The sequence below is a fragment of the Pecten maximus genome, unplaced genomic scaffold (genome assembly GCF_902652985.1).
Source record: "Pecten maximus unplaced genomic scaffold, xPecMax1.1, whole genome shotgun sequence".
NCBI lineage: Eukaryota > Metazoa > Mollusca > Bivalvia > Pectinida > Pectinidae > Pecten > Pecten maximus.
In genome coordinates this window covers 141,950-214,038 of record NW_022979151.1, presented here as the reverse complement: position 1 = coordinate 214,038, position 72,089 = coordinate 141,950, and the positions used below count along the sequence as shown (strand labels likewise).

General features: G+C 36.9%; 4 protein-coding genes across 4 annotated transcripts; 2 read left to right on the top strand and 2 right to left on the bottom strand.

The window, feature by feature from the left end:
- The first annotated feature begins 12,055 nt into the window (after positions 1–12,055).
- Positions 12,056–13,626, top strand: LOC117318253. Its single transcript, XM_033873261.1, has 3 exons — positions 12,056–12,297; positions 12,668–12,870; positions 13,110–13,626. The coding sequence occupies exons 1-3, from the start codon at positions 12,057–12,059 to the stop codon at positions 13,164–13,166; spliced, it is 501 nt and encodes a 166-aa protein (XP_033729152.1). The 5' UTR covers position 12,056; the 3' UTR covers positions 13,167–13,626.
- Positions 13,627–16,518: 2,892 nt separating this feature from the next.
- Positions 16,519–21,369, top strand: LOC117318250 (the record flags this gene model as incomplete). The annotated part of the gene is given in 6 exon segments (XM_033873257.1): positions 16,519–16,756; positions 16,759–17,112; positions 17,571–17,740; positions 18,113–18,229; positions 18,659–18,865; positions 19,166–21,369. Coding segments are annotated over 6 exon segments (1,983 nt in total), but the record flags the coding sequence as incomplete, so codon positions are not given.
- A 12,162-nt stretch (positions 21,370–33,531) lies between these two features.
- LOC117318248 (zinc finger protein 578-like) lies at positions 33,532–35,976 on the bottom strand. The gene is made up of 2 exons (XM_033873256.1): positions 35,818–35,976; positions 33,532–34,029 (listed from the first exon to the last, which is right to left on the bottom strand). Exons 1-2 carry the CDS (start codon positions 35,974–35,976, stop codon positions 33,532–33,534), a joined length of 657 nt encoding a protein of 218 aa, XP_033729147.1.
- Positions 35,977–49,341: 13,365 nt separating this feature from the next.
- Positions 49,342–54,791, bottom strand: LOC117318247. Its single transcript, XM_033873255.1, has 6 exons — positions 54,314–54,791; positions 53,590–53,782; positions 50,972–52,968; positions 50,308–50,561; positions 49,797–49,974; positions 49,342–49,580 (listed from the first exon to the last, which is right to left on the bottom strand). The coding sequence occupies exons 1-6, from the start codon at positions 54,789–54,791 to the stop codon at positions 49,342–49,344; spliced, it is 3,339 nt and encodes a 1,112-aa protein (XP_033729146.1).
- Between the last annotated feature and the right edge of the window lie 17,298 nt (positions 54,792–72,089).

Genomic DNA, 72,089 nt, shown 5'->3' with positions numbered 1-72,089 from the left:
GCATAAATCCTGCTTGAAACCGATAAAATAATGCATTTTCAAAAAAATTATTATACAAGTGCTTAAAAATAACCCTTTCTAACACTTTCCCAACAATAGAGTACAACCCTGATGTTTTACTCATCCAACTAAGAGGAAATGACATCTCGGCGACATTATCCCCAGCTATATGTTCCAGAGATTTCCGACACTGCAGGTGGACCTACATCACGCTGGAATTCAGAAGGTGTACTTTTCAGAGATTGTGCGACGTGGTAACTCTGACAAGTCCCCCGGCCTGACAACGACCTCTTTTGAGAAACAACGGAGGAAGATAAATGAACAACTGCTTACTAGAGGACTTTGACTGTGACCAAGTGCATTTCAACAACTCAGGACTCAGGACCCAGTTCCATGCTTTGAGACGACCATTTTTGTATAATTGATTGAAATTGATAAACATCTTTAAGATGTCATGTTATGCTTTGTAATTTATAATATGTTTCAAGCGATTAATCTTAAAAATGTATAACTATTAACTAGAATCATTTCATGATAATCATATTTTATTTTATTATTCAATCAACTTTATTGTTGTGAGTTAGAAATGTAAACATTATGATTGATGTTGTTTCCATTATCATTATTTTTTGTGTGTCATATTAATATTTTGATTTCAGATCTATCTGCTTGTGTATATAATATAATAATATAAATATCCGATTCCTTTTAAATGTTTTATTCCTTTAAATGTTTTGTGTACTACTTTATTGTATATAAAACTATATATCTGCCATTGATAACAATATATAACACAATAAATCATGATTGGTTTTCAAAGTTGCAGTATATGGACTGTATTAATATCTTTGTTTTTTATAAATAAAAAGTGTTTAATAGTGTTCAATCTGGTTTTGTTCATTTTGTAAATGTAAGGGTTATGCCTTTAAAATACATAATTAAAAACATTTTTTGGTAAAAAAAAGGTATTTCAATATGTAATATAATCAAAACACTGCGAAATAACACAATTTATAAGCGATAAACACCTTTAATACCCATTCTGTCCAGTTTCATGTCTCTGAGGACTTTGTAAGAGTTACTTCCCTTGAATTGACCTGAAATTCCGATAGACAAAAAATACCGAAATTCGTACAAAATACACATTTTTGTTTAATGAAACTTTACTATATCATGTATAATACACATACAATTTGAAAAATCCTTTGATTTTGCAGAAACAACTCTTGAATTTTACTATGGCGTGCAGAAACACGTATGCCGAATAGTAGTGCAAAGCGCTTCATCCTGGCTACGCAAATAAGACCGACTTTTTTTACAAAGTGCACATTTTTTTTAATGAAACTTCATCAGAACCTGTAAAAGAGGTAGACCAACGCAAAAAAACAAGTTATTTTGTGTATATATCGTTAACATTTTGCTATGGCGTGCGAAAACCCCTATGGTGTATATTTTCCTGTGGCGTACATGTATTTAAGGGTCACCTGACATGCGCAGACAAGGATAACATTTGTGTTGTTTAGTGCTAAAGAGTTCTAGTATTACTGGAACGATCCATTTTGAAGAGAGGGATACGAAGAAATTTTTTGTACTTATGTGCGCAGGTACATAATGTAAAAAGATTACTACATAATGGCAAAAGAGGTTTTTTTGCATTATGTGGTTTTTGCACTTAAGTGAAAAAGTTTTTGCCATTATGTAATTTTTTGCCATTATGTTAATTTTTTTGCACTTAAGTGCAAAAGATTTGCACTTAAGTGCAAAAGTTTTTGCACTTAAGTAGTGTCTGTATTTTATCCTAAAACGGCCGCCCATAGGTAATGGTGTCTATGAATTGTACCTTTAATAATGCTGTCTAATTAAAACCTTTAATTTGAAGAACCTGGAGTTGGATTAATAGATTGATGTAAGACCACGTAAAGCCTCTGTTTGGTGAGAAGACATGTGAGGCGTGTATATGGATAGTCTTCGACGTATAGTCCAGGAATTTGTAATTATAGAACATGGCGCTGTGTTGTTAGCTTACACTTCCGACTAATCCGGCGATAGAACCCGAATGCGTGACCAGGAGTCGATTGTTGGCCACTGTTTAAATTCAAGCATTGTCCAACTGTACATTCTGGAAAAAATAACACCAATGCGAAGTGTTTTTGTGTGGCGAACTCTCGTCTCCTGACCCCGCCTACAACATTTACAATATGGCGGATGTTTTACAGGTGTGACGCCTTAGGTAAATAAATGGTCACTATCTAGGACGAATGGCATTCGCGTCGTGGTCGAAATCGTCCATCTCGAAAATGGCAAAATGTGCATAACTATGCCGCAGTTCTGTAGATATTTTACGTTATCTAGCAATCATCTATAACAAAATCTTCAGGACACCTTAATTAGCTTTTGTCCCAATCATCAAGGCCACGCCAACACTTAAGTTCACAATGGCATCCAGGCCACGTCCATATAGGGTTACTAAAAATAGACAAAAACAGATATTTGTTTTGTCAGAATCATTATAGTACCACTCCTTGCTTTGGATAGCCGAGGTCATAATTATGTTATTTGTTGCCACCATTTATAATCATAGCAATCAGTTAACGATATTAAACCCTAAAATACCTTATACGAGCAGGTTTGTTGATGTCGAACAAGTCATAACAAGTCTAATCACTCGTGTACCAAAAATGTGGCTAAATGACTTCGTTGGGACGAAATAACCTGACTTCGTTGGGACGAAATGACCTAACACCCTCATAGCAAATTACGTCAACTTGACCCATGTTGAGCATGTAAGTATTGTTAATAAAAGGGGTAATTGGTGCTTTCTTTATCGATAAAAGTCATTTGTTGGGAGACATTTGATCTATAGCATCGGCTAGGATTTTATTGTGGAACCAATCGTTTGGTACCATCCCACAGAAGACGTATATTTCATTTTACATTGATCTTGAATGCAACCAGAGCCTATTTATTATAACAAAACATATCTACACATACGGTAATGTAGTTTTTATACAGATTTTGATCCAACTTTTCCAGATTTAATTAAGTAATCACAAGAACATTTATTTATGTAAAAGAACGTCGTTTCCGTCACACGCGTAAGGGATTTCCCCCACACGTGTGTACACGGTCACAACCCAGGTTCGGGGGATCCAGGGTTCTGTTGGGACCTTAATTGGTTATCTTTATAATAGCATACGGAATTAATGACAGAGACTAAAAGGCCATGTAAATATATAATGTATATTTCTTTGGGTACATTTGTATATAACATGCTACAGCAATTTGTATACTCCAGATATACCTATTATACAGTGTAGTGTCCCCTAACAAGCCCTGCCTCAGGGAGGAGGGGAGCAGCAGAAGATTGCATCTACAATATAGTTATTTGGATTGTTTCCCTTGTAAGAAGCTGCTATTCCGAACTGTGATGCTGTTAGTCTTCCATGCCTGTATAAGAACCAGTCGTCATTCTCAGTTTGACCGATGGTTAGCTGTGATACTTGTTTGCAATAATCCAGTTACCCGAGATTTCAGAAAGCTTAAAAAATTCCCAGTATCACCTGAATAACTTGCTGAAAAAATGTGAACACACTCTGATATGGAGACTGGCTTTGGTTCATCATAGTCACTTTCATCATCAGAAGGAGGTGTAAGAGATTCAGTGATCTGGGTTTCCTCACCTTTGACTAATCGGTATAAGGCCTTTTCCACCTCTCGGTCAGTCATTTTTGGTTGATTTGTAGAGACAGAGTATCTGGAACGTGTTGGTCCACCAGGTAGGTTTTCACTGATGGGGATGTCATCCAGTTTTGGGGGGCGTGACACTTTCCTCGGTTTGTCCCATTCACACACCTTATCAGTGCAGACTTCTGTGCTCCTGTCTACATGGCGTCCACACCAGTCAGAAACCCCAAGTGCAACAGCTACAACATGCTTGCAAAAGCCGTCATTTCTGAAAATGTTAGAAAGAAAAATATTTTTTACTATAAAATGTAGTAGCTTTAAATTAGCATTGGTTCAAAAAATTGTTTAGGCAACTTTTGTAAGTGATTCAATTAAAATATCAAAAATATATACATGTAGGACTAAGCATGCATGCATTTTACATGTATCCTAATTTGTTTATTTTAAAATATTTTATTTTCATGTCAATATTCAGATCTACAAATATGTAAACTAAGTGAAATATTACATGCCATTCCAATAACAATATGACACGGAATAAATATTTTTTAAATATCTGTATCATTTGTTATGTTGCTTGTGTTGTATAAATCATAAATACACTGAAATAACTAAATATTTTATCTGTGTAATAATACATAAAAATACATGTTCTTACGCTGGACATTCACATCCTGCTGTCAAAATACCACCGGTCTTTTCCAGGGCTAACCAGACGTGGTAAGGTTTTTCTGATATGCTGGTCTCTCTGACACACTGACCACTAACTACAACAACGGACTCGTACCCTTTTCCGCAATCAACACATAGCTGTACGTTACAGACGTGGCCGTCTTTGTTCAACATGTAGCCGTGACTGGACTTCCAACGGCGAAGACGTTCACCGTCCCACCCACACTGGACCAAGTATACAAAAATATCAGAAAGTTCAACGTCTGGCATGTAAGAAAGATCCGCGGACCACTCCGACATATGCTTTATATCCGGTACCTTTACTCTCGCTGCGTGTTGACACTGTTCTGTTGTCAAATCGGGCCCGGTGATCACTGGTAATTCCATCTCGTTCGCCAATTCCGCAAGTCTGACTAGCTGGTTTTTCTTATAATCGGCGACTGTCATACCCCGTGCCTTCAGATAGCTCTTCAGTTCTGACACATTCATTGAATCCATGGTTTTAAGATCAAGCGAAAACTAGCAGACGATAATTGGGCTACGACTCCATTTTGGCCCTACCAACCGGTAAACAAGTAGTGTATTTTTACCTCTTTTTTTGACGAGTTCGCAAAGGGAGACTAACTCGGAACTTCCCTATTGCATGATCGTAAGAGGCGACTAAATTTGGGATCTTATCTTTTCTCTTCTTAACAACTTTCTTCTTCCTTACGTCTCCCTTGACACTGCCTCACTTTTGGCCTTAAGATGAGCGTTCGCCCCTGTGAGGAAGGCTTTTGGTTCTGTTCCCTAGCCGAGACATACCAGTCTTAAAAAATGGTAGTTGCTGCTCCGGCTTAGCGCTCAGCACATTTGGAGTGGGACGACTGGTTTGCCCGTTGTCAGTATAATGTGACCGGATGGGTTGTGTTGCTCGGTGTCTTCGGCAGTATGCTTCAGTATGGTAGCACTTTAAATCGGCAAAAGTTCCGGCCTATCACAAGGAGACTTAACACGAACATACCACAGCCTTCCAAAACACACATACGCACCCACCACACACATGCATGTCGCACGCACGGGAGGCCGTCCTTAGGGGACAGAACCCAAAACCTTCCTCACAGCGGCGAACGCTCAACTAAAGGCCAAAAGTGAGGCATTAGGAAGAAGAAAGTTGTTAAGAAAGAAGAGAAAAGATAAGATTCCTAATTTAGTCGCCTCTTACGATCATGCAATGGGGGCAGCAGGTACAATTCTCAGTTTGACCGATGGTTAGCTGTGATACTTGTTTGCAATAATCCAGTTACCTGAGATTTCAGAAAGCTTAAAAAATTCCCAGTATCACCTGAATAACTTGCTGAAAAAATGTGAACACACTCTGATATGGAGACTGGCTTTGGTTCATCATAGTCACTTTCATCATCAGAAGGAGGCGTAAGAGATTCAGTGATCTGGGTTTCCTCACCTTTGACTAATCGGTATAAGGCCTTTTCCACCTCTCGGTCAGTCATTTTTGGTTGATTTGTAGAGACAGAGTATCTGGAACGTGTTGGTCTACAAGGTAGGTTTTCACTGATGGGGATGTCATCCAGTTTTGGGGGGGGGGGGGGGGGGGGGGCGTGACACTTTCCTCGGTTTGTCCCATTCACACACCTTATCAGTGCAGACTTCTGTGCTCCTGTCTACATGGCGTCCACACCAGTCAGAAACCCCAAGTGCAACAGCTACAACATGCTTGCAAAAGCCGTCATTTCTGAAAATGTTAGAAAGAAAAATATTTTTTACTATAAAATGTAGTAGCTTTAAATTAGCATTGGTTCAAAAAATTGTTTAGGCAACTTTTGTAAGTGATTCAATTACAATATCAAAAATATATACATGTAGGACTAAGCATGCATGCATTTTACATGTATCCTAATTTGTTTATTTTAAAATATTTTATTTTCATGTCAATATTCAGATCTACAAATATGTAAACTAAGTGAAATATTACATGCCATTCCAATAACAATATGACACGGAATAAATATTTTTTAAATATCTGTATCATTTGTTATGTTACTTGTGTTGTATAAATCATAAATACATTGAAATAACTAAATATTTTATCTGTGTAATAATACATAAAAATACATGTTCTTACGCTGGACATTCACATCCTGATGTCAAAATACCACCGGTCTTTTCCAGGGCTAACCAGACGTGGTAAGGTTTTTCTGATATGCTGGTCTCTCTGACACACTGACCACTAACTACAACAACGGACTCGTACCCTTTTCCGCAATCAACACATAGCTGTACGTTACAGACGTGGCCGTCTTTGTTCAACATGTAGCCGTGACTGGACTTCCAACGGCGAAGACGTTCACCGTCCCACCCACACTGGACCAAGTATACAAAAATATCAGAAAGTTCAACGTCTGGCATGTGAGAAAGATCCGCGGACCACTCCGACAGATGCTTTATATCCGGTACCTTTACTCTCGCTGCGTGTTGACACTGTTCTGTTGTCAAATCGGGCCCGGTGATCACTGGTAATTCCATCTCGTTCGCCAATTCCGCAAGTCTGACTAGCTGGTTTGTCTTATAATCGGTGACTGTCATACCCCGTGCCTTCAGATAGCTCTTCAGTTCTGACACATTCATTGAATCCATGGTTTTAAGATCAAGCGAAAACTAGCAGACGATAATTGGGCTACGCCTCCATTTTGGCCCTACCAACCGGTAAACAAGTAGTGTATTTTTACCTCTTTTTTTAAAGAGTTCGCAAAGGGAGACTAACTCGGAACTTCCCTATTGCATGATCGTAAGAGGCGACTAAATTTGGGATCTTATCTTTTCTCTTCTTAACAACTTTCTTCTTCCTTACGTCTCCCTTGACACTGCCTCACTTTTGGCCTTAAGATGAGCGTTCGCCCCTGTGAGGAAGGCTTTTGGTTCTGTTCCCTAGCCGAGACATACCAGTCTTAAAAAATGGTAGTTGCTGCTCCGGCTTAGCGCTCAGCACATTTGGAGTGGGACGACTGGTTTGCCCGTTGTCAGTATAATGTGACCGGATGGGTTGTGTTGCTCGGTGTCTTCGGCAGTATGCTTCAGTATGGTAGCACTTTAAATCGGCAAAAGTTCCGGCCTATCACAAGGAGACTTAACACGCACATACCACAGCCTTCCAAAACACACATACGCACCCACCACACACATGCATGTCGCACGCACGGGAGGCCGTCCTTAGGGGACAGAACCCAAAACCTTCATCACAGCGGCGAACGCTCAACTAAAGGCCAAAAGTGAGGCATTAGGAAGAAGAAAGTTGTTAAGAAAGAAGAGAAAAGATAAGATCCCTAATTTAGTCGCCTCTTACGATCATGCAATGGGGGCAGCAGGTACAATTCTTACGCCCTACCTGCAGGGCAGAAAAAAACCGCCACACAAGTCACTAGATCCTCTAGATCACATGAAAGGCATTACATTTTGAATGTTAGATAATCCAACATATTTCATTTCCATGTCAACTAGAGTAGAAATCAACATGTATCCAGTAAACCTGGGAGGTCATACAAAGGAAATGCCACTGTTTCAACAGATATCTAATATCGACTGCCGTGACTGCCTTAGTTACACAGTGTTACACATCCATCCCAAGGGCCTTTGAAACAAACCTTGTGCATGTATTCCCTAAATTATTATTTATACAATTGCAATCGTATAAGATTAATTGAGTCTACATTTGTGTAATCAGAAAAACAGGAAAACTAACTGCCAACCAAGTCTTCGAATATGATCGTCGTTATCAACGGCCATACCTTCGTCATCCCATCAAGGAAACCGGTTATACACATTTAATCCTTTGTCACAAAAAAGATCGAATATTCTAGTATCTAGTCACTGTTCGCTGGTTTAAACACGAAGTTGCCAAAATTATCTTATATGGCAGTCGAGACGAACATCGCATGGACAATGAATGCAATTTCAATGACAGCGACGTACGCATTGTTTTATAAGAATAACTGTCACTGGAGAATACAAAGTTTTTTTTGTCGGCAAAATATTATTTCGTCAACCACTATAGCATAAAAGTAATGAAATTTGTGTGAAAGCTTCTAGTTTATTTAACTTTGGTATGATCTTTCATGATATCATAAGTATTTTTGGCAAAACGTCTAATAAAGATACCTTTGCCAGAAATGTGGTTGTGATATGAGAGAAAAATATACTTTCATTATGCGTTTATGTATCCTATACTACATCCACACATAATAAAGAGTCTTATAATCCTTTGATTAATAGCCATCTTTCATGTATCGTGTGGATGTGAAGAGTGTACGGGACTGGTTTTTAATATACTCATTAAGGTAATTTTGTGACATGTAATGCCGATGTCTATACTTGCGTTTTGGATATTCTGGTAACTCATCATATTTACTAAATTTTATCAAGGTTTAAAAATATTTCCAATACAAGATCCATAATATTTTCTTTAACTACTTTTACATGTAAAAATTACCTTTATGATCGTTAGCCCTTCTTTCCGGGTTCTTCTATCAAACTCTTCGTGGGTCATGTTGGAGATGGCCCCGCATCTCTGTCCGTTTCCTATCAGGAGCTTGAATATCAGCATACTCCTGATAGTTATCAGCTGACTAATGGTCATGGCTCTTGCTGTCAACAAAGCTGACAGCGTCCCGAATAGCTGACTGCCCAGGATTTTCTCCACCTTTTCAGTGGGGATGAGATTGTCTTCAAGGTAAGAAAATACGATTCAAATATATTTTGGCAGGACAGAAATCTCAAAATCAAAATTAATAATTCCAGATTGAATATCATTGAAACGTCCATATATTCTTTTTCGAGAACTATTGAACCGAGTAAGTGACCGAAACATTTAAAATCAATTTCAGCTTAAATAACCCCACTGAAACCGATGTCCCATCAGTTTCATGTTGTCTGTTGGCATGGCCAGCAAAGTTAGTAAAAAAAAATCCAAGCTTCGATAAAGAACGTTTCACATTAAATATAAATAAATATATAATTGTTTTCATAGGAAAAATACATTAGTGTAAGATGGGTTTATCCCCATTTTTGTACTTGAAAATTTTAATTGTTTTCAATCTATATGTATGGTAACTAATATTAGGCTGACTCTACTTTATGAGATTAGGTGGTTACTATTTTTAGTCAGTGGTAATCTCCCAGCTGCTGGCTAGCTGTGGCTTATTATAGCTATCACGTGTTTCTGGACATGCATGCTTTATCTCTTAAGGAGTCATCACGGCATGATCAGTGCATGTGGGTCAGCATGATAGCGTAATAGCGGTCCTTGAAGTTTGATATTTGCCTTTATATTTTGACATATCTCCATCGGATGATGAGCTGGTATCACTAGGGGTGATATCCATATCATCTGGTGGTTGTTCTGATGAGGGAGGCTCTGGCTTCCTTGGAGTGCTGGGAGTCTCAACATCTTTTGAAGGTTCATTGGATAACAAATCACATTGAATTCCTATGCTGCGCACAAACGGAGAAGTATCAACACAAATACCTGAAAGCAAAAAAGGAATTGATACATGAGTTTTTCTCGACATACCTAAAACCTGACCTATTATACCCCAGGGCAAGGCATACAAAACTTGATTATATATAAGAAACATTAAATATAGTTATACAACTGAATATGTACATAATTCCATTGCATTTCAAAAATGAACACTGAATATCTTACTACTTGTAAAAAAGACCATACCTTTTTCTTTGGTTTTGACTCTGACTTTAACTTGTGTTTTCTTGTCAACAAGTAGAACTTTCGGCTTGTCAGGTGTACACGTGGGGAGTGGGACTGCATTCTATTATGAGTACATAATATAAAGCAATAAATAATTCAATCAATATAATTATATCAAATAGGATTCTTATTCGTGTTTTTACATGTAGCCTAGGTAGTCAATGGAATGATCAATTATCACATGATTAGATTGTAATACTAGGACAAAATGATTTGTACCATATACACAATCTTCGTAAACATTGATTTTATCTTTTACACTAGTATGCTAATATATCTTATTGAAAAATTTGCGCCGAGATGTGCTTTTGAGTTTTATGTATTTTGTACACATCTACCATCCTTATCATTATACAACGCATAACTTATCAGTCATCCTTATATTTCTGTTCTGAAACACACCTCTTTATCACTAATTGGCGAGAACATATCTGACACTGAGTCATCAGCATCGTGGATTCATCATCACAGGGTACCGGTGTACCTGTGCTTTGTGGAACTTTAATCAGTTCAGATATGACCTGCAATCAGAAAAACCCATTATATTCCCAAATTCAATGTATCCAGTATAAAAACCACTGCTAGTAAAATGTACTTTTTCATTTCAACAAATTTTATTGTAAAATGCACTTGAATGCATCCAAAAATACGAACAAAATTAAGCGATATAAATTAAAATATGATCCAATTTTGAAGACGTGCTGTTTAGTCTTCTTGAATATATATGGGTTTTTTTATTTATTTTTACACTGACAGTACTGCACAGTCTATATGCCAGTACTATACAGTAGGCCTGTGGTATTCTACACAAGGCCAAGTGTATATGAATTATAATATTTATAAATACAATCGGGGATATTCTTACCCTGGCACTTTCTCGTTTCGCGTATGCTCCTCTTTGCTTCTTTTGCGTGACAGGTGACGACAAAAACGCCTCGTTCAAATCATCACGATCTCTCCTAGGGTAGATAGACGGCACTGAACCTGGGTTTAGTCTTCTCTTAGTGGAGAACCCCAATTTCGCCTTGATCTCATATTGTGCATCAAAACAAGTAGGATTAAAATGTTCACTGCATATAGCACTATGTTTAGTTGGTTCTTCCCAGTCTGCTCTAGTCAGCCTCACGAACCTTTTCCATGCATTGAATGTCTTAAGTGTCTGCAGGGAATGTCTGGACCGAGACGCCATTACCTGCTGTGTTGCTGCAACCTGCCACCACACAACGCCGCCCTTTATGACGAGAACTTGCCATAACAACTTCAAAATGAACTTACACAAAATCCGTTGCTGATTGAAAGGTTCTTAATATCGTGTAAAGTCTATTTTCTGCCCTGAGTCGCGATTCTCTACGATGCTTTCTCAGAGAGTAGCCATGTTTATCGTTTGCATTTGTGTTACGCGGTATGTGTGTTGCTCATACCGCGTCACTTCCGGTGAATACGGGGATTCCCCTAATTTAGAAATTCTAAAGGTATGTTTTCGTACGAGTGCTACTTTTACTCAAAAATATAGGCAAACGAGACACCAAAAAAAAAATTTTCTTCCGTATCTGCATTCGGAACACCTCGGCCGATTCTCTACGGTCATCTAACCTCGGATGTATCACGGTCGTCGCCATATTGGAACTACTTTCAAGTTACCGGATACGGGGGGGTTAAACATGGCTGCGTCCATGGATACAACACCCGTGAAAATTGTTTTGCCCAATACAACGTGTATGCTTTGCCTACAAGAAAACCGAAGGGCTCACTGTTTGGTAAAGGCCAAGGCTACAAAAGAAAACTATCTCCATGTATTACAAACATTTACTGGAGTTACCATAGAGAAGGACTTATTATGGAAGTGTTATGTCTGTACTTCATGCCTAAGTAAGTGTCAAAGTGCTCTAACCTTAAAAGAGACATGTGTTAAAAATGTAGGCAAGTTCTTAGACGAAAACGAATGAGCAAAACACCACCATCGGCAATTCGTTCATCGGTAGCTGAAACACTTTTGTCGTCTGTAGAAAAATTGAAAATATCTACTTCTACCAGTTCCGTAAAAAAATCTCGCCAGCGTCTGTTTGAAGATGGTCGACCGTCATTGCCCCACGGATTTCAAGCGTTATCTGAACACGCGTACAGTAGTAAAGTGTTTCAATCAGATACAACTAGTGCGGATCCCAAATTGAACAGACCTACAGGTGAGGACTAATCTTATTGATTGAGTTTTTCTATTGAAAGATTTGTTTTATCTTGGTATATAACTGATTAATCATATGTCTCATTTACAATGTATGTATATAGTCCAATTTAACCTTGTATAATGGTTAAACATTGTAGTATTACAGTGACCCACTTATTACTCTGTTGCTCATATAAATGTCATATAGCAAAAACAGACAGATATACGCACATGTACAAAAAAGGAGAGAAGTGTGAGACAGAAAGAAAATAAAAAGTTGTTTTGGGAGAGACAAAACTAAGCTAGTAGCTTTATATACATATGAAAGTGTATATTGTATAACATGTGAATATGTTTATCATATGCTCCAAAAAACTTTTGTATTACAGATGAAGAATTCATCACTGAGAGACTGCAGTGTGATATTTTGCCTGCTATAGATGAATCATTGAAAGATGTTGCACGGCTTGGGCGAAGTGTTTTATTCATCAAAGATTGTAAGGACCTATGTGAGAAGGACTGGTTCAGAGATATGCTGCAGAGGTGCACGATAAATGCCCAGAACTTTTCCAAGTTTTATTCACTGCTCTTGGTATGTACATACATGTATATATACAGTCATGATTGATTGCACTGCTTCATAAAATCAAGAATGTTCGTAGAGTATGTACCTGTAGAATAAAAGACATACATTTATTTACAGGTATGTTTATATTTTTTGTTCAAATACAAAAAGTTAGAAGATTGTCAAAAAGATAAAATTGATTTAGCGGTGGTCTTCAAAACAAACAGGAATAAAAGTTATTATTAAAGGATTGTTTATGTTTGTAGGTAACAAAATTACTGCAGAGTCAAAAATGGGAACTATTTCCATCATATATGGTATGATAATGCACTCTAGGAATGTGAAGGCTTGTGCAGTGCAGCGTATACTGACATCACTGTGTATTAGATACCATGCTGATAATTTGGTAACATTTTGATAGTAATTTGTTTTCAGTTATCTGCAATTTTCATATTCAATTTTAAAGGGGCATTCCTTCGTTCGAACAGCAAAAATATTTAGAAAAAAAGTTAGTTTTCAAATTTAATTAAAGAGAATTACATCACTGCTTGTACATATAAGTGCTGAAATGACTGTGGAAATGTACAGAAATTAAAATAAATCTACCATGCATAAACATTTTTTTATGTACAGTAATTAGTGAACATTTGGGTCATACTGAAACTTTTACTGCCATATTGATATAAAGTTGATAACTTTTGTCTGGAAAAATACTCATATTTGTTTAATTCCATTTTTACAACCAAAAGTTTTTCAAACAAAGGAATGCCACTAAAAGTTACAATATATACCACAAAAAAGTTTTATCAATATACTTGTTAGGTCATCTGACCCGAAGGGTCAGGATGACCTCAGGATGACCCATCGTGCTTCGTCTGTCGTCGTCCGCCGTCCGCCGTGCGCCGTGCGCCGTCCGCCGTCCGCCGTCCGTAAACTTTTCACATTTTAATCTTCTTAAGTTCCACCAGTAGGATTCACATGAAACTTGCCAGAAATGATCCTGAGATGGTCCTGACCAAGTGTTGTTATTTTTCGGGTTGGTCCGAAATCCAAGATGGCCGCCATAGCCGCCATTTTGAAAACACATTTTAAACTTCTTCTCAAGTTCCACCACTGCTGTTGGGCTGAAACTTGCCAGAAATGATCCTGAGATGATCCCGACCAAGTGTTGTTATTTTTTTAGATCAGTCCGAAATCCAAGATGGCCGCCATAGCCGCCATCTTGAAAAACACATTTTAAACTTCTTCTCAACTTCCACCAGTGCTATTGAGCTGAAACTTGCCTGAAATGATCCTGATATGATCCCGACCAAGTGTTGTTATTTTTCGGATCGGTCCGAAATCCAAGATGGCCGCCATAGCCGCCATCTTGAAAAACACATTTTAAACTTCTTCTCAAGTTCCACCAGTGCTATTGAGTTGAAACTTGCCTGAGATGATCCTGATATGATCCCGACCAAGTGTTGTTATTTTTTCGGGTCGGTCCGAAATCCAAGATGGCCGCCATAGCCGCCATCTTGAAAAACACATTTAAAACTTCTCAAGTTTCACCAGTGCTATTGAGCTGAAACTTGCCTGAAATGATCCTGATATGATCTCGACCAAGTGTTGTTATTTTTTAGATCAGTCCGAAATCGAAGATGGCCGCCATAGCGGCCATCTTGAAAAACACATTTTAAACTTCTCAACTTCCACCAGTGCTATTGAGCTGAAACTTGCCTGAAATGATCCTGATATGATCCCGACCAAGTGTTGTTATTTTTCGTTATTTTTCGGGTCGGTCCGAAATCCAAGATGGCCACCATAACCACCATCTTGAAAAACACATTTTAAACTTCTTCTCCAGGTTCATTGGTGCCTTTGAGCTGGAAATGGATAAGGATGTCAAGGAAGGCGAGCAAACATAGTGTTATTTTTTTGGCCTCGTAAAAACTTTGACATGGCAGCAATATGGCGGCCATTTTGTAACATGATTGCGCAATCATGGTTTTCCTGAACAACACCTATTTCAAACTTCTTCTCAAATTCCACTGGTGGAATTCAGCTCTAACTTACCAGAAATGATCCTGAGATGGTCCTTACCAAGTGTAGCTATTTATCGGGTCGGCCAGAAATCCAAGATGGCTGCCATGACAGCCATCTTGAAAAACACATTTTATACTTCTTCTCCAGTTCCACTGGTGCCATTGAGCTGGAAATTGGTGAAGATGTTAAGGAAGCAGGGCCAACAAAGTGTTGTTATTTTTTTGGCCTCGTAAAAACTTTGACATGGCAGCAATGGCGGCCATTTTGTAACATGATTGCGCAATCATGGTTTTCCTGAACAACACCTATTTCAAACTTTTTCTCAAATTCCACCGGTGGGATTCAGCTCTAACTTACCAGAAATGATCCTGAGATGGTCCACACCAAGTGTTGTTATTTATTTGGTTGTTCAGAAATCCAAGATGGCCACCATGGCCAACAGTGCCACTATATTTGAAATTTACGGTCACCTGATGAACCTTATTGGTGGTTTTGCATAGCTGAGGCAATTGTTTCAAGTGTCTCTTGCGAAATTGCCAGATGACTTTTCTGTTGTGTATAAATAAATAGTATTATCAGTAATGATTTATTTCTTTGAATACATGTGGTATGTATTGTTTGTTCAATTTTAAATACACATGTACATGTAACTTGTAAGGTTTTTAAATATTTACATCAGTTAAATGTAATAGTAATATTTGGAGGCGATATCTTGGCCATAAGGCCACTTTCTGTAAGCATTTAAAAGATATTAATTACTAATTATCAACATTTTGTACATGTGTATGCAGTTTTTTCTTTACTTTTTTTCTGTTGCAGTTTTATTTTCTTGTTCATGTTCCAATAAATTTGTTGATTTCCAGGTGTGGTTGTTAAAAAAGCGGTTTTGCGTGATAAGACAGATTCAAATGATATTACAGAATAATTGGTAAGAAAATAGTATGAAATCAAGTACAACAGAAAACATGCTAAGCAGTTTCCCCAGAAAATCTGTACTACAATGAATTTACCTGAAATAAATTATTAATATTTATAACTTTGAAAAAAAAATCAGTGTATACGTTATACACAATTTTCCTAATTTGTATGTGTACAGACAGTTTAAAAAAAAGATATATCGGAAATAAATAAAATGTAACAAGCAGTTGTCATCATAATTATTGACAATTTGATCAAAGTTTTGGCCTCCTTTATATAATGGAGGAAACATTTGTTGGATGGAGACTTGTTCCTTGTTGATGTTTTTGTTCTTCATTTTTATTTTGTATACATGTGTATATGTGTTCTGTGTGCACATATAATGCCTCTCAAATGTATAATGCTCTGTGATATATGCCAAGAATGGTTAATGCTAACCTTTACTTTAAAATTAAAAGACTTAAAGATCAACAATTGCTGTGATAAATGAATGAATTCTTAAAAAGAAGAAAGATGTTTCAAAAACATTTCTATTATAATATTTCAATTAGTAATTATTAGGTCCTGTTATTCACAATATTGAAATATTTTAATTAACAAAGATGATTATGTGTATTTGTGTTATAGAGTTAATTATGTTAAGTATTATGTACAAATAGCATACATCAGCCATATACAGCACATCAGCTTTTTCATTTTTATTTTGATACCTGTTTCTGTAGAATTTGACAAATACTTAGATTTTTCCTTTGTTTTTTATTACAGCTACTTGCATGTCTAAATAAAGTACATGTCACTTTGTCTCATGAAACCAAGAGGAACCTAATCGGAGACTTTGGCAGCTATACAACAGAGAAAATTGTTTCAAGGATATCAGATGGTGAAAACGGAAAACTAAATGGGGACAATCTGGACTTGTATGTTACGACAAACGATATCCGAATGGATAACAAGAATAAAGACTACCACTTCTCATATTGGACAGGGTAAGTGTGAGCAGTCTGGATGACTCCAAACCAATCGGAAATATAAACACTACAACATACAGACAGTTTGTTCCATCAGCATGTGAATCTCAAAAGTACAAGGAATCACTGAAAATCATCCTTGGAAGGCTGCTGTCCGAGTATGTTGATGGTTTCAAGTGGATGGAAAATGTTCTTCTAAAACATATTCCACACAACTTTGAGGAATCAATGTCAAAGAAGTCAGAGGTTTTTGTTTTACCTGTCCTACTGAAGAATGAGACATCTTACTCAGATTGTATTCACATTTTGAAGTCCTATGAAAAGGATTTGACTTCCTGGTACATTAAGGCAGGCAGAGGTAAGTCTACGTTACAGTTACAGTCTTCAGGAACCAAAATACAATTGACCTGGTCAGTTTTTGGTCAGGGTCAAATTTTGTAATCCAAGACCCTTGTTTGTTTGTATACCTCAATAAAGCGTTGAATTTCACCTTGGTCCTTGAAAAGCCTTGAATTTCATTCTGGGCCTTGAAAATCCATGAATAATAAGGTTTCATTATGATAAGTTAAACCCTGGCCACTGATCATTTGAATTCAACTTTGTCTATGTCTCCCCTACAAATGTAAATAATTACCATGTCAGGTTTATTTTGATCACGTGAATAGTTATAAGTTGTTTTTTTTTCTCTTGTTCCTTCTCAAGATGACAGATAAGATGGGCCTTGGATATTTAATAAGAACATTGAAAAGGCCTCGATTGGTTTGACATAATCCGTTAAACCCTATGTGTAATCCTGTGTGTATTTTTAATTTTCAGCTGCAGAGCTAGATAGACTGAAGGTGCCCATTGGAGGAGATCAACTCACTAGAGTGCGGTTACAGGGAGCCAAAGGACTACAGGATGGGTCTTTGACAGCAACAGACAGACTAGAGCATTTAGATCCTATGATTGTGGAATTGTTTCATACAGTGATGGATTTTTTGGAGGTAATTATTAAATCAATGAGTCATGGTTTATGTTGTACTAGCTATATAGGTATCAAGAGTCAACACAAAGGGATGGGTTTCATTTACAGTTGGCATGAGATGCTGTCAGACAGTAGGGATTCAATTCAAAATTGTACAAATAGCTTTCACAAGTCCTGTCATAAGTGTCCTCAAGCCATAAATGTAGCCATTGCTTTGTGTAAACATCTAGTGCAGAAATAAAAGCTACATGTGTTTTTTCTGTCTTTTTTTATGTATATATAATTTTGACCTCATATTTTGGAAATAACACTTCAAGAACATTAGCTATAGAAATGTTGTAAAGGCGTTCAGTATTTGTTCATAAACTACATTAATCTTTTTTTTTATCAGAAACTGTACAAAAGATTTTTCAACAAGTCCAGTGGAAGAGAGAAAGGCACTCTTTACAACCTGAAGATACTTATTCAGCGATCAAATGTAAACGGGAATGTGAAGTCACGTTTTGAAGTAAGAACTAGTTAATATACTAGGAATCATATACAAATCTTTCAGTTTGGATTATCAAAGCAATTCGATTTAGTGTAAACAAGCCCAGTGAATAATTCAGACCATATTAGCCTCTTTTCATATTGGAATCATAGATACATTGTTGTGATGTTCACTCAGTTTTCTTTCAATATTGTTAGTCTTCTAAAAAAATGACAAAATGCTGCTCTTGATCAATAATTGTCATCTTGAATAGTATATGTATACAGCATAAATGCATAGATAACATCCTTTAGAAAACATAGTGCAGTATATACGTAGATTACAAAACATTTTTACAATTTATAGACATGCTAATTTACATATCGTGTTACATGAGCCATTTTTTTGTGTGCATAATATCTTGTTTGGAGTATGTTGTAATTGATATGGATTTGTTTCTGATTTCAGGCCCATGAAGACTTCATGACCGTTGGCTGTGGTTACTTCTTATCGTACATATTACATTTCTTCCAAATGGAAAATTTATCAGATGAACCTAAGCATCCATTGCTGACAAAAAACATGAAAATGAGGCATAAGGCTGACAAAGAAAAAGTCCTTTCTGAAATCCTTGAAGAGGTAGTCAATGGATTATTGATATTGTTTCCAGAAAAGGTACATTGTTTTGTCACATGGTGGTACGCATTACATTCATTTTAAATACATTTTTTAAAAATGTATTGCTTTAGAGCCAAAGTGCTATTGAGGTCTAATATTATTATAAGGAAATTTTAAAGACGGTAGAGAGGCCTTTCAATTCTCTCACTCAGATGTTCATGTAATTTCAAGGTCATTAGACATGAATGGTCACAATGATCTATATTCATTGAAATGTTAGGTCTTTTTTCAGGTGGTTAAAGGGGCATGAGTGCCTTGTTAAAATGATTGAATGATTAACTTTTTTATAAATTTTAGGAGCCTGATGTTTTGCTAACAGTGGATGTTCTTGGAATCAAGCATACAGTTAACAGTTCCATAGATGGAAGGATGCTGAAATTTCATTTAAACATCAATAACAGCATGTTCCTGTTTAATGTTACGCCTGCGCAGGTTGAAAATGGAGTGACTATAGATGTTCCACTAACAACAGTGAACCTTCCTGTGACAATTTCCCGTTCTACAGTTGCAGCTTCTGATGAATTGAACGATTACATAACTCAACTTTTGCAGTGGTATTTTGTCCTCTTAACTTTTAAGGATTCCATTAAGGAGGGCGATACTTTTCGTACGAACATCACTCTTAAGTTTTGTATCCCTATTTTCTTCAGTCACTCGGTTTTGTCAAAATATTTAGAAGAATGTATAGATTACATTCTCAAGACTGAAGTAATGCTGACAGAGAAAATGGCTGTGAAAGTCCGGTGTGGATCATTTGTTAATCCTACTGGACAAAAAGGAGACAACAAAGCAGCAGATCTTAAGAAAGAAAATGAAGTAAAAGTATTAAAGGAATTAATTAGAGGGTTAGGTTCAAACAAAACGGAGAATTCTATTGTGGCGATAACTAAAGCAGCCCCAGTTATTGACGATATTGTTGGTAATTTCCAGGAAATGTTGAACATTCCGGTTAAGAAAACCCATCACAGAAAGCGTTCTTTTAATGATGATGTGAAATGTGTTCTGAACACACTGATCCCTTTAAAGGTTTGGACTCCACAGAATGGAAGAAAACTTGAAAACTTCAGAAATATTAAGAAGTCACCGTTTGATATTGACCGAGGTCATTTTGTGGAAATTGTTGAAAAGAAAGTTGAAAGACTGAGAAAAGGAATTTCTGTTCCTGCTGATGACAACTCTGACAATGAAGTTTGATACATCTGTATGTGAAGAGAATGTTTAGGGGTTTCTTTAGTCAGTTTTTGAATAGAAGGTGTGAGTTCAAGGGAAGACTGTGACTTATGAGTAAATTAAGGTAGGTGTAGGTGGGTCTACCCGCCACCCTTACAACCATATTGCTTACTCACTATAACCGCATATCTTCCAATATACATCATGATCAGTGTAACAGTACTAGTGCAACTATTGTTTCATTTATTACTTACCTTCACAACAATTTTGAGATGTCTACATGATTGTTACCAAGTGTATTACTACCTATTACATGTATATATTTTAAATTTACTTTTACATGTTTTTATATGCCAGTTTATAGTGGATATCTATGGTGTAGGACTGTAGGTGGGAAATACCCAACACCCAGATAGTATTCTGCAAATAATGCACATATCCACAGAATGCACATAACCTAGGTGGGTACAAAAGTATGCGAGAATACTATAAGAAATAGTTAAAAACCAGTTGACGTGCAACACACTCGCCACCCATACAGGTTACATTCTTGATATATCAAAACACATTTACATGTGTATATATAGATGACTAGTCTTATGTATTTGTGCTTCTGTGTGCATATATATTTGAAAATGTTGATTAATATATATATATACTCCTCATTACTCGTTCAATTAATATATATACAATTGACTTCATCGTATGCCCCAATTTCAACAGAAATTACTTTTTGTATCAGACGCAGTCGAATCCCTGCTAGTTTAAAGTTCCTTGATATATCTCGTGCAATCTGATGCCAAGTAAGATGTATATACAGGTACCAGCAAGTGAGAATCTGAGTCATCGCTTTCGCTTGTTCAATGCATCTATTTCAATTCATGTACTTAACTTTTCTGATAATAAATTGTTTTAATTGCAATATTTGAATTCATAATATGAGAGTCATCGCTTTAGCTTGTTCAATGCATCTATTTCAATACATGTACTTAACTTTTCTGATAATAATTTTTTTTAATTGAAATATTTTAATTCATATACATGTATATATATATATTAAGTAGATCCTTGTTAAATATCTGCTATATATATAATATATACACACATACAAAAAATGTATGTGTATAGCTCCATATAGCTTGACAACTTACTAATGTTGAATGCTAAATATTCACAGGGATTTTATTATCATTCAATTAATTCAAATTAATTAATTGTTCAAAATATCAACTGTTTGCATTATGTTACTGCCTGAATACTGTTGATCTATAGCTAGGAAATCATTATCAAATGTGGACTCATTAACAATAAATAAGTGACAAAGATTTTAACTATAGTCTGATTTTTTCCTTATTAAGTTATAATAACTTTTGTGTAACGATGTTGCATTGGTGCAATTGAGTCGTCTGTATCAGATAGTAGACAAGAGTCTCCTGCCCACATATTCTTTGTATTGTTGTTAGCCATATATATCACCAATCATTAGTGTTGGTATGATTATTGATTATAATCAATAACTTAATCCTGCTGAACCAATTCCAATGATCGATGGGGTGTTCAGGTGGCACATTGGTAACACATGCACGTGAATTGCCTTTCAACTAGCTATAGACGGCCGGGGTTTGATTCTTGCTTCCATCCGGGCCAACAAGCGTGATTAATATAAGTTAATATAAATTGTTTCAAAATTGTTGTAAATCAATTATAAAGGTTAATGATCAATTATAAATTTTAATAATCGATTATTTAAAAAAAAAAAAAAAAAAAAGCAAACACCATTTTCAGATTGCCAGTGATTCTGTATTCTTGCCCTTTTCAAAGGACATGTAATTGCAAGATGTCAAAACATGCATAAATATGACAGAATGATTTTACATAATAATGAGTCATACATGGGTAATTATATATAAAAATACCAAGCTAAATAAAACAAGCATTCTGTGAGTATTGCTAGACCAATACATGTCCACTACCGGTGCCCCCAAGTTAAAACTTTAGCCAAATTTGAGTAAAAAAGTTTAATTAGCCACAACTGAAACATTATCATTTTATGAAAATAAGTTCATTCCAAACAATGTGTAAATTCAACTCTATTGGGGTGAATAAAAATGTTTCCTAGCTGCCCATAAAATATATTCCGGTATATATATTAGTTTGGTATATCTACTGTACAGAGTAAAAGAATCTAAAGTGAATTTAAATTGAAATGTGTAATATATATATAACCGCCTTGGATTAAAATATAAACATAATTCTGCATAGCACTGCATAGTAGTACACTGATTTTATTCCAAAAGAATCTCACATCAGTGAAGCATTCAATACAGAGAAAACAGTTAAGTCCATATTATGAAAAAAAAAATCAAAAAATGAAAATAATTTTCATTTTCAACTGTACAAAATTAATGCCACACACCCTAAGAACCTCTATGCAAGGAATCAGCATCCTAATACCATTATTAAGTGAATGGTGTGCCATTATAAAACTTTAACCAAAACTTTAACCGGAAGGACGGACAGACGGACGCAGGCAAAACATATAGTCACCCCCCGGTTTCATCGGTAGGGGACTAATAACCAATCAATAATTATATAATAGTATCTAAGATGTTCTTTCAGTACGTATATATATACACTGTATACACACTATCATATATATATATTCAGAACAAGACAACTTCAGCCAAGACAATAAATGCAACACATAATCAATTATGAAAATCCCAAATGATTCCCAACCCATGGAATAAGCAATACAACAGTCAACACATTTCATGAAATGACTGTCAGACTTATATTGACCGACAAAAGACTATGACATTGAAATTCATTTTCATATGAATAAAATGTAATTAATTTTCATACACAAAAAATGAGAATGACATCAGTATAGGTATTATCTTTGTTATTGAGTGATTGAACATACTTCATTACTGGATTTCCAGACGCAAATCGTATGTTTACATATCATGGCCAGCATTCAAACTATATATTGAAAGTATAAGATTACCAAATGCAAGTCAGTCACTTCTTTATAAATTATTTACATCATTAATTGAAGTATCTTGACCACAAACAAAAATTCATTTAATTAAAGGGATCCCCAAAACCCAATTTGGGTTTAGGGGGGTTAAACACAAAAGGGATTTTCCAAAGGGGAAAATGAAGTGTGGGAAAGGGGCGAAAAAACTCTTTTTGTTTGTAATAAAATGGGGGCCCGGGTTACGGGATTGGGGAATTAAAAAGGCAGGGGGTTTAAGGGGGCGAAAAAAAAAATGTTTTTGTTTCATTGAATAAAAAGTTGATTTAAGAATGACTCAAAGAGGTTTTACTGTGGTGGGAATTAGCCCTCGAAAAACAAAAATTTGCACACCTGTACTTTGGTAAAATCATTAAATGTCCAGGGGTTACCAGATGCGCCACTTGGGGCCCCCTTTTGGGAAACCCTATTTTTTGGTAGGGTCTTTTGGGGTTGTGGGTCAGATCTTTTGTACATGAAAACAATGTTTGACATTCCAAAAAATGCAACAATTTTATAAAAAAATTGATAAAAAAACTAAAAAGTGGATTCAAAAAATTTTTTTGGGACAACAGTAAAGGTAAATTAAATTGCAACCCCCGGGTGATTTTCATAAAATGTGTTTTTGAAACCCAAAAAATTCCGTCTCCCAAGGTTCACATAAAAAATTTAAAATTTCCGGGAAATTTTAATAGTATATTGTTTCTGAAGTAGAAGGGGGTTTTGGATCCCAGTCTGTCTAAAGGGCTTTATATGTAAATGAAAGTAAACTAAACCCCAAAAAAACAAGCTAAGAAATACTGTATATCAACAAAAAAAAGACTTTTTAAAAAAATTCAGATTTTGGGGAAAACCTAAAACCCCCAAAACACCCCAATTTCAGCCCAAATCCCAAAAAAATTGAACACAATCCCCCTGGGGTTTTTTTTGAAATGAAAAATGTTTCCGTTAGCAGAGGCCACGGGGTTTTGGCTTTTGGGATCTATCACTGACGTACTTAAAAAAAAATTAAAAGCTTTGGTTTGGCCCCAATGAAGGTTTAATTTAAATAAAATTTTAGGTCAAAGAAAAATCGACCATGGTTTTTTAAACAGTTGGAAATTTTAAAAAATTTTAAGATATTTTGAATTTTGGAAAAGAACCTTTTTTTGAACTTTCTGCTCGGGTTTGGCTTTAAAAAAATGTTTAGTGGCCCCCTTTCCCCTCCCCCCTGCCCCGGGGGCCCCCCTAAATGGGATCCCTTGTGGGGGAAATTTAAATGGTTTACCTCCTGTTTTGGGGATGTATTGCTCCCTGGTTTTTTTGCCCGGGTTTGGGTAATGGTAAATCATTTCCGGGTAATAGTGTAGGGATGAATATGGAAAACCCAAATTTTTTTTTGCAATATGTCGTATGTTTTAAAAAAATTGGCGGGTATTTTCTTTTAAAAACTTTTTAAAATTTTTCCCTCTTTCTTATTTGTTTTTGGGATTAAAAATATCAATCTTTTTCTTTTTTTTTTTTAATGCTAATTAGGGTTTACCAAAAAGGGCTTTACTTCCCTCTAATAGTCTTCCCTAGGTTTTTTTAGGGGTTTCCTGGGTAAAAAGTCACCTGCTCCAAGATAATGTTAAGTGGCTCCAACAATTTTCACCTTTTCCGGGAAAAATGACTTTGGGTTTAAAGAGGGGTTTTTAAAAAACCAAAAAAAAAAAAAAAAAAAAAACAGCTTTTTTTGATGGAGTTCACTACAGGTTTTTGGTTTTTAAAATTCTTAACATTAAAATTATTAAATTAATTCCTTTAATTTAAAATGTGATTTTAACTGTTGTACACAATCCTTGATGAAAATCCCCTTCTTTTTGAAATTATTTTTCAAAACTTATCCCGGGATTGTTAAAAAGAAAAAAATTAACCAAAACAAACTTTTTGGGGTCAAAGGGAAAAAGCTTGTTGCGAGCAAGTTTAACGTATTCCTAATAATTTAATCTTCTCCATAAAATCCCTGTGAAAATGCACTTTCATTGATGAATTTAGAAATTAATGCTAACTGTATCAGCGAGTCAAGTCACAACACTTAGCTCTTGATATTTGTCCTTGGTTCCTTGATAAGGAGGTTATAGGATCCGGGGGAAAAGGTCATGGGCCCCCAGAGTTATGGCATGGGCCCTGGTAATGTACATTGGCTCCTGGGGAAGGATTTAAGGGAAAAATCATTGAAAACCCTTTAAAATTTTTTTTAATTTCCACAGGGTTTGAATCGTTTTTTTTGAAAATGTTTAAAAATCACTCTTGAATAAAAATTAATTTTTTGTCTTTATTTAATTAAAAATCAATTATTTACAAAATAATGGAAAGACAACTCTATTTTCTCACCTTTAATATGTACGGGAGATTTTTTTTTGGGTTTGGGGAAACCAAGGACATTTGTAGGTTCTGGGGAAAGGGCACTTCTTTTTTGGGGGTTCAAAATTTTGGGGAAAGGGGGCCTTTTTTTGTCGGGATTCAAAATTTTGGGTAATGGTGGTAGGCTTTGGGGTTTGTTTTTAGGCTTCTGGGGAAAGGGCATTGTTCAAAAATTTTTGGGCCGAATTCCAAAAAAAAGGGGGTGCAGGCATGGGTCAGTGTTCCATGTTTTTAGGTTACGGGAATTGATAGCTATCACCCTTGTGCACAAATCCACTGGTCCACAAAAAAAGCTGATATAACTATTTTTACATTAGGGCCCCTCCTTTTGGGAAAAGTTGATGCTTTAAAACCCTCTTTCTCGGGTTTTTCCCCCAAAAGGACAAAATTTTGTGATTTTTCTCTATTGTTTCGTATTTCCCCCCAAGTATGGTCATTGGTTTTCCTAATTTTAAGGTAGTTAAAGGGTTTCCCGCGGGGATGGTCAAGGGTTCCGGTTATGTTGGTAGGCTTCCCGGTAATGATGTAGGGGTCCCGATTTGGGTGTAGGTTTTCCGGGTAATGGTTTTAGGGGTTTAAGGAATTTTTGTAAGGGTTCTTGGGAACGGGCATAGGGGTTAGGGTAATGGGGTTTTAAGTTACGCAGGGTGGTCTAATGGGTTTTAGGTTTTTGGGGTTATGTTCTGGGTAGTGGTGGGAGGCTTTGGGAATGGTGGTAGGCTTCTGGGTAATGGGGGTTGGTTCTGGGTTTAAAGGGGATTTTTTTTCAAAAAAAATTTGGGGGCCGAATCAAAGGTGTGCCCAAAGTGAAAGGGATGTGTCATGTTTTCCATGTTGTTAGGTTTTCTGTAATTTCATAGACTATCAAAGTTGTTTCAGCAAATCCACTGGTCCCAACAATCTGAAAAGAAAATGGGGGTTTAAAATTTGTCCCCCCTTTGGAAAAAAGTTGTGACTAAAACCCCTTTTTGCATCTGTTTTCCCAAAAGGACAAAATTTGGATTGTCTTTTTGTACTGTATTTCCCACCAAAAAGTTGGGCCTTTGGTCCTCCCCAAGTAAAGGTAGTAGGTTCCTGGTGATTGGGCCCAAGGGGGGTTTCGGTTATGTTGGGGGGGGGTTTTAGGTGGAAATTTGGGTGTAGGCTTCCCTTTTAACGGGCATTGGGTGTTGGGAATGGTTTTTAAGTTCTGCGTGGGTGGGGCTAAAGGGGTTTTCGGTTTTTGGGGGTAGTTTTGGGTAGTGGTGGTAGCCCTTTTGGGGAAAGGTGTTTTTAGGCTTTTGGTAATGGTGGTAGGTTTTTGGGTTAATGGTTTAGGCTTTTAGGTATTTGGTTTGGGAAATTCAACCCGGTAAAGGTGGGAGGGGTCCTGCATATGGGCTTATGGGGGTGGGGTTTTTTTTTGGTAGATTCTGGGTAATTGTTTTTAGGTTTAGGGATTAGTTTTTAGTCCTTTTGGGGAATGGGGGTAGGGTTTTTGCGGTTTTGGTTTGTGGGGTTTTGGGGTCGGCCTTTCCGGGTAAAGATGTAGGCCCGATTTAAAGGGTGTAGGTTTCCTTTTTTAATGGGCATAGGTTTCCCGGTAATGGTTTTTAGGGGTTTTAGGTTTTAAAGGATGTAGGCTTCTTGTTAAAAAAACAAAATTTGGTTTTCTATGGGGTTTAAAATCCATCCGAACAAACAAAGAAAATGATTTTATTGTGAGAGGTTATTGAATGGTTTCCAAAAGGAAATAAAACTTGCCAAAAAAGGGGTCATTAAAAAAAAAAAATTAAAAAAGGGCTAGTGGGGGAGTGTCACATCCCTGGGGTTTAAAAATTTAAACCCGTGGGAAAAATTGTTTTTTAAAAATCTCCCTTTTAACAACCGAACCACAAAAATGAGTGTAGTCACTAGTGCCCGAAAAGGTTAAATCCACTTGGGCGGGAAAATTTAAAAAAATATACAGCAGGAATGACAGTTTATTTTTTTGTACAAAAAGGACAAAAAATGTTCCCTTTTGGGCCGAAAAAAAAAAACACTTTAAATCCAAAAAATAATTTACAAGAAAAATTCTAAAAACATTTTCCCCTTCCAAAACTTTCATTTCTTCTGTTTATAACCCATTCTGTTTTTTGCAATATCTTTTTTTTGTAAAAAAAAATTGCCACTGTGGTTTTCCCAAAACGTCCACCCGACCGATTTCCCTTTTAGTATTTCTCCAGGGTTTTTGGGGGCCTGCAATTAAAAGATACTTTAAACCTTGGGGCATTGGCCCCCTTCCCAAATGCAACAGTTCCAAAACAAATTTACTTTTTGGGGTTTCTTTTGGGGTTCCTGAATAATGATTTTTTCCCTGGGCTCTGCAAAAATCTTTGGGGGATTGAGCAAAAATTTTATTTTTTGGGATGTCCCCACCTCGTAAGGCCCGGACCCTTAAGTTTATAAAAAAAACTGATAAAAAAAAACAATGCTTCCAGAAATTTCCCCCAAAACCCTTATGGCACTGGAAAATGAAATCCTTTTTCCAGGGAAATTTTGTTGCCACAGGTTCTATCAAAATCATCAAATTTGGGCAAAATTTTTGAATGTTTGGCAAACTGTTTTCTAAAGTCATAAAAATGTTTGGGCGATCCCCATTCTCAATTAACAAGTGGATTTTTCCCAATTTAGCTCTTTAGCTAGACTTTTTCAATTGATTTTGGGGGGGGAGCAGTTGTTCAGAATTTAAAAGCAAAGCCTTTTCTAGAAGCACATTAAATCCCCAAACTTCGGAATGCAGGGGGAATTCTTTTCCCCTTTAAATAACAAAAAAAAAAAATTAATTGGGAGTTGACATTAACAATATGAACAAAATTTAATTTTTAATTGTTTGTCGCCTCTTTTCCTGCTTTGTCGAGAAATTTTCCAAAAAAAGGCCTGGGGTTAATTGATATTCTTTTTGGATATATCAAAAAACCCCTGCAAATTTTTTAAATTTAATCCCACAAAAATGAAATTAAACAATTTTAATTATAAAAAAATCAAAATTTAAAAATTTTCCAAAAAATATTTTTTTGAAAGGCCCCAAAAACTGGTTATTGGGAAAATTTTTTTTTTCAAAAGGACTGATTATACTCTAAAAATAAATTTTACCCCTTTTATTTTTTCAAAAATTGCCCCAATCCGATTTTAAAAGCCCAAAAGTGTATTTATCCCCTACCATTTTGAAACCATAAATTACTTTATCTTGATTAAGCACAAATGATTTTTGGTAAAAGTTTTAACCTAAAAAGTCGGGAAAAATTTGGGCTTTAATTTGTGGCCTCTGGATGAAAAATAAAACATTTTCAAAAGTCTCCTCCCCATTGCCCAAAGGGAAAATTTTAATTTCAACCTATTCATATCCGTTCCTCATCGTTTCGCAATCCAAGCACTTCAAAAAAGTTGAGCCATAGTACCTTGAAAGTGAAAAAGAGGGTTTTCAGGGTGATTTCACCCTAGTCAAACAATAAAGGTTTTTGTCCCTGCCTACTGGCGGTTTTTTATTGGGTTTTGGGGTTTTGGGAAAATTTGAAAAACCCAAAAAATTGGTGAGCTGAAAAACAATTGGTTTAACAATGAAAAAAAGAAAGGGAAAAAACCTGTTACGGGGAAAAGTATTTTTCACTTCCCTTTGGGGGACAAAGACCTTTAAAAAATTTTGGGTTTTTTTTAAATAGGATTTAATTGACCAAATTTCAAGGGTCAAATCTTGGGCCAAAACCCAAAAAAGCCAGACCATTTATCGGAATAAAATTTTTTAAATTATCAATGTATCATGTTTTACATATCATTTTTTAAATGAAAAGGGGTTATTTCAAACATGTGTGGGTAGCAATTTTGAAAGTCACTTTTTTTTGTTTTAAAAAGACCATTTTTTAAATTTTTTTGGCTGCCTTTAATTGTGGCTTTTAATTGCATCTTACCAGATTATAAAAGAAATGAAGGGGGGCCAAAAAATAAAAAAAACCTTTAAAACTATACAAATAAACATGTTTTTTATACGACCCCCCCCCCCCCCCCCCCCCCCCCCCCCATATATTTTATACATACAATATTATTGTAACGTGTCCCTGTGATATAACTGACACATACCAGTGAAGTTCAAACTGCAAGCATTTAATCCCTTCTTCCTCATTGCAATGACTTGGTCCTGGATTAGGGAATTTAGCGGGGACACGACTATCACGCTCATTGGTTTCCGTTTCTCCATTTTCAGCTGACAAAACCACGGTAAGAGCTGAAATATTACACTTTTACCGTAGCCTGTGGGTAATACCGACACACAGTCATGATCTTCGTACAATGCTCTCAACGTCTCAGTCTGTTTCTCCTTCAATGTGATCTTCTTTTCTTTAAATAAAGGACAATTATCGAGAGAATACTTTAAACACTGTTCGAATGACGCCATTTTGGAGATCTATATGCACAGCGGAGACTCATCCATAATGAGTGATACGGCGACCGCATCACAATTGCACGGCGTTTATACATATCAAATACCGTGATACATCAGAGGTTAGATGACCGTAGAGAATCGGCCGAGGTGTTCCGAATGCCGTATCTGATATTTCTAATTATAATTAATCAATTTTATTTCATTGTGCGTCCATATTACACTACTTCTTTAAAAAAGAAGAGAAAAGATAAGATCCTAAGTTAGTCGCCTCTTACGATCATGCAATGGGGGCAGCAGGTACAATTCTTACGCCCTACCTGCAGGGCAGACAAATGTATGAATGAAATCTTCAAATAATATTGAAGTAAGGAATTTATTAGTGAAGTAACCGACTCCTTTTTAGCTCACCTGGACCGAAGGTCCGGTGAGCTTATGTCATGGCGCAGCGTCCGTCGTCCGTCGTCCGTCCGTCCGTCAACATTTGCTTCAAATCGCTACTAGTCAAAAAGTTCATATTGGATTTTGACCAATGGGGGCAGCAGGTACAATTCTTACGCCCTACCTGCAGGGCAGACAAATGTATGAATGAAATCTTCAAATAATATTGAAGTAAGGAATTTATTAGTGAAGTAACCGACTCCTTTTTAGCTCACCTGGACCGAAGGTCCGGTGAGCTTATGTCATGGCGCAGCGTCCGTCGTCCGTCGTCCGTCCGTCCGTCAACATTTGCTTCAAAATCGCTACTAGTCAAAAAGTTCATATTGGATTTTGACCAAATTTGGCCAGAAACATCCTTGGCAGAAGGGGAACAGATTTTGCGTAAATGATGACTCTGACCCCCGAGGGGCCAAAGGGGCGGGGCCCAATAGGGGAAATAGGGGTAATTCCTTTAAATCGCTACTAGTCATAAATTTATGAATGGATTTGAATCCAATTCGGTCAGAAACATCCTTGGGGGAAGGGGAACAGATTTTGCATAAATGGTAGCTCTGATCCCGGAGGGGCCAAAGGGGCGGGGCCCAATAGGGGAAATAGAGGTAATTCCTTTAAATCGCTACTTGTCATAAAGTTATGAATGGATTTGAACCCAATTTGGTCAGAAACATCCTAGGGGGAAGGGGAACAGATTTTGCATAAATGGGAACTCTGACCCCCGAGGGGCCAAAAGGGCGGGGCCCAATAGGGGAAATAGGGGTTAATTCCTTTAAATCACTACTAGTCATAAATACGTTATGAATGGATTTGAACCAAATTTGGTCAGAAAGGTCCTTGGGGGGAAAGGGAACAGATTTTCATTAAAGACGATTCTGACTCCCACGGGGCCAAAGGGGTGGGGCCCGATGGAGGAAATAGAGGTAATTCCTTTAAATCGCCACTAGTCAATAAGTACTGAATGGATTTGAACCCAATTTGGTCAGAAACATCCTTGGGGGAAGGGGAACAGATTTTGCATAAATGGTGACTCTGACCTCCGAGGGGCCAAAAGGGCGGGGCCCAATAGGGGAAATAGAGGTAATTCCTTTGAAATCGCTACTTGTCATAAAGGGATGAATGCATGTTCTAAAAGCAATTCTTGAGGTCTTTCAGACCTTAGAGAGTCTGGACTTCATTAATCTGAAAGCAGTTCGAATTACCACACTATAACCATATATAGCATTGTTAGAGATTAACAAATAAAACAAGTGAATATGAACATTATTTTGACATTTGGCCTAATCCAACCAGGTGAGCGATGCAGGCCCCATGGGCCTCTTGTTTGAATAGGTTTCATGATTTTCTGCTATTAAGATAAGAGGAAAAGATATATACATAATGCAAAGAATGATGACTTCCGGGTATTCGTTTCAAGAAAAAAAAAAGGTGACAATGTGTATTTAATGATGTTGTTAACAGCGGTAGTCAGACATCATGTATGATGGTAACAACCAGACGAACGAGACTGGAGTTCAGTAAGCTCGGCGGTAAAGCGGAAATAGTCATTGGTCGCATTCTTGCACCACATCTCACAACAGTCTCCGTAAAAGATGGAACGTGTGGCAACGTCATAACAGACATCTCCGACTTAACTATATATGTGCAACAAATGAAGTTTGACGAGAAAATGTAGGTATTGCTTTTGAAATATGGTAAACACCACATTCAAATCAACATAACAAATCTTTCATCAGTTACTTTATATAATATAAAAATATACTTTATATAATATAAAAATACAGGAGCATTATCACGAACAATCTACTTGATGATTGTGAAAAAAAGGCCTCAGGTTAATAATCTATTACCTCGAATTACTAATCCGTAATTATTAATCTGAGATGATTGATTGTTAATCCGGAATAACGGATTATTAACCCGAGATAACAAATCAGTAATCCAAGACCTCATATTAATAATCCGAGAACTCGGATTAAAACAACTTTCAGTTCCCTCACGGGCTCTCTACCATGTTATCATCACGTAAATATATATAGGTTCCCTAACGAGTGATAGTTTATTACCATATTTATCTAACTCGAGTTTCTTAATTTACAAAGTTTACAAAAGATCGAGCTTTAGCGAAATCTACTTTAACTTTGTAAATTAAGTAACGAGAGTTAGATAAATATGATAAACTATCACGAGTTAGGGTACCTGTTTCTCACATACCACAATTTAGGGAGCAAAACGGGATTCCACTGTATATAATTTCCCTGGTTTAATCCCACGTCATACTGGCAGAAGCCGTAGGGACGTGACGTCATAATGAATATATGACGTCACGTTTACTCGGTTGACCAATGATATTGACGGAAAGCCATAACACACATGTGTGTTATCGTATACACTTATTTAATGGTTACAAATGGAATGCATAGGAATATTTAGGACTCGGGCAATAAAATATTTGCTCGTTCCCAGTACCGAGGGCCAGGTATTCCTATTTATTGCATGTGTAACCAGCAGTAACTTTTATTACCTGACAGTGTGTTAACATATATCAGGTATGTGAGAAATAGAGATTACACAACGAGTTGTGACTGATAACCTTGTTTATCCAACTCGAGTTAGTTCATTTCAAAGTTTCAATGCGCGAGCTTTAGTTTGAAAATTAACTAAAGAGAGTTGGATAAACATGGTAATCAGTCCCAACGAGTTGTGTAATTGGTTTCTACCATAACAAGAAACTATTGTCCATTTTCCGTCGTAATCGAAACCTAGTCCATCGATTGTGACGTCATGGATAATGACTTCAATGTATGACGTCATAATTGAATTTTCTGATGTTTTAGCCAATCAAAACGCTCGGAAGTGTCAATCCGCATGTGGTTTAAAGACAATTCAACCAACCACAGCATCGATTAGGCAGCCGTTTTTTCAAGGGTTTAACTATACAAGTTATATGGTAGAAATTGAATTTCACAACATTTTCATCAACCTGAGATGACAAGAAAATGAACAACAAGCCTCATCTGTTCCGCTTTGTAGCTAAAACCACGGGTGAGGGAATAATGTTAACAAATTGGTATGAAAACAGATGTACATTTGTACATCGATATGTAAATATCACAAAATGCTCGTCTGTAAATAAATACAAATATATAAAGATAACCTGTCTCCTGACCTGGAGGTGAATAAAATAACCATGGTAAAACTATTCATATGATAACAAAAAGAAATTACGTATCGATATGAAAAATGTAAAAGTGTCTATTAATGAGTTGACCTGTGTTTGGATAGACTGGACCTGTATTTAAAATGCTTGTTGCATACTTTACAACCGTAGCGCTTCTCCTGATTATGTTTAGCTGAAATATGTTCTTTCAAAGTGTCTTTCCGGGGTGTTTTGTAGTCGCACAAGTTGCAAGTGTATGGTGTGGTGCCCTTCTCTGGTTCTTTTGGTCCCGTGCATACCTTGCGATGACGCGGTAACGAGGATCTGTATGCATATGTTGCCCTATTACACTTGGAGCACTTATATGGCTTCACGTCTGCATGGACATTTATATGCCCCATGTAATGCCCTCTCTCCATGAACATGGCAGAGCATATGCCACACTTGTACGACGCGTTTCCGGTACCATGGACTTTCTTTGTATGTCTGTCCAAGCCTGGACCAGATAGAAGCATCTGTTCACAATGGTCACACATGAACCCAGGAGACACCTCTTCAAATGACTCATTCATTGCTTGTATAACTTCCTCTGCCATCTATAAAACAAACGGGGGAGATGTACCGTATTTTTACATTGTGCACCATTTTAAGTTTACACTAGTCTCTTTGCAGCCGAAGTATAGGGCCGATAAAGCAACTCCTAAACACCAGGATAACAAAGTATAGGGCCGATATAGCAACTACTAAACACCAGGATAACAAACTTATATGTATAGTTGTTTTCTATGATGAAAATTATGTATTTTTCGCTGTGTAATATATTGATTTTACTACGCGGAAAGATAATACTGTTATAGCTTTTTATACCAAACCGTGTGAATTTTCGTTTCGTACCAAACCGTAACATAGACCCATCACATGTTTTCAGAGAATGCAGATAAATATGTAAATACCAGTACTTGCATAACCCGAAATCATAATGAATTGCTAAAATATTGTTGAATCAGCACGAATTACATTAATTTGTCATGTTGTCCAATAGAGAGGACACAGTATTATGTATTTTGTCATGAAATATCTGAAGAAATCAGAAGACGACAGGGACGATTTCAGATTAAATATAATGCATTTTACTAATAACATTGCTTCAACGGAAGAAATGAAACAAGCGTAAAAGGTAGTTATTTAAGAATGCGTTTAGATAGAAATAACAACAAGTCCCATATTGTTACCGTGTAGTTAATGAGTTTCTATTTTACTTACCTAACTTGTTTTGGTTGAAACCGAAAGCGGAAGTAGATACCTAACAACCGGGTCCGGATCCCGTTATCATACAGTGGCGGTTGAAATATTATCTCTTCAATACAAATCCATCTTTATCTATTTATTTTTGCATTCAGATACGCGTAAAATATTCGACCGTCTGTCTCCTGGGTACAAGCTGGCCTACTAACTGACCGAGTACACTTGTGTGCCTACATTATGTGTAGATATAATGTTTTTGTTATAATTAATAGGCTCTGGTGGCATTCAAAGTCGATGTAAAATGAAATATATTTCTTTTGGGGGATTTTATGAGAATTATAATAAACAATTACAACATTCAAAATATAGATCTGCTATCGAGATAAATTGGTTGTGTATTGTGTCGGTATGTACGAGTTGTCTCCCGTGATTACGGAGATAGCCGCTTAAGGTACCAAACGATGGGTTCCGCAATGAAATCCTATAGCTGATGCTATAATATGAGGCACGCCTCCCATAAAATGCGATAAAAAAAATAAACAACATACTGTCGCAACTGGCAAAGGAAGACAATCTTTAGTTTTTAATTGATGCTTTGACAAGGGTTCAAACTTACAATCTACAACACCATATTACACAGTCAAAATATCCATGGTTGCTATATATATATATGATAAATCGAAAGAATTGTTAACAGATATCTTTCATTTTCAAATTGTATAACTCATATTTCAAAAGGGTTTCTCTGTCAACACTGTTTTCATAACATAATTGAAGATGTGTTTGGATATTACCCGAGGGTTAGATGTAATTATACCAACCCAGACATCCAGTCGTCAAAATAAAGTTCGGCGTTAGGGCTGAAGAACTTGGCCATGCATATGAGTATTTACAAACAAGCCCTTAAACCTCGCAGTTGGTATATATTTATATGTATAAGACGGATTACGATTGATCTCCGATTTAGTGTTGATCAAATGTATAGAGAATGTTATAATTAGTTTAGGGCTTTACTGCATCTTTTACAATGACTATGTATGCTGTCCCATTGTTCATATCTGACGGATGGCGGGAAAAGTTATATAATTCATACAGTAGCGTAATATACATGTTTGATGTTCATATTTAACAGTACTTACACATATTGTCTGACCGTAACGGTCTTGCACAATAATGCTGCCCACATCGACGTTTTCACATCGGACCGGTCCAATTATCTTGATTTCCCGCAGTCTGTCCTGGATTGATCGATCTGCTAGTGTTAAGGTATTTTCTACCTCCCATCCAAAAATCACCATGGTCGTAAAAGGCCATCTCCGAGTCAGTCTGAAGTTTCCGGTTGTCCTCAGGAAGCAATGGTCTTTTTTCAGCTTGCATGATTCGATCAAACCTAGCGAGTCTCCACAATACACTACAGCTATCGCTACACACACAAAAAACACAAACACAGCACGACCTTCCATTGTTGATGTTTTCTTTTTTCCTATGCTAATGCATTGTGGGTAATGCACCTTGCTCTCTGAAGACAAGGGAGACCACTCAAAGCAAAATGGGTGATAAGATATAATTCAACAAGTTAATTACTTTAATCTGACGGACTATGCATTATATGACAGGGTTATATTTTGTTTTTGTGAAAGTAACAATATTTTAATTTCTCCATCAGATCCAGTCCAACTCAATTTAAAATAGAAAATAATTAAAAAAGTTACATTTAATCAAATGTGTCCTGCTTTGTAGCAATATCGTTGTTTGTTAATAGTACAGATTAATAAACATTGCCATAAACATGTCTTGTATACAGCATCTCAAAGTCACTCATCCAACACCTATTTAAAAATTCAAATGCTTTACCGGATGAATAGCTTAACCAATGAAATGTCGGCAGATCGCCCTAACAACTTCTTAAAACCAGCAACCACTCCTTAAACCGCGCATTTCCAACGGTCATCTAAGGAAAACACTTAATAATGGAGCCCTTTGGAATCGTTTCGATCATGCCTGTAAATATATTTTATTCCATTTTCTTGTTCTCTTTGCAACATTTAATTTCAACAAATTATTTTTGTGGCTATTATTAAATTTTCAATATATTCTAACTTTATTTATAAACTTATATTTATGCTGATTTATTTTGTTAATTTTTATCTCTAAATTTAATTTTTGTTCTGCTTTTTTTCTTCTATAGGTGGCAGTAACACGATTTTATGATGGGGATGGAGAGTTGTATGTGCACATCTCAGAGGGGTGGGGGAGCAGTATTAGCGTGCATTACAGCGAATATGAGGACATGTGTCTTTTAAAAAACAGCCTGGACAAAAAACTTCATCTGCTGAATGTGGTATGTAATTAAAGTATTAACGTATTAAACATGTCTGTGTACACGTAGATGGGGCCGCGGTGGCCGAGTGGTTAAGGTGTACCGACACTTTAACACTAGCCCTCCACCACTGGGTTGCGAGTTCGAAACCTACGTGGGGCAGTTGCCAGGTACTGACCGTAGGCCGGTGGTTTTTCTCCGGGTACTCTGGCCTTCCTCCACCTCCAAAACCTGGCACGTCTTTAAATGACCCTGGCTGTTAAAAGGACGTTAAACAAAAAACAAACCAAAAACAAAAGTGTACACGTAGATACAAACGTTTATCGTTTAAATAAAATACCCCATAAGATACACCCTCCATAAATAATAAATACAATGAAACGATTTTTATGCGAATTTTGATTTGAAATGTTGTATTTTCAGCATGACGAAGACCCTGCTACAAGTGAAGGTAGTACCAACGAGCCTCCACCGCCGGAGCAGTCACAATCTGAAGGCGCAAATCTGTCGCCGCCACAACAGCATCGCCGACTAAACAACAGATATCAGCCCTACGGGGGTGCAAAATAAAAATATGTCAGAATCTGCCTATACGGTATGTAAATTTGTATTACTAAAATCATATACAATATAAGTGCTGTTACTTATAAGCGTAAATCCTTTGTTTAAAGAGTATCAAACAATCTTATTAAATACCGTATAGGTAGCATCTGACCATGTATGACAAAAAATGTTTAATCGATACTAGAGGCAAAGTAATTCGTTTAGATAGGGAATATACGCCTACAAATTTATGTACAGTTTTTATTCGGATGTCGTCATGCAGATATGTATCAAAGACACATTTTTAAAATGATAGTAAAGGCAATCAAAGTGAAATATCCCGACGTTAACAACGAAACAGTCTTTTTCATTGATACAATTTGAAGTTTAAAATGGATGGGGGGGGGGGGGGGGGAGTTTCAGAAGATTTGAAATATATTATTCGCAGAAATCCTTTATACGTCTGGGCAGAGGTCGTATTCTGTAGTCATATAAAAAACAGAGAAATTGTATCTGACATGATTGCAAGTAGAAATGTTTAAGTAGGCATATCATGTTATTCTCGTCTTTGTCAAAATAAAACAATAATGTAATTATAACTCGTAAGCTAAATGTATTATACGTTTCCATTGATCAAAAAAATTTCGACCTATTCATAAAATATGTTTTTGAAACTTAAAGTATCACTGATGTTTGAGTAATGTAATACTAGTTTTCAGAGTAACATATGATACATTTAGTTTTAACATGATTGCGTGGTAAGATTTTATTTCATGATGAAAGGGAGATAACTCAAATATGAAGTACGCAATTCTCATCTGAGATCAGCGTTAACATTCGTTTAAAGGGTGGGGTGGGTATAATACGTGGTGTGTAGAATAGGATACGATCCTGTGGCATGCTTTAAAAAGCTGTAAGATCGTAAGTCACTGGCGCAGAATTGAGACTCTCATAAACTTGACCTACTACACATCAGATAGTATTCCCTGCATTATATACACAACAAAACTCGCAAATTGAGTGGTAAGATTTTATTTCAGGATAGCTCAAATATTAAGTACATCAACAAATTTAAATTCTCATCTGGGATGGATGTTGAAACAAGCTTTAAAGGGGTAGGAAGGGTATGATACGTGATGTGTAGAATAGGATACGATCCTCTGGCATGCTTTAAAAAGCTGTAAGATCGTACGTCACTGGCGTGGAATTGAAACTCTCGTAAACTTGACCTACTACACATCAGATAGTATTCCCTACATTATAAAAACGGAGAAACAACATATTCTTTTAAGTATTCACAAGCATTGACTATAGTGTACATCAATACAATTATTATAGGACTAACTTTTGAGCTCTACTCTCACCACAGCAAAACCTCGAACCCGTAGGAATAACGAAACTATATCCTCCAACACGCACACATGTACATCAGTACCACTGTCCTGAGTTGAGAAGATGTCCTTGACATAATATTTCACCATAAAAGACTCCATGATTTTCTCTTTAAGGCAATTTAGTGAATTTGAAGACAGATGATTCAAGTCAACATTGCAGCGCACCACATTTTCAAGTTCTCTAACAAGTAAATAAAAGCAGTCACTGGGAAAAATAAGGCCACCACAATCTTTCTTCCTAGTCCAATCCTTGAATTTGTCAAGAAAGGAGCATCGGTCAGACTTGCACTGTAGCTTAGTAACACAGTGCTCTGATAATATACCCAGATATATAGAATAAAATGGATTGATCTGAATTTGAAAATTCCGATTGCTGAGTGGTGGAAATGTGTTTATAATAAGCAACTTGTAAATTCAGCAATTGTTCAACCAGGCCTAAAAGTAATTGCTGCCCAAATTCATTTACGTCAGAGTCACTGCCTAAACATCCTTGGCCTGAAAATAGTTCATGTATCTGTTTCTCAGTATCAATGCAAACACGTACACGATGCAACTGATTAAAAAATGATTCACGATCTTGGGATAAACACAGGTTAATGTCCGCAGAAAACAAAGACAAAAACAAGTCTTGAAAAAATGATTTGACCACAGAATTAATCTCCACAAACTTCGCAATTCCACAAACAGAAGATTTGAATAATTTATTTATACTGTCATTATGTATGTCTAACACACTCTGCTTAAAAGCATTTGAAAAGTTATCGCTGAAAATGTCTTTATAAACAAAAAGTTGTCCCACTGGTTCCTAAGAACTTTGAGCAATAACTTATGATGGTATGTGAGTACTTGATTTTGTCTCACTCTGAATCTGACTTTGCAATCTGTGATCACTCGCTGAAAAAAAAAAATCTTAATTAGACATTTAAAATTAATATTATTTCATGCAATATATTTCCTGATCGAAAATAATATTTAAATATAATTTTATAATGGTTTAATCCTGCTTCTCCAACAACTAATCAAAGTACTGAAAGTACTGTAGGAGGCGTTAGTCAGATGTAAAAGGAGATATTTGAAATAAAGCGAGAATACAAATTAAACTGATATCAACATGACTAAACATTTCCACTTAAGTGTGTCAAACCAACCGGACATAATGGTTTTCACAGTTCTGATGAATGTAATGGTTTAGACTGTTCCGATATACATAATGGTTTTAACCATCTTAAACCTTTACTTAAAAAGTCAAACATTTTAAATTTTTTTCAAATCAACTTCTACTTAGGTACATGTCATTAACATTCATACTTTAAACAATCTTTTATATTTAAGTAGTTCAAAATTTGCATTTATGTGTTTAAAACAAACTTATATTTTATAGGCCTGGGTATTAGAAATGTCGAAACAATATGATATGCATTTCGATAAGTTATAACAATACACGATATGTATTGAAAATACAGGGAGTGTCTGCTACTTTTTTTGTTGAAAGTGTGCAATGTCTTTCAATATCTTGTAAACCAAATTGTTTACTCCTTTCTATATTGATCTTAGAATAATATCAAAATTAGATTGACGGCTTTTAAAAGTTATGACACTTTTTTTCCACAAATACCTCATTTGTTAAGGACAATTATTTTAAAATTAGATATCAATTCCATCTATTTTAATAGATCCAATGTCAATATTAACAATAAACTGTGATTTGTGATTTGTTGCTTTTTAATTTACCAGCAAGATGTAGATAATAGCCTAGTAGCTATAGGTACTGTATATAAATATACAGCGTTTTACATGCAAAATATTGAAGAAAACTTTCATATTTGATATCAATTCAATATGATTGTATAAGTCCCTTGGGGTGGGGAAAGAACCCTGGGCCTATTTTTACATCAGGATTGTGTTCATCTCTTGGTCAATTTGGCTTAATTGACATAAATAACTTCTCTGAAACTAAGCAATCGATATAGTTCATACTTGACTGGTAGCATCATTTTGGGTAGGGATTCAAAATTGTAAAAATGGTGGGGTTGACCCCTGGGGGGCAGGGTCAAAAGGGGTCAATTGGTTTCTCTGTTATGGATATAACTCACATTGGTGTGGTAGCAATCCCTATGGGGTTGTACCCAAAGTCAATTTCATTTCATGGATTAATTGCACAATTTGGTATAAAACCTACATTTGTATGGTAGCATGGTTATGGGGTGGGTATTCAAAATTGTACGAATGTTGGGGTTAACCTCCCGGGGGCTGAAGGATGGGACCAAAATAGGTCAATTTCGCTAAATTGACATTTTTAGAATAACAATAAACCAATGTACATGTACCCATATAAAATGCTTATGATATATTGACATAGAAATACCAGCGACAAATAAACTTAAGCATCATTCTTGTTTCATATCTCATAAAACCAGGTGAGCGATAGAGGCCCTCGGTGCCTCTTGTTTTATCTGTGAAACCATTCAGATCCCAACTCCATAATCTTGCTGGACACCCCTTTTGAGGCAACAATTGAATTGCAATTCATGGATAATTTTTAATTTTGGCAAGAAAACATTCTTTAAAGGGCATGTCTGCATCATTTTTAATAATTTGCCCTTGAAACTTCGCACACACCTTCATAAGAGCCGGTTCTTTAAAATGTGAATGAAGGTCAAGGACAGAGAGATAAACTCAATATTTGTAGCCAGTCACACATGTTACATGTATCTGTTTGCCAAATATCCAGCCTTCATGTGTATGTGCAGTTTTGGGTCATTTTTTCATTTTGGTAGGAATTTCTTTTTAAAAGTTAATAATTTTGAAAGAACTTTGAATTTTTTTCATCATTTGACCCCCGTGACCTTGAATGAAGGTCAAGATCAAATATAAGTATAACATTTGTAGCCAGCCATACGTTATCGATGCGCCAAACATCAAGCCTTCATGTGTATATAGATAAAAGAGCAGAAACCTTTATTCTGCAATTTTGGATTATTTTTTAATTTTGGCTGGAGAAAATAGCTTTATGATTCTTTTCCAAGTGCCATATCTTTCTGCCTTATTTTTATCTGATGACAATAAAATATGCACATTCTGTTTCAGTGGACTATGCTCTTTCATATGAAATGAAAAAAATAATCAATTTGAGATTTTTATTTTTGACATTCGAACCCATAACAAGTCGTTGGCCTTGACATTCTCTGACGATATGTCATTGAGAAAAGTTTGCCCTAACCACGTGCTAACCAATTTCCAATGAAAATGAAACAAATTATGTGTGATGAGTTTCCTATATAAACTATAGTAAAATGTATCCTCTCCCCAGGGAGAATGCGACACATAGGGGGCCATGAAATTAACAATTTTGATAAAACAGCTTAAGAACCTTTTGTACACCATTCTGCGATATCTTGGTCTTAAGAAGAAGACCGACGCATGACGACAGATCAAATTATAATGGTGTATATTATGAGCTGAATGTCAAAGGATTGTAAACTCTGTACAAATTGTATTATATTATCAGGCAGTCAGCCTAAATGTATGTTTCATATCTACCATATTAGAAGTTTGATGTTTTGTACGATATATATATATACTTAATTTTTACACATACATTAAATGAGTTAGCTACTTTCATAAATTAAGATGTTTTTTCTAGAGTTTACTAGGCCGGATGAAATATGATCATGAGCAATCAGTATGGTCAATATGAGATTTGATAAAATGCCTCTCGTAGGTCAACCACTCATGATCACTCAACTTCCTTTTGTAGGAGTCAATATTATATGTACGAGAATTAAACTCTCGCGATGTCTGTTGCACATAAGTACAAAGAAATACATTATCACTTAAGCCGAAAAAATTCACACTTAAGTAGCAATAACACATAATAGTCGAAAACCCAATATATGTGATCAGTGATAAGAAACAGTACTTTAAGCATTTTTGGCAATTTATCCTGAAACAGCTATAGCCTTCCATATCTGACATCCCACAGATTGTTGCTTGTATATATATATAGTTTTAAAGGTCAACATTGGAAAAAACCTAAATGGTTATACATGAATTCATAATAAATAGAATTATTGACAAAAAAGTTTAATTTATTTTCACACTTTCTGGAGACCAATAAGGAGATTGATGATTATTTTAAGGGATATGTTCGCGACATGAAAATCAAACATTTTTAATTAAATTTCAAAAGCAAATATAGATTTATTTTGAAAGTTATGAGGAATATTGATATTTGAGAAAGTCTTATATTATATGGATTTGATATCGATTGCCAATAGATATACATGTATTTATCATTTTACATGAAAACAACAAAAAGTTATATTACATTAAAACAACAAAAAGTTGTACTAATAGGTTAAAATGCAATTGGTATACATTTTGTTAATCTACAATTACTTTGTATTGTTTAAATATTCTATGTAATACAAACATTTCACAGCTTGGTGCATACAAATGTATATATATATTACATGAAAACATTTGAAAAGGTTGAATCGTGAGCTGAATAATATATAAATAAGACAAGCTGGTTCAATAATAATTTAGTATTTTCATATATATTACGAGCGCCAGTAGCTACTGCAGTAAACCTTATCACAGAAATCCAGATTCTGTATATTGTCTCTGTCGGGGAAGGTACAGCACAAATGACCACCACGACAGATATGTGCCAGTTTTCTTAGTTTTAAAAAATAAACGATCGAATTCCATCACGCCATCACGTAGGTCTACCGATTCATGGATTTGAAACACAGGGACTTCGATCAGTAATCGCAGTAATCCGAAGGGTTCTGGGGTTGATATCGCCTTAAAGCTGATTAAAGTTTGCATATAGTATATAGCAAGATCGTCAGAAAATTCGGACTATAATCGCAGTAGATATTGTGATTTTGTGGTCTGGCCAGGCTTGAACAACTTATCGTAAACAGTTTCGTCCTAAATAAACAAACACTTATTTCAGTGGGTCAACAAACAGATTTAAACTTTGTAAGCAACTTGCCTTTAATTCATGTTGATAGATATTAATTTCTAGCGACAAACATCATTTTGATGCTTCGTGTGAAGCCCGTGTCCACGTGCCTCCATTTTGACAGAGTGCTCGCTCACGTAAACAGACGGAACACGTGATCGCTAAATATCGGACTAAATCTCATCAAATCTCGTGAACAAACTACAAAGTTGTAAACAAGAAATGTTGTTAGCCAAAACCTGGAAGGTATTATGACAAGAGATCCCAGAGGGATCTTGGCGCCCACCATTGAATGATCTTCATAGGTTCCATGTCAGATTGATCTTTTCTCTACTTTTCCCTTCATTTTACTAATCTGTGCAAATTGAGACATCCCTCCAGTACTTTTCAAACAAGGGAATCCTAGCTATATAAGAAATTTGAGATTTAACGATAATGGCTGTTTGTTTGCCAGGTTGTTTTCAGGACAGACTGGTCCAAAAATGCAATACAAGGGACCAAGGGGAACCTACTTAAGAAATTTGAGAAAGATCCATTCAGTACTTTGAGAAATAGAGATAACAAACTTCAATTGTCAAAATCCAAGATGGCGGTCTGTCGGCCATATTGTTTTCCAATTGATCTCAAAATGCAATTATCATAATGAGGCACCAAAGGGAACCTCCATATGAAATTTGAGAAAGATCCATTCAGTACTTTCTCAGAAATAGCGATAACAAACTTCAATTGTCAAAATCCAAGATGGCTGCCTGTCGGCCATGTTGTTTTCTGATTGGTCTCAAAACGCAATATGCATAACTAGGCACCAAGGGAAACCTACATATGAAATTTCAGAAAGATCCATTCAGTACTTTCTCTGAAATAGTGATAACAAACTTAAATTGTCAAAATCCAAGATGGCTGCCTGTCGGCCATGTTGTTTTCAGATTGGTCTCAAAACACAACATGCATAACTAGGCACCAAGGGAAACTTACATATGCAATTTGAGAAAGATCCATTCAGTACATTCTCAGAAATAGCGATAACAAACTTCAATTGTCAAAATCCAAGATGGCTGCCTGTCGGCCATGTTGTTTTCCGATTGGTCTCAAAACGCAATATGCATAACTAGGCACCAAGGGGAACCTTCATATGAAATTTGAGAAAGATCCCTTCAGTACTTTCTCAGAAATAGCGATAACAAACTTCAATTGTCAAAATCCAAGATGGCTGCCTGTCGGCCATGTTGTTATCCGATTGGTCTCAAAACGCAATATGCATAACTAGGCACCAAGGGAAACCTACATATGAAATTTCAGAAAGATACCTTCAGTACTTTCTGAGAAATAGCGATAACAAAAATTGTTTACGGACGGACGGACGGACGGACCACGGACCACGGACGCAGGGCGATTTGAACAGCCCACCATCTGATGATGGTGGGCTAAAAATCAGGAATTTGTTTGCGCTTGGTTGTTATGCCATCTTTATTTCTAGTAGTTAAACAAGTGTCCTCTGTAAGGTAACGTCAGAATCTCGCAGTTATCACCCTTCAAACAGTATTTTCAATATAGATTTGCAACAAGAGATCCCAGAGGGATGTTGGCGCCCACCATTGAATGATCTACATAGGTTCCATGTCAGATTGATCTTTTCTCTACTTTTCCCTTCATTTTACTCTAATCTGTGCAAATTGAGACATCCCTCCAGTACTTTTCAAACAAGGGAATCCTAGCTATATAAGAAATTTGAGATTTAACGATAATGGCTGTTTGTTTGTCAGGTTGTTTTCAGGACAGACTGGTCCAAAAATGCAATACAAGGGACCAAGGGGAACCTACTTATGAAATTTGAGAAAGATCCCTTCAGCACTTTCTCAGAAATAGCGATAACAAACTTCAACTGTCAAAATCCAAGATGGCTGCCTGTCGGCCATGTTGTTTTCAGATTGGTCTCAAAACGCAATATGCATAACTAGGCACCAAGGGAAACTTACATATGCAATTTGAGAAAGATCCCTTAAATACTTTCTCAGAAATAGTGATAACAAACTTCAATTGTCAAAATCCAAGATGGCTGCCTGTCGGCCATGTTGTTATCCGATTGGTCTCAAAATGCAATATGCATAACTAGGCACCAAGGGGAACCTTCATATGAAATTTGAGAAAGATCCCTTCAGTACTTTCTCAGAAATAGCGATAACAAACTTCAACTGTCAAAATCCAAGATGGCTGCCTGTCGGCCATATTGTTTTCCGATTAGTCTCAAATCGCAATATGCATAACTAGGCACCAAGGGAAGCCTACATATGAAATTTGAGAAAGATCCCTTCAGTACTTTCTCAGAAATAGCGATAACAAACTTCAACTGTCAAAATGCAAGATGGCTGCCTGTCGGCCATGTTGTTATCCGATTGGTCTCAAAATGCAATATGCATAACTAGGCACCAAGGGGAACCTTCATATGAAATTTGAGAAAGATTCCTTCAGTACTTTCTCAGAAATAGAGATAACAAACTTCAACTGTCAAAATCCAAGATGGCTGCCTGTCGGCCATATTGTTTTCCGATTAGTCTCAAATTGCAATATGCATAACTAGGCACCAAGGGAAACCTACATATGAAATTTGAGAAAGATCCCTTCAGTACTTTCTCAGAAATAGCGATAACAAACTTCAATTGTCAAAATGCAAGATGGCTGCCTGTCGGCCATGTTGTTATCCGATTGGTCTCAAAATGCAATATGCATAACTAGGCACCAAGGGGAACCTTCATATGAAATTTGAGAAAGATCCCTCCAGTACTTTCTCAGAAATAGCGATAACAAACTTCAACAGTCAAAATCCAAGATGGCTGCCTGTCGGCCATGTTGTTTTTCGATTGGTCTCAAAACGCAATATGCATAACTAGGGACCAAAGGGAACCTACATATGAAATTTGAGCAAGATCCCTTCAGTACTTTCTGAGAAATAGTGATAACAAGAATTGTTTACGGACGGAGGGACGGACGGACGGACGACGGACCACGGACGCAGGGCGATTTGAATAGCCCACCATCTGATGATGGTGGGCTAAAAATCGATGCAGGTGTAGATATTTACAAGACATTATTCTTATTGTTTATTCAAAATAGTTCCTGAAATGTTCAAAACATTATCAGCATAGTTAATACATTTCTGTGCACATCTACTTTGAATGACGGACTACAATGACGTGTCTCATACTTGGAACTAATTATAAGCGAATCATTACCCCTAGTTACAGATATTACCACCAGAGGTCTCAAATTCCGGGCTTCCGCCGAAGAGAAATTTATACTGAATATACCTTTTTTCATGTAATAGCACTTTATTTGTAGTCTTGATAGTTTTCATAAATGTATATATAGTTCAACTACATCATATATGAACCGAAAGAAACTACAAAATGAACTGTGAAAGGAAATATAACGAAAATGAAAGTGAGAGATTGTGACGTCACAACTCGTAGGTGATTGTAATATGGCAGGCGTAAACGCCTCCATAAAAATCCAGTTAAATTTTTTGGGACAAACAGGATTTGTTTACACAGGGGTCTAATTAATAAGTAAACACATAAGACTATTATAGCTCTCATTCATTTATGATGAAATCCAGGTAAATACAAGTAATACAGGTAGATATGTGACTATATACTCTTCTAGCAAAAAATCTAAATCGATATCGTCATCCCACGACAAAAAGTCTGAAGATGCCATCTAGAATACATAGTACCATGATTCACAGTTAAGATGCAAGATTTTCTGCTGTTAGAACTAATTCTTGTGCTCTCCAATTGAAAATGACCATAAGGCCATCATTAAAAAATTCTTTGTTTGCTGTTGCCTACCCACCCCTTCTAGGAGTGGGTAGGTAGGTGTTTTTTTTTTTTTTTTTTTTTAAGTTGAGACATTTTATAGCATAATTTTGTGAAATATTACAAAACAACTGAAACATCATGTGGACATGTAGTGTAGTGTGTTAAAGGTACAAATTTATTGTCCCTATTGTACTGATGGGCTTAATGCCTAAAGTTTGAATAAAAACTTGAAAACTTGATTGTCTATGTGTTATATTTACCCTGGATGTTTTTCTTGGTAGATTGGTTACTGCATGCGCACTGTATTGCCACTTATCTTGAACAATGCACCCTTTGGTTCTTAATCTGACATCCTCTGCTTAATGCTAGCTGGCTTTGTAACATATATATGCATGGTGAGTGTCAGATATGATGTCTTTTTCAAATGTACATGTACCATATATCATATGAATCATTTAGCCAGGATGTTCAAGCAACCTGGGGGTTCCAGCTAGTGTTTAAATAATAACACACACATATATATATATAACTTAAATAATTGAACAATTTTATTTAACACTTGAATTAATAAATTGAAATCTCATTGAACACAAAAATATGTTAAAACACAACAAAACTGAAGTTGACACGATATGAGAAAATTGTTAATAATGACATTGGATGGAATGGATTTTTTTTTAGATCTGGACTAGTAGATATTGATAGTGTGGGTATTGCACAAAAAATATAAAAATACAAAAACATAAAAATATGTTAAAACACAACAAAACTGAAAATGACACGATATGAGAAAATTGTTAATAATGACATTGGATGGAATGGATTTTTTTTTAGATCTGGACTAGTAGATATTGATAGTGTGGGTATTGCACAAAAATATAAAAATACAAAAATATGTTAAAACACAACAAAACTGAAAATGACACGATATGAGAAATTGGAATGGATTTTTGATAGTGTGGGTATTGCAAGCAATGTTCATATTGCAATATTTGGGGGCATATTGCGATATGTTAAGAAATTTTGTCGATTTAACATGTTACAAAAATGTACAGGAAAACGGACAGATATAATAAAACATCAGGTAATCAAGTTTCAATGACAAATTTAAAAATGACAAACTGTATCTATCTATCCCTAAAAATTATCACAGCAAACAAGTTTAATTTGGCTGATATACTTTTGCTATAACATTATTTCTAAATAATTCGTTAATAATTGTACTTAAACAACATTAAAATGACTAGAACAAAATTCAAAATCACATTGCTATATAGTATTGCAAGAAAAATACTGTAAGTGCAATATATTGCCCACCCCTACTAAGTATTGATACTGTGTATGTTACTATGTATCTGTTATACAATATTTCATAAACAGACAAATTGTCATTAATACAAAATTAACAAAAGGACAGGTCAGGGTGGACATGATCTGCTCGACTGAATTCAACCAGTGGTACCGAGTGGTACTATATAAAGGCGAGTCTGTAGTCGAGGACTCTGTCAGACAAAATCGTTAGAATGGGGTTTCAACTTCCTGCCCCCTCGCCTGCATCTGCCAGGTTTGCATCTCCGCAACATGCCAGGCGGAACGGGCTACCTGCCTATCTGAATATTTCAATTTTTTATTGGATTCCTTTTCACACTGTCTTTGCCTGCCAATAAACAATCCGCACAAACAGGCAGAACAACACGATACTGTTTGAGCAAGTTGGCATCTCGCTGTACTCCATCAACAGCGCAGTGACAACACACGTCTTTCCTTGTGGCAAATCCTGTAGCAGAGTATGCAAATTCGATGTGGGTGTTGCAGGCTAGTTGCAACTTGACGAACACCATACCTTGCAAAGCATCACCTGAAATTAAATAATGATGGATACTTCACAGTGAAATAATTTGCAAATGCATACTATTAAAGATGAAATCCTTTTACAATACATTTAATTTATTAATTTTGAGCTTAAAATTAACATATACCTACTAAGTATTAAAGTATTAAATTTTGATTATTAAATATACTTCAACTTGTCTGCCAGTTTCCTGCAGGAGGTAATTTGGGATTAAATATTTACCATCTGGTGTCAGTAATGCCCCACACGAATAATCATGCCTTTCTAGAAGTCTCGTCAGGCTCCTGGACTCCCTCAGTGATAGCTGCTTTTTTGCATAAATGCAGCGGGGCTTTCTGCAGTCAGTGCAGGTGACGGTACGCCGTACATTCTGTGCAGTTAGCTGACTGTTCTTGGTTCCCTTTTTAAAACAACATGCATATATTTATTATAATACACTTACATTATACATACCAGTATATCAAATGCATATATTTATTAATTAAATTCAATTAAAAAAAATAGAATTACTGCTTAAAGATTTTTTTAAACATTCTTTAATTTGTACATTTTGTCCAGACATTCTATTTCAAAAATAAAATATTAAATATTGATTTTTCTTTCTGCATCAAAACAAATACTACATAATAATTATATTCTTACACCATTAAAACAGATTTAATATTATCACTCAGTGTATAAAGGCTTTAGGTAACTTTATTAAAATAAATATAACACATTGTCGAACAAATACCTGAAGCTCCTCTGCCACTGCAGCTACAGTTTTGTTTAAGGCAGATGGACGATCCTCATCTGTGGTTGCCTGGCCAATCACTGCCTCCAAAGGCTTGAAGTGGGCTTTGTCCTGGGACAGGACAGGGTCTGGCACTGCAGGTATTTCGGTCTGGGGACATCGTTTTGGTGTACAGCATGTAGGGTTTTCACACTTTCGTATTTGAAACAAATACTGTCGCTGGATGCAGTGGGTTTTCAGGAACTGTTGATAGTCTAAAATATATAAAGATTTTATATGTACAGTACAGATCTATACAAAAATGTTTTTATTTATAAATAAAGCAACAAAATGGGGAAAAATTACCTTTAACAATTTGAATTAATACTTTTAAAAACATAAATCGACGTCATAGTATTAAAAGGTCGTAAGTCAATCCCACTGGTGGAACTTGAGAAGTTCAAAATGTGAAAAGTTTACGCACGACAGACGACGCACGACGACGGACGAAACACGATGACAATAAATGTTAAGTATTCTTGCCAACAAAAATAAAAATTTCACACATTTAACCATATTATTAGGTCATCTGACCTGAAAGGTCAAGATGACCTAATAATATGTGTGTATGTGAATTTTTATTTTTGTTGGCAAGAATACTTAACTTTTCAGATATACAATGTACCTTGTTTGGAAGACAGGTCCTTCTGTGTGTATTTTCCAGTCATAATCTGCTGGTCTATATCATCCCGGATCTGGTGCTCCACCGCTTTAACTAGTTCGTCACTAGAGGCATCCCGACATTGGAATGGTGTTCCTTTTAGTGATAACCTCTCAGTACGTTCTCGCAAGACCGAGATAATCGGTTGCAGTGATTCCAGCCATGCCGGTTTCAGAGCTGGGACTTTCTCAGATTTCTTTCTTATCTCCGCCATCGAGTTCGCGCTTCTCAGAACTTGTTCAATGTCCCCATCACATTCTTCTCTTGCAATGGCTGCATTTTGGAAAGCCAGGTTCAAGGTAGACATGATCCGCTCGACTGGATTCAACCAGGAATGGCCTGGGGCTGTTCTCCCTGCCACAAGCAGGTCCAGATCTAGAGTTTTGAATAAAACTATTAGTGACAGCTTGACTGAGTGGTAGGTGAGTCTGTGGTCGGGGCCTCCGTCAGAGAAGATCATAAGAATTGGGTTTACCTCCTGTCCCCTTGACTGTAACATGGTTTGCATCTCCGCAACATGGCGGAACGGGCTACTTGCCTGAAAAATTGCGTCCTTGTATGTCACCGTCACCGAACCTGTGTAGAATGACCCATCCCTTTCCTCTGGAATCGCTACATTCAAACACACGGATGGTGTGATGGACCCTTTGCTTGAAATGTCGTGATCAAGGACAGAGAGCTGGGAAGCAGCGGGCACAATGCTCTTTTTCCCTCGGACGCCAGTAGTCACATGCTGCCCGGGCTCTCCCAAGTCAATCTTTGATTTATCATCGATGCTGAGGAAAGTCACGTGGTCTCTAAACTGGTGTGCAAAGTGACGCCTGTATTTGTACTGTGCTGCGCAGTAGTGATCATCTTGGTGTGAAAGTCTCAGTTGTCGCGTCTGTATCTTAAACTGTAATGGCACCTTGGACTTGTATAGCTTTGCTGTGTGGAGATATGCATTTTTTGGTGCAAAAGCAAACAATACGGAAGACTCGCTGGGAATGGGAGTGTCTGGTTCCAGCACCTTCTTCACATCTTCAATGAGGTCCCTGACTGAGATGTATGCTGACATGTGCTCAATATTATGTCGGCGCTCGTCTGCAGCACACATTTCTTCAACTTTTGCTGCAAGGATGTCATAAAAAACCTGAAACGTATCACCAGGTCGTCCTTTGTTCAAGTGGCGCATATCCAAAACAAGATCAGAATCCTCAGAGAGCAATGCTTGTCTCACCCTTGCATCCATTGCGGGATTTTGGTCTGAAGTGGCATCCAACGTAGTCTCGGCATATATGACACGAAGTACATGCTTTGGAATTGTGACATCGTGAAGATTGCAGTACCTGTGAACAAAATCCGTCCTCATCCTCCTTGTGTGGTATTCCGGTAACCTTGGTTTTAAGTGATGTACAACTTTAATTGCCTCATTCATCACCTGACTCAGACCCCTGTCTTTAGACACTTTCCAAAGAAATATGGTGGCACTACAAGAACCTCCTGGATCATACCGCAGAATGTTAATAGGGAAGGATAGTTGGATGTGCCGTGTAAAGATAAGGCGCTCGAACGTGTTCCGGAAGGAGACTGAAGCGTGAATTTCCTCGTCAAAGTAGAGATACTCATAAAAGCCAAGCTGGCCAAGGATAGAATCCAGCTGACGGTACTGATTTGGAACTGTGTCGACTGCTTCTACTTCCTGTAAGAATGCATGCTGCGCTACTTCCCTGACCGGATGATCCAACCGTTGCCTGTGCTTTTGTTCTTCATTGGACTTCAATAAAAAATCAGAGTATGAACTCATACATAGGGCAAATTTACTGAGGGTGTCCTTCATCTTTCCCCATTGTGCTGTATATGGAGATGCCAAAACTCCAAATAGTATGGAGCTGTGCAACCTTAGGGATTCTGCAGATAGCATTTGGACCTTCTGCTTCTTCCGTTTGGGGTCATTATAGCCCGTGAAAGTGGTCAGGAAGCTGTAAATTAATTTGAAAACATATTTACTGGTTTTGACAATTTAGAAATTAAGAAAATTCGGTTTAAAACAACATTTTTTTTGTAAAATATTTATATGTTTCGGTCTGACACATATTATATTGTATTAGTTTTAAATTTCTGTTTTTAAAACTCCTAATTCTTCTTGGTTAAATATTTATTAAGTAAATAAACTCAGTGTTCTACGACATTACTAGTAGATATTCGTTGACTTGCATCTAATATTTCCAGTTGGTAATCAAAGATTTTAGTGTATATGAAGTCAAGTGACCTTTAGAGGGGGAAATTAAAATAATAACTTCTGTCAAAAAGGGGTCGATCCCTCTAAAACTTGAACTTGAGTAAGTCCTTATGACAAAGTCACATACCAATTTGCAGCTCAATATCTTTAAGCACAACGAAAATAAGTCCGGGAAACTGTTGTGTGACAGGACAGACAGACGGACGGAGAGGAAACCTATAGTCCCCCCGTTTTCCAAACAGTGGGAGACTAATAATCTTGAATTGCAATTAGGAAACGATGGTAAAAAAGCCAATGTACCCTTTGAACATTTTCTTTTGAAAGTCTGAGTCAATTAAGATTAATAGTATTTGTATAATACCTTTTAAGCATGCCAAACTCTGTCTTGTTCCTTGACACAAGTTTCTCCTGTCCAAGGCAGCCATCCACATACCACAAGGCATTCGTTATAGCATCAACATTTTTTCTGATCACAGCATCGGACATTGTGGCGGGAAACTTTACATCGTCTTTCGCCAAAGCATCGACAACATCATTACACATCCGATCTTTTTCTGAAAGATATTGAAAATATCAAACTGTAAATACGAATATATTAACAACAGCACCGTACGCGGATGCATAATACGCCCGTCGATACACATCAGACCACAAATTGTCAAATTAAAGTACATAATTTAATTAATAATTAAGTCGTAAATTTTAAAACAATCGGTCGACATAGAGATCCAAATCTTCAGACAAGGTACCTTCACTATATTCAAATTAAAGTCCATTTATCATTTTAATATGTGCATCTCGGTTTCTTCATAGGTTCTTATAATTATATATTAAAAAGGACCTCTCTTTACACGATACATTGTACACCCCCCACCCACCCTTCGCATGTTAAACCTTTAAACAAAGGACGAAAAAATTCTAAAACTCCCGACACAGTAGATACACATTAATATTAAAGTTGATGCTTCAATATATTGATTCAAACTACTTTTAAAACAAAATATCAGAGAACAATAATACACTGAGGTTAGTCTTTTGCATGTTTACATTTTGTAGGCTAACCTCTACCACAAAATGTGACTTACCTGTGAATTTTTGCCCTGTAGCATCCTTGTGTTTCGCAAATTTCGACAATTCGGTCGCTGACGACATCAGGACACTGAAGGCGTTCCTTTTACTAGTACTAGTCGGGTTACTCTCCGATTCTGTTGTTGTGGTAGATTTGATCACTTTAAAAGTCGCATATTTCAAAGTGTTGTCGAGGTTTTGGGCTACCTCGATAGCCTCATCCATATGGGGGTGGAAGACAGTGATCGAGTTTTTTGCCGCAAGAGATAACTCAACCACATCTGTTTTCCCCGGCAGTGACGGCGAGTGTGTGCCGGTATGTAATAGCTCATCAAGCACTTCATTCCACGTGTCCCCGACACCAAACTCCATAATATAGTTGTTCTTGTTATGTTTATGCATATCTGGTTCTCCTTCATACACCAAACTACAGCACAGCGATACGTAATCATTGCTGACTGCAGCCAACTTTCGTTTTAGCGTAGCGACGTCCATGGCGGCTCCGAGCCCACAACGTCAGCAAGGTGCTTTGCACGCTTTAACAACTCGCTATTATAAAGCGTTTGAGCGACGAAGAGTCAAAACTAAAACCGAAACGAATCCGGTAAATCCGGAATCCGGAAATGACGATTTATAAAAAAAAAATGACCGAAAAAAACGTAAAAAAAATAATTCCAGCGGGACCATTTTTTTTGGGTAGGGCGGCAGCAGCAAACAATTAATTTTTTATTTTAGGCCTAAAATAAAACTTAACAACTTACCGGTGATCGGGTGACATGTTGACACAACTTGACGAGTACACAAGCAAACTCGCGAATGTAAAAAAAATACCAGACAGTCGTTCCGTGTTCAAGGCACAGGCGCACAGCCAAATCTCGCGACACAAAGCTTCTGCTTTAGATAACAAAAGGTGCATGCGAGATGTAGCGAGACTTACCTATCTTTCGAGTCTCTGTGATATACAAGTCACTGTTTCGTCGAAACACTTTACCTGTGGGTGTTCTCACCCGATATGATCTAGGTGACTGACCTTTACCACCTGACCACGCTGCCATTTGTTATTGTGACGGAAACGTACCATGTCGTGTGGAGCCAACGATGGTAATTCCTTTGACGTACGATCATGAACATCCTTCTGCTTATACTGAGTTGTCTCCCTTGTGTGACATACTGTAGAGCGGTCTACGACTCCTGGTTGTAACCGTTTACTGCTAACTGGAATGACAGATCTCAACTCCCTACTTATCAGAAGTTTCGCAGGCGGTTTCGGTGTGTCGGTCGGTGTGTTACGATACTCCAACAAACACAGATAAGGATCCTTGTTGTCCTTCCTGGCTTTCTCTAATAGCCTTTTTACTGTTTGCACTGATTTTTTCAGCCAAACCGTTTCCTTGAGGATAGTGAGGGCTGGATGTAGTGTGTCTGAAACCCCAAGTCTCGGCAAATCTTCTGAATTCTCCAGAACTATACTAGGGACCGTTGTCGCTCCTCACCTCAGAGGGTATGCCATGTCTGGCAAATATAGACTTGAGCTGTGTGACGACACTTTTACTAGTGGTGTTGTCCAGTTTTCCAATTCCAAAGTACCTGGAATAGTAGTCTGTGACCACTATACAATCAGCATTGTTCCATGTGAACAGATCTGTTCCCACAACACTCCAGGGATATTGAGGTACCGGTGTGGGAATTAGTGGTTCCTTCAGATTTGTTGAGTGGAGATCCATACATACACTACACTTAGAAATCTTGTCCGCTATTTGGGATGACATTCCGGGCCAAAACAGTAGTTTTCTCGCTCTCCGTTTGCTCTTCTCGATTCCCATGTGTCCCATGTGGATTTTCTCAAGCATTTCCGTCTGGAGAATTTTAGGTACAACTATGCATTTGTTACGGAATATGATTCCATCCATTGTAGTAAGTTCATTCTTGTGAGGCCAGCAATCATGAATTCTGGTGGGAGCCTCATAACGATGATCGGGCCACCCAGTCTCAATTATCGTTTTTAGAACTTTGAGATTCTCATCCTTTGAGGTTTCTATGCGGATCTTCTCCAGTTTTTCATCCGTTACTGGAATGTTGTCCATTAACATGTGGACATGACACTGGATCTCCTTGTCAAACTGCCCTGCAGGTAGGGCGTAAGAATTGTACCTGCTGCCCCCATTGCATGATCGTAAGAGGCGACTAAATTTGGGATCTTGTCTTTTCTCTTCGTTCTGAACAACTTTCTTCTTCCTAATGTCTCCCTTGACAATGCCTCACTTTTGGCCTTTAGTTGAGCGTTCGCCCCTGTGAGGAAGCCTGTGGGTTCTGTCCCCTAGCCGAGACATACCAGAGTCTTTAAAAATGGTAGTTGCTACTCCTGCTTAGCGCTCAGCATATTTGGAGTGGGACGACTGGTTCGCCCGTTGTCAGTATAATGTGACCGGGTGGGGTGTGCTGCTGGGTGTCTTCGGCAGTATGCTTCAGTGAGGTAGCACTAGAAATCGGCAAAAGTTCCGGCCTATCACAAGGAGACTTAACACGAACATACCGCAGCCTCCCAAAACACACATATGCACTCGCCACACGCATACATGTCGCACGCACGGGAGGCCGTCCTTAAATGACCTTAGCTGTTAATAGGACGTTAAACGAAATAAACCAAACCAAACTTTGTGATTGCCACAACCTTTGCTGGATCCGGGCGTACACCTGTGTCTGATAGTCTGTGTCCAATGTAGTCCACCTCTTTCGCTTTGAGAACACACTTCTCGCGATTCAATGCCAGACCTATTTCACGACATCGCTTTAACACAGAGTCTAGTCGTGCATCATGTTCCGCGTCACCTTTACCCCATACCAAAATGTCATCAATATCTGTTTCAACACCTGGTAAGTCTTCAAATTGCTGCGCGATACGTTTCTGAAATGCCTCTTGCGCTCTCTTTATTCCGAATGGCATTCGTAGGTAACAGTATCTTCCGAAAGGTGTCGAAAATGTTGTCAGTTTCTGGCTTGACTCATCGGGAGGAATTTGCCAATATCCATGATTAGCATCCAACTTGCTGAATATTTTGGCCCCAGTGATCCTTGTAGTGATCAATGGTCGGAAGGTGGTAATGCTCTCTTTTTATCGCGGTATTGAGGTTTCTAGGATCCAAACATATTCGAAGTTTTCCAGTTTTGGGTTTCTCGACTACGACGATTGAGTTCACCCAATCCGTTGGTGCATTGACCTTTCTGATTACTGCTTCGCGTTCCATCTCTTCAAGTGTTGTGCGCAGTTTATCTCGTAGCGCTGCAGGAACTTTGCGCGGGGGGGGGGGTTAATTACAGGTGACACCGATTCGTCAAGACGAATGTGATAAGCCTCTTTGAGACAGCCTAAACCTGTGAATACCTCAGGGTACTTCTCAAAATGTTCTTCACTACTCACAGTCTTATCTAATTCTGTGCTGAGAACTACCTTAATCAATCCTAACTCCTGTGAGGACTTAAATCCTAGCAGAGGGACTTGATTTGTGTTGGTTACATAGAAATCTAACAGTCTTTCCTTGGTTGGTGAGGTACACTTTCCAACTACTGGTAACTTATCCCCTGTGTAACTGGTAAGGGTTGTATTGGTCTTCCTGAGTGTGATATAAGGTTTCACATTCTTGACATCTAATGGGATGACATTGACCTGTGACCCAGTGTCGACCTTGAACTTGACATTGGTATGTAGTAATGGAAGATCCACCAGCATTTCATCTTGCTTTATTTCTGTTAAGTGTACTGCGACGATGAAAAGGTTGTCCATTTTAGGCATGTCTTCAGAAACAGAGTGAATTTGACCTTGGTTAAATGTTCCTCTTGACCTACACATCTTCTGAAAGTGATTGGCCTTGTGACACTTTAAACACTTTCTCCCATATGCTGGACACTGACCTTTGGGATGTTTAGTTCCACATTTACCACATGTGTTTGTGTTCGTCACTTCACTGTTATTCACTGGACCTTTCCTTACAGGTGTTCTGTTTGCCTTTGGGCGAGTTTGTTTCTGCCTGTCATGTTTTTGTTTTTTTTTGTTAGGGCAGCAGCACATACCTCTTCACCAGAATCCTGAATGGTTTTCATTCTCATTTGTGATTCTTCATTAGCTCGACAAATCGATAAAGTTTTTTCTAGTGTTAGGTCGTTGTCACGGAGCAGTCTCTCTTTTATCTTGTCCGATGCGACTACACACACTACCCTGTCGCGTAGCATATCATCTTCTCAAGTTCCAAACCGACAGTTCTTTGCTATGATGTTTAACTCTGTCACATATTGATCAATGTATTCTGTTTTACCCTGCATTCTGGTGTAAAATCTATGTCTCAATACAGTTATGTTCTCTCGTGGGGCACAATACTCCTTGAATTTCTTAAAAATCGGATCGATTTTATCGGTTTCTGTCTCACCAAAGTTCATGGTATTGAAAATTTTTCTACCGCCCTGTCCGATTAAATACAGGAAACATGCACATATGTCCTTCTCATCCCTACCTGCCATAGCTACTTTAAGATATAGTATCATGGATTGCTCCCATCTTCGCCATCTTTCCGCGAGATTGCTGTCACTTGACGAGTGTTCCAACGGCGGGAATTCTGTGTGGAACGCTGACCGAACTAGCGTGATTCGTTTCAGGGTATGAATTGACGAAACTCGAGTACCTACAGTTCATTTGTGGTAAACACTCCTTCCGGTGTCTTACTCACGCTGTTAGGCTGTCTATCGCTCAAATTCATCCCGTAGTTCTGACACCATGTCGTGTTTTGTGCCCAATCAAACAAAGTCGGTGTTTACAGTTCAGCCGTGTTTATTCTAATGCCAAAACGAGGCGCACACATACATGTGTTCAATACACAAGTACCAGGACTAACTAGTCGATAAGTAATGTACACAGATTACTACAGGTTCATGTCAAGGAGAGATAACGTGGAAATATTGCTTTCCTGTCTTCAATTTACTGTTGGAAGCTTTAAAACAACTTCTAAATTATGGTAGTTATAGGAGCCAATATCCACCCTACGTGCATTGTTTGTTTCTACAGGTTTCTTAGGCGAACTACTTGCTACAGTCTCAAATTCTACGACAGAGGAAATGGCCTCATCTAAGGTGTTGTGGTGACTAAAAGTTACCTTCTTTTCTCATTTCAAAATTCTGAAGGCCATCGATAGAATGTCACATTCTAAGTAGTTATAGGTAAGGTCCGACTAACAGGGCTGTCCTTAACGAGTATCCAAAATCTGAAGCCGACTCGTTCTTACCCTGCCTTTGTCCCCTAGATGTACACCTTTGTGCAACACTTCTTTCTTTTGGGTTAAATCTCTGAGAGAGACACTGCTTTATTGAATTGTAATCAGACAACTGTCCTATGGTCAAATTACTTAAAAGTTTCTGAGCCGTACCCCTTAAACTCATGCTAAGCTGTTGGGCCTTTTTTATATCCGGGGAACTGGGAGTAGGTTTTCTTTTAGTCATAGCTATGGTGTAGAGTTCATTTTCCAGAACATTCCATAGCATGTCTGAGGAGGTTTGCTTCATCTTTCTGAAGTTGGTATCATAGAAATACCCCCACAGTTAGATATATTGCGGATAACATTCTGGTACGTAGCCAGTGCTTCCATATCACCAGGAAATTTTAGGCAAAGAACTGATGCAAAAATATTGAATGCAACAGTCCACCTTTCAATATCCAGGTATACCTTCTTCTTTGAAGGGACAGTACCAATATGTCCGTCTGAATTGATTTTTAATGAAAAATCAGTGGCAGACTGATCATACAGGAGAAGACCAAGGTAAATAAATTCTCCTGCCCATATACGTTTTTTTCAACTGAGAAGGAACCTTAAGAATGTAAAAGGCGACAAGCCATTGAAACTGGCTGTCTGCATACATTTAGTGCCGAAAAATCCTCCAACCCACCTGATATTAACTTGACAAAAATTGATGAAATTATATCGATGAAAAATGATCCCGCGAACTGTCCAGGGCTGATAAAGTTGTTGTGACTGTACATGTCTGTTCAGAAGTCTGGTCTTTCTCCGTACCAGTACTAGTTGCTGTGCCCGTGGATGATATATTTACGGCATTGTCTCTGGAGATTGCTCCACTGGTGGTCCGTCCCAGGTGAATGTTCAGCATAAACACTCTTGCTCCACAGGCTGGCTAATGCGGCCTCTGTTACTGAGGCAATTATAGTCTGTAACGTGATTTAGCTCATGATCCGCCAAAGACACAGGCTCCGATCTTGGCAGGCTCACAAGCTGCCCAGGTGAGGAAGCTTCTGTATTCTCACTAGTGACACTCTTGCTATTGTCAGGTGTTGTTGCTGTCCTCCTTTTCTTAGGCGGCGCATGCACTGTACTGCTCGGCTTCGTTCCACATTTTCTGTACATATGCTTTGTTGTTTCAGATAAATATTATATGGTAAATTGGAAAATTTAGATGTGGTTATTGTTGTTTTTTAAGTTGACAGATTCATGATTTTATATATAGGTTCTTAAATGGTCAATATATATTTCTGAACTTATTGCCTTCTTGTTAGTAAATGAAGCAATATATTAAAAGGTTGTTTTCCAAATAATTGAAAACTGTGTGAATGTGATTAAGCAGCATACTCCATACAAGTGTATAGCATTTATTAGACTACATTTGTATTTCAGTCATTGTTCAGTCAGGTGAAATGTAACAAAGTTACTGCCACTTTTTCATACAAATGTATAGCGTCTTGATCTTAATACACACACTGAGAAAGCTTGCTGTTTTCCAATTGGTCCCATAATTCAATACGGGCAATTAGGGGCCAAGGGAAACCTACAATTTGAATTGCCCATCAGGTTATAATGGTGGGCTAAAAAACTATGATTTGCTTCATCAAGGAGTCGAGTCATATGACCTTTGAACCCCGTATGTAAATGAAGAATCTGGACAGGCTCAGGGAGCAGTTTGAGAAATGGCGTTCTGAGCGAGGAATTTGGCGATGTCTTCACGGATTATTGTTTTGGATGTAACAATTCGTATTGAGTGGCACGGTAGGTTAAAGATGAATGTTTTCTGATGACGGTCGAATGTAGTGTGCGCCGTGTCAGTTTGAATGTGTTTTTTAGTCGATTGAAGTGAGATGGGGTGCCGTTTCGCTCGTGGCGGAGTTTCCGGCCTTCCCTCTTACACATTACACATACCGCTGTCATATCAAAAAAAATCGAAAGTGATATTTTCTATATGCAAGCGCCTGTGCTCAAAAGGGGTCAATTTGGCTTAATTGACATAAATAACTTCTTCTCTGAAACTAAGCAATCGACATAGCTCATACTTGACTGGTAGCATCCTTTTGGGTAGGGATTCAAAATTGTAAATTGTACATTTGTATGGTAGCATGGTTATGGGGTGGGTATTCAAAATTGTACGAATGTTGGGGTTAACCTCCCGGGGGCTGAAGGATGGGACCAAAAGAGGTCAATTTCGCTAAATTGACATTTTTAGAATAACAAAAAACCAATGTACATGTCCCCATATAAAATGCTTATGATATATTGACATAGAAATACCAGCGACAAATAAACTTAAGCATCATTCTTGTTTCATATCTCATCAAACCAGGTGAACGATACAGGCCCTCTGGGCCTCTTGTTTTATCTGTGAAACCATTCAGATCCCAACTCCATAATCTTGCTGGACACCAAGAGATGAACACAATCCTGATGTGAAAATAGGCCCAGGGTTCTTTCCCCACCCCAAGGCACTTATACAATCATATTGAATTGATATCAAATATGAAAGTTTTCTTCAATATTTTGCATGTAAAATGCTGTACATTTATATACAGTACCTGTAGCTACTAGGCTATTATCTACATCTTGGTGGTAAATTAAAAAGCAACACATTACAAATCACAGTTTATTGTTAATATTGACATTGGATCTAGTAAAATAGATGGAATTGATATCTAATTTTGAAATAATTGTCCTTAAAAATGAGGTCTTTGTTGAAAAAAAAGTGTAATAACTTTTAAAAGCCGTCAATCTAATTTTCATATTATTCTAAGATCAAAATAGAAAGGAATAAACAATTTTGTTTACAAGATATTGAAAGACTGAGTATTTTCAATACATATCGTGTATTGTTATAACTTATCGAAATGCGTATCCTATTGTTTCGACATTTCTAATACCAAGGCCTATATAATATAAGTTTGTTTTAAACACATAAATGCAAATTTTGAACTACTTAAGTATAAAAGATGGTTTAAAGTATGAATGTTAATGACATGTACCTAAGTAGAAGTTGATTTGAAAACAAGAAGCCCAAAGGGCCTTAACGGTCACCTGAGATTTGAAATCTTTCGGTCAACTAAGTTGACCCTTTTTGGCCCCACCCATCAGTCCTAATGGGGTCAGTTTATGAAGAGTATTTGATTCTTACATATAGTAGATAAGAAGATTTTTGAAATTTCAGTCAATTTGACCCTTTTTGGCCCCGCCCACCAGCCCCTGGGGGTCAACCAGGGCCAACATGTACATAACATCAAACTGTAATCCCATGCTGATAATTTGAACCAAGTTAGAATGAATTCCAATACAAATCCAACAAATAATAGTCAAAAATGTGATTTCCCTATATAAACTAAAGTAAAGTTTACCCCCTCCCCAGGGGCAAACGTGAGACCCCAGGGTCATGAAATTCACAATTTTGGTAAAGGACCTGAAGACCCTTCCATCTATGAAGAGTATTTGATTCAACCATATCTGAGAGTAGGGAAGAAGATTTTTGAAATTTTAGTCAATTTGACCCTTTTTGGCCCCACCCACCAACCCCTGGGGGTCAACTAGGGCCAACATGTACATACCATCAAAGTGTCATCCCATGCTGATAATTTGATACAAGTTAGAATGAATTCCAATACAAATCCAACAAATAATAGTAAAAAATGTGATTTCCCAATATAAACTATAGTAAAGTTTACCCCCTACCCAGGGGCAAACGTGAGACCCCAGGGTCATGAAATTCACAATGTTGGTAAAGCACCATAAGACCCTTTCATCTATGAAAAGTATTTGATTCTAACATATCTGAGAGTAGAGGAAGAGTTTTGAAATTTCAGTCAATTTGACCCTTTTTGGCCCCGCCCACCAGCCCCTGGGGGTCAACCAGGGCCAACATGTACATAACATCAAACTGTTATCCCATGCTGATAATTTGAACCAAGTTAGAATGAATTCCAATATAAATCCAACAAATAATAGTCAAAAATGTGATTTCCCTATATAAACTATAGTAAAGTTTACCCCCTAACCAGGGGCAAATGTGAGACCCCAGGGTCATGAAATTCACAATTTTGGTAAAGCCCCTGAAGACCCTTCCATCTATGAAGAGTATTTGATTCTAACATATCTGAGAGTAGGGAAGAAGTTTTTTGAAATTTTAGTCAATTTCACCCTTTTTGGCCCCGCCCACCAGCCCCTGGGGGTCAACCAGGGCCAACATGTACATACCATCAAAGTGTAATCCCATGCTGATAATTTGATGCAAGTTAGAATGAATTCCAATACAAATCCAACAAATAATAGTCAAAAATGTGATTTCCCTATATAAACTATAGCAAAGTTTACCCCCTCCCCAGGGGCAAACGTGAGACCCCAGGGTCATGCAATTCACAATTTTGGTAAAGCACCACAAGACCCTTTCATCTATAAAGTGTGTTTGACTCCACCATATCTGAGAGTAGAGAAGAAGATTTTTGAAGTTTTAGTCAATTTGACCCTTTTTGGCCCCACCTCTCAGGCCCCTGGGTGGTGGGGACCATATAATTCACAATTTTGGTTGACCTTCAGCCATAGAAACTTTCTGCCAAATTTCATTGAATTTTGTTAAGTGGTTTTGGAGAAGAAGTCGAAAATGTAAAAAGTTTACGGACGCACGACGCACACCGCACGACGGACGACGGACAAAATGCGATTAGAATAGGTCACTTGAGACCTTGTCTCAGGTGACCTAAAAATTAAAATGTTTGATTGAAAAAAAGAAATGTTTAACTACTTTTAGAAGTAGGTTTGAAACTTTAAGATCGTTAAAACCATTATGTACATCAGAACAGTCTAAACCATTACATTCATCAGGACTGTGAAAACCATTATGTCCGGTTGGTTTGACACACTTAAGTGGAAATGTTTAGTCATGTTGATATCAGTTTAATTTGTATTCTTGCTTTATTTCAAATATCTCCTTTTACATCCGACTAACGGCTCCTACAGTACTTTCAGTACTTTGATTATATCTGCAAAGCAATTTATTGTACCATATGTGGGAGTTCACAATTTTGGTTGACCTCTGGCCATGTAAGCATCCTGATAAATCTAATTTTATTTGGTTCAGTGTTTCTTAAGAAGTTGATAAGTTAATCGTTTCCGGATGCATGATGGAAGAAAATGGACAATAGGTGATTAAAATATATAGGTGACCCAAAAAAAAGTTTTATTTGTATAGAAATGGTACGAATTTTAAGGATTTTTTTGACATTTCTTAAAAAGTAATGTCTAGTAGATCCATTTAAAAATAATTTTTATGAAAATCTGTTAACTTGAACCCGCATAGCAGCGAAAAGTTTCCAAACCAGAATTTGAAGAGAGGTTGTAGTGGCCATCTCCAATGTAAAGTTGAAACAAAAATTATTCACATCCCCAATGGAGTATGTCTTAAGTTTCAAAATGACCCCTTCAATAATTTCTGAGAATACATTTAGACAAGGTTTCATTTGAGTGGGGGAAAAAAAACAGAAATAGGAATGAGAAAAAAAGGGAAAAAAAGAAACAGTAGTCACATACAGCTGAATGAGATACTGAACTAACAAGATAACAGGTTTTGGTTTTTTTCAGATAGGAATATGTTCCTGAGGTGAAGTTGTGGTAATGCAGGTACATTGGTTATGATAAACTTATAAAGAACAATGATTTGAACCTAAAACTACGATGAAATGATAAAAGTAACAACAGGTTCAGTTACTATTTCCATATCAATAGCTGAAATCTTTCTGAACTGAACTAGTTTTTCATTTTATCACATTTTGCCAGCCGGGAGAAATGTTACTAGTTGGCTGTGCCTATACAGCTGTTTAGAGTATATAATACAAGAAATAAATTAAACTAATATAAAACTCCAATGAAATGATTTCATATATCTTTCAGAGTTTTCATGCATTCACGTTGTTAGCATTCATTGTAAATCTATGTCTGGACACATTTTTCTAATGAGAAATATGTTAACATCTGGTTGCACACAACTATTACAAGAATGAAGTACATATATGTATTATAATTGATAAACTACAACTAAATATTACAACTTATAAACTAAAATTCCAACAAGCTAATGTTTAAACAACAAGGTTCTCATTTTTTCCAATATACACTGACGTATAGGAGATATATTCCTGAAGTAAATGTCTCATCAAAATGGCAATGTCATTATAATTAAAGATTCCCAGCTGGGAGAAATGTGACTATTGGTCGTCCGGATCAGTAGCCATTGAGAGTAGATGACTAGTAACAAATTAAACTACTATATGACTAGTTACAAATTAAGCTACAATGAACTATAGCTGACAACTACAATTTAAAATAAAATCCTCTTTGTCATCAATATGCAGGGCATGGACATTTTTTACAGAAGTGCGAAATGTTACAGCGAGTCTCAATTCCTCATGTTCGCATTTTTTGAACAACATTGTCTTTGCCGTAAGTAATGGACACTGATTCCAGTTCTAAGAGGTATTCCTCAAGCAAATTAGCATTGTTCAGGAGGTCACTTTTGTTCAGTTCTTTTAAGAATTCCATCAACACATTGTGGAATATAGCAACTTTGGTGCTTTTTCCATCTGGTTCTGCTGTTGTGATATTGAGCGGCACTGCCGCTCATGGATGTCTTCAGAGAAGAAGATTTTTGCTTCATATTGCAAAAGCAGCACCTGAAGAAGGTTGAGTGCTCGTTGTACATTTGGTCGCCAACTTTTTTCTTGCCAGCATTGCATATTTTTGATTGTGCAATCATGACTTGTGAAATTTCTCCCACTATTGTTTGGGAAACTGGGGCCAAGTCCATGTAAACGTTTACGACATTCTTCAAGTCAGTTGGTACTTCAAGTTCCTGGACTGTGGTGGATACTGTAGTTGTCGGGGTTTTTGTTTTGTTAAAGTTCCTGGTGGTCAGATTAGTTAGTATATAGTGGTGATTATGGTGCAAGCTGTCCACCATATTGTTCCACACCGTCAAATTGATAAAGTCTGTTTGGGCTGCTATTATTACATTTTGTTTGGTCATGTTTAGTCCACGAACTTCTTGTTTGGTTGGGTCACCGATAGATGCGACTTTACCAGCGATGGCCACCTGTAAATCAAGAAAATGTCAGATATTTATCTATGAAATGAACATATGTACTGATTGGCTTTCAGTTGAATGTGTTTCAAGTAGCTGAAATGGTTTATAAAAATTGTGTACAAAAATTTAGCAACATAAACAGATAGAACAATTTCAGCAATTCTTACATTTTCACAGATATGCATCCAAGTTGATAAATTGATGTTTATAATTATTTGAAATAAGTCATTACTTGAGTGAAGGTCATATCAGCGACTCAAGATTTGTAAGCGAATGTATGGCATAATTATTATATAGATCGCCAGTGAAAATCAGGAACGAGACACAAGTAAAACGATAAGATGATACGTACCTTGTTGTATTCAGGGATCTGTTCAACAATTGTTTTGATTGGCGTTGGTGTTGTTCAAGTTTGTTTTTTCATTGCGTAGTGATCAAAGTCGAGTTTGTGAACTTTCAGTTCAAGTGTTGATGACTGGTTTATAACTACATCGGACTTAGTGGTATCAGCCCGGCTTGGTGATTGTTTGATACTGCTAAGTTTGAGTGGCGTTTTAGATGTGACCGCCCCTTGTAGGGTCCCATGTTTGTTGGTATCGAAGCAAACCAGGCGTTGATATTGGCGATCCGCTGTTTGGATGGTCCCTTCAAAGTAGGGATTGTTAGCCTTGCTCCTTTTGATAGGCGATACATCGTGGATGTATCCTGTGCACGAGTTTTGCCCATATTCGTCGTTGTATTTCCGCTTCGTTGCCATCTTTAGCTCTCTTACTACCAGTCGTACAATTTTTTTTCACGCGGGAAATTTACAGGGAACCCGGATGATAAGATATTCGGTAACCCTCGTTTGTAATCCGTCAGTGGTAATACAACGGATTGAGTGTTCTGAATGGTTACTTTGAATAGCAACTTCTCGGGAATTTCCGGCAATCTTCCGAATATTGACGGAATATTCAATAACAGTTATGTCCCTTAATATACCACAGTCAGTGTTGTCATATACACGACCGTGTGTTTTCTATATAAAATCATGGTTTATATTTCAATGAAAATTGCATACATCTGTTAAGTTTTCAGCAAGTAACAAAAGTAAATGGGTAAGAAACTTCATTCATATACAAGAAATTGGCCTGAAATGCGTTCAAGAGAATAATATATTTAAGTATCAACATTTGATCAAGTTTGTTTATTATGGTTTATGTACCATTGAAATTATTTGAATGCAACTGGATGTTTATAGAAGAATTTTCCATCAAAACTTAAAATTAATTAATGGATGGAGATTATACTGGTTTTGAGGGGAAAACATCCATGACAAATGTGTATGATTCAAATATACATATATTGAAACAAATAAAAAATAAAACAAGAGATCCCAGAGGGATCTTGGCGCCCACCATTGAATGATCTTCGTAAGTTCCATGTCAGATTGATCTTTTCTCTACTTTTCCCTTCATTTTACTAATCTGTGCAAATTGAGACATCCCACCAGTACTTTTCAAACAAGGGAATCCTAGCTATATAAGAAATTTGAGATTTAACGATAATGGCTGTTTGTTTGCCAGGTTGTTTTCAGGACAGACTGGTCCAAAAATGCAATACAAGGGACCAAGGGGAACCTACTTATGAAATTTCAGAAAGATCCATTCAGTACTTTGAGAAATAGAGATAACAAACTTCAATTGTCAAAATCCAAGATGGCGGTCTGTCGGCCATATTGTTTTCCAATTGATCTCAAAATGCAATAAGCATAAAGAGGCACCAAGGGGAACCTCCATATGAAATTTGAGAAAGATCTCTTCATTGCTTTCTCAGAAATAGCGATAACAAACTTCAATTGTCAAAATCCAAGATGGCTGCCTGTCGGCCATGTTATTTTCAGATTAGTCTCAAAATGCAATAAGCATAAAGAGGCACCAAGGGGAACCTCCATATGAAATTTTAGAAAGATCCCTTCAGTACTTTCTCAGAAATAGCGATAACAAACTTCAATTGTCAAAATCCAAGATGGCTGACTGTCGGCCATGTTATTTTCAGATTGGTCTCAAAATGCAATATGCATAACTAGGCACCAAGGGAAACTTACATATGAAATTTGAGAAAGATCCCTTCAGTACTTTCTCAGAAATAGTGATAACAAACTTCAATTGTCAAAATCCAAGATGGCTGCCTGTCGGCCATGTTGTTTTCAGATTGGTCTCAAAACGCAATATGCATAACTAGGCACCAAGGGAAACTTACATATGAAATTTCAGAAAGATCCATTCAGTACTTTCTCTGAAATAGTGATAACAAACTTCAATTGTCAAAATCCAAGATGGCTGCCTGTCGGCCATGTTGTTTTCTGATTGGTCTCAAACTACAATATGCATAACTAGCACCAAGGGGAACCTTCATATGAAATTTGAGAAAGATCCCTTCAGTACTTTCTCAGAAATAGCGATAACAAACTTCAATTGTCAAAATCCAAGACGGCTGCCTGTCGGCCATGTTGTTATCCGATTGGTCTCAAAACGCAATATGCATAACTAGGCACCAAGGGGAACCTTCATATGAAATTTGAGAAAGATCCCTTCAGTACATTCTCAGAAATAGCGATAACAAACTTCAATCGTCAAAATCCAAGATGGCTGCCTGTCGGCCATGTTGTTATCCGATTGGTCTCAAAACGCAATATGCATAACTAGGCACCAAGGGGAACCTTCATATGAAATTTGAGAAAGATCCCTTCAGTACATTCTCAGAAATAGCGATAACAAACTTCAATCGTCAAAATCCAAGATGGCTGCCTGTCGGCCATGTTGTTTTCCGATTGGTCTCAAAACGCAATATGCATAACTAGGCACCAAGGGGAAACTACATATGAAATTTGAGAAAGATCCCTTCAGCACTTTCTCAGAAATAGCGATAACAAACTTCAATTGTCAAAATCCAAGATGGCTGCCTGTCGGCCATGTTGTTTTTCGATTGGTCTCAAAACGCAATATGCATAACAAGGCACCAAGGGGAACCTACATATGAAATTTGAGAAAGATCCCTTCAGTACTTTCTCAGAAATAGCGATAACAAACTTCAATTGTCAAAATCCAAGATGGCTGCCTGTCGGCCATGTTGTTTTCCGATTGGTCTCAAAACGCAATATGCATAACTAGGCACCAAGGGGAACCTACATATGAAATTTGAGAAAGATCCCTTCAGTACTTTCTGAGAAATAGCGATAACAAGAATTGTTTACGGACGGAGGGACGGACGGACGGACGGACCACGGACCACGGACGCAGGGCGATTTGAACAGCCCACCATCTGATGATGGTGGGCTAAAAATCGGCAAGCAACACTTTTTTGTAAGTGAGATAAGTACAACTTTCTCTTTTATATATGTATACAGTTGAGTGTATACTAAAGGTTACACCCAAGTGCACTCCATTTAGACTTGGAATGCACTCGCTATGGACTTAAAGGACACCGAGTCTACCTGGAGTCATTTAAGACACCATGTCTGCCCCAGGTCTATAATCAGACTATATTAGTACTTTAATGCTTTTAATATAATTTATGTATAAATAAAAAGATTTTTCCAATTCCTTCTACATGTAAATATTATTAACATTTGTTTAGTCTACTAGGAATATTTATTTCATTGTAAATAAATGGTAATAATGCCTACATGTTAAATTTATATTTATTAAGATCCATAAGACAGCTATACAATTTATACTATTATCAGATTTCTATGAAAGTTAATTTTTTATTATTTCATATATTATTAAGATGTAAATAAATTGTATTTCATTTTTATTGAAGAATTGAAAATTATTTCATTTAGAATATTTATTACTGTACATATATCATGACTGTAAAGGAAGTTGATTATTCACAATATTGAAAGTTAACAGTATCTATTGAATTTTTTTTTTAATAAGACATTCTCTACATAAACGGAAAATATAACTACAAATATATGTACTCAGTTCAGGCACATAAATTATCAAATAAACATAATCATTTTATTTTATATAGGTTATATATTTAAATGTATCATTAAAAAATGTAAATTTACAACTACACATATTTATGCCCATTACCTGTTTAAATTAATGTTTTGACATAATGTACACACAAGAATGTTGTTCAAAACTTCCCATAATGAATCACAGTATCTTTTAAATTGCTATTATTACTGGCCATGCATGACTGACTCTGGCCTGACACACCAGAGAACTGTACATGTACCAGGTGAGTTTCAGGAGTGAGTTTCGGCATTGTATCAGTTGTACCCGCGCTAAAAGGTATGGAACTGGAGAGTAAATATATTTTTATTCCATTTTCCTGTTCTCTTTGCAACATTTAATTTCAACAAATTATTTTTGTGTCTATTATTAAATTTTCAATATATTCTAACTTTATTTATCATATTATATTTATGCTGATTTATTTTGTTAATTTTTATCTATAAATTTGATTTTTGTTCTGCTTTTTTTCTTCTATAGGTGGCAGTAACACGTTTTTATGATGGTGATGGCGAATTGTATGTGCACATCTCAAAGGGGTGGGGGAGCAGCATAAGCGTACATTATAGTGAATATGAGGACATTTGTCTATTAAAAAACGACATAGACAAAAAACTCCATCTGCTGAATGTGGTATGTAATTAAAGTATTAACGTGTTAAACATGTCTGTGTACACGTAGATACAAACGTGTATCGTTTAAATCAATACCCCATAAGATACACCCTCCATAAATAATGAATACAATGAAACGATTTTTATGCGAATTTTGATTTGAAATGTTGTATTTTCAGCATGACGAAGACCCTGCTACAAATGAAGGTAGTACCAACGAGCCTCCACCGCCGGAGCAGTCACAATCTGAAGGCGCAAATCTGTCGCCGCCACAACAGCATCGCCGACTAAACAACAGATATCAGCCCTACGGGGGTGCAAAATAAAAATATGTCAGAATCTGCCTATACGGTATGTAAATTTTGATTACTTAAATCATATACTTTGGTTTGGTTTGATTTATTTTGTTTAACGTCCTATTAACAGCTAAGGTCATCTTATACAATATAGGCGCTGTTACTTATAAGCGTAAATCCTTTGTTTAAAGAGTATCACACAATCTTATTAAATACCGTATAGGTAGCATATGACCATGTATAACAAAAAATGTTTAATCGGGACTAGATGCAATGTGATTCGTTTAGAAAAGGAATATACGCCTACAAATGTATGTATAGTTAAAGTTTTATTTGGATGTCGTCATGCAGATATGTATCAAAGACGCATTTTTAAAATGATATTAAAGGCAATCAAAGTAAAATACCCCGTTTCTCGATTGTGCTGAGCAGTACCTACCCTCAGGATTTTAACACTGAGTTTGTAGGAACTGATATGATCGTCGAGCGATTTTTGTT

Excerpts from the sequence above, each read along its gene's own strand:
- LOC117318253 (XM_033873261.1), top strand. The coding sequence starts at position 12,057 with ATGAGCAAAACACCACCATCGGCAATTCGTTCATCGGTAGCTGAAACA. Across the intron at positions 12,298-12,667 it reads CAAATTGAACAGACCTACAG|ATGAAGAATTCATCACTGAG; the intron begins GTGAGGACTAAT and ends TTTGTATTACAG. Across the intron at positions 12,871-13,109 it reads AGTTTTATTCACTGCTCTTG|GTAACAAAATTACTGCAGAG; the intron begins GTATGTACATAC and ends TTATGTTTGTAG.
- LOC117318247 (XM_033873255.1), bottom strand. The coding sequence starts at position 54,791 with ATGGACGTCGCTACGCTAAAACGAAAGTTGGCTGCAGTCAGCAATGAT. Across the intron at positions 49,975-50,307 it reads CAGTGGCAGAGGAGCTTCAG|GGAACCAAGAACAGTCAGCT; the intron begins GTATTTGTTCGA and ends TGTTTTAAAAAG. Across the intron at positions 49,581-49,796 it reads GGCATTACTGACACCAGATG|GTGATGCTTTGCAAGGTATG; the intron begins GTAAATATTTAA and ends ATTTAATTTCAG.
- LOC117318248 (XM_033873256.1), bottom strand. The coding sequence starts at position 35,976 with ATGGTGATTTTTGGATGGGAGGTAGAAAATACCTTAACACTAGCAGAT. Across the intron at positions 34,030-35,817 it reads GTTACGGTCAGACAATATGT|ATGGCAGAGGAAGTTATACA; the intron begins GTAAGTACTGTT and ends TTTGTTTTATAG.